Below are 72,089 nucleotides of genomic sequence, written 5' to 3' on the forward strand. Positions count from 1 at the left end.
AGCTGCGAAAATGTAGAGTCAGTATTGGTAAATGTACACAGGGATGTCAATAATGGAAAGCTGCTAATTGAAGTTTGCTACATTTAGAAGGGGAAATACAAAAACCTCGATATTTAGGAAAGCTGATTTTAACAAATTAAGGGAAGAGCTTAATTGTATAGGCTGGGACCATATCATGGTAACTGGGGATACCGAACATAAATGGGGCATGTTTAAGGAAACACTACTAGAATCCTGTAAAAAAAATTACACTCTCTGGTAATAAAATGTCCAGGAATAAAGAGAAACCAGCTTGATCTCTACACTAAATATGTTTTCGCCAATAGGCCTCAACAAAAAAATTTGTTTTGTTCCTTTCCGATAAAAGTTGTCTTGTGCAATGTCGTCCTCACAGGGGTTATTTGGCTAAGCAATCTCTTTACTTCTTTACATTTTTTGTCTTTATTTTAATTATTCATTTTGTGTGTCTTGTTTTTAATGTTACCATTGTGTCCTTTAATGGCCCATGTCTGCTATCCCATCATTAGTGGACAGTGATCTCTCCATTTTGAGTTTGGAATGTACTTAGTGTTTTAGAAAGGATTGAAGATATATTACCTATTTTGGAAGGCCAGAACAATGTATTAAAATGAATGATTTTTCCTTTTGTATTGTGTAGTTCAGGGGCTAAGCCGTGAGTAACAGTGGTCAGGGAGTCCAAGGTCAGAAGCCAGGAGGGTACATCATAAACAGAAGGAAGAGACAAAGCGTAGTCAGGGTAACGTTCCAAGGTCAAAGTACCAGTAGGATAACGGATCAGAGCTGAAGGGGTTAAACAGGCAGATGGTCAGAACGAAGTCCAAGGTCAGACCAACCATATAGAACTCAAGGCACAGGGAGCGCAAAGCACAAACCTCACAAGATGAATGTACGTCTGACAGTGGTCTGGGAGAAGCTGCTCAGTTAAGTAGGCATGGCCATTACCCGGGATAGTGAACTCCTGAGACAGCCAACGCCTCCCAGTCACAGATTGGCTAGTTGAGCTGTCAATCAATACACCAACAGCTCAGCACACCCCTGAACCAGACTGGATAGTCATACTGTCAATGAAAGTACTGACAGCTTCAGCACGCCCCTGTACTAGATTGGACGGCCGAGCTGTCAGTGACTGCATCCCAGACACCCTGAGGGGTGGAACCGTGACAGCATGTATCTTGTTCCCATTTAGAGAAACTAGTTTTTGAGGTCGACATTTAGTGCCTCCACAGTTAAATCTTTCTTTAACCCTGTTTGTTTTCAATTTTCATCTATAGTTTACCCAATATCGTTTCATCTAATTTAATTAACAGTTTCATGAAGCCACTAAAGCACTTAGTAGCCACCTACTCGTAACCTGCTTTAGAAACATTATGATCAATAACAAAAGAGGGGAAGGACTCAATGCACAACCCAAAGGGAATTAAACCTTTAAATACTTGTCTAGGAAACCCATGTTCCACCAGAGTCTAGTCCTTTTGTACAACAATTATTTAAGTTTCACAATTTGGTCTTTTGTATCCTTACAATTAGATTAAATTAAAAACAGAATCCTCCTTAAAAACGTAATTTATTTGCGAGAGCCAAGATTGGTTGCATACACAGAAGACCATGTGCTTAGAATTAAAGGCTGTGAAAAACACAGAAAACACTATCAATTTCAAAACATTCATAGAGCACAGACATAATCTATATCTGGGTCAGGGACAAGAGTACAACCTCCCCCTAAGTGAAGGAATCTCAAAGACTGAATAAATCAGGAGGTTGAGTACTCCAAATATAATCATACTCCAAACATAATCATAAAAAGTAAGCAACAGAATAGCCATAAACCACCAGTAAAATTAAAAGATAGTTTATTGAAAAAATTAATATTAAAAAGTTATTACCATTACATACATATAAGTCTAACATGGAGAAAAAGAGGTCGGAAGCATCAAATATCCAATGTACAATGCAAAGCTCAGCACAAGGTTTGAGCAGCAATCTGCCATCTTGAAAGACAGATTGAAATCTAGGGGCTACAGTGGGAGAAACATAAAAAATGGTCTTATGAGATCCAAAGCTTCACTACGAGATAATATCCTTTTACAATCGAGAAAAAGTGATAAGAAGAACTTTGATATTAATTTTATTATATCCACTTCTAATTGCCACTGGGACTCTATCCATAGAATTCTCACCAGACATTGGTCCGTTTTAAAAAGGAACAGTGTTTTGGCTACGAATCTACCATTGACATTGAAGATTACAGCCCGCAGAGGTAGAAATCTGAAGGACTTCTTGGTACAGAGCCACAATGTGGCCAAAATTAAAAATCCTTTTGGCACAAGGGGTCCGATTTTCTGTTTCTACCCCTTCGATAATTGTGTTAGCATGTACAAATATGGTGAGATCTGTGTCCTTTGTGTCCTCAGATGGAACACAAGAGTACCAAATTAAACATCACATATCATGCAACACAGTGCATGTGGTTGTAATAATTATAGGGGATAACTCAGGAGACTTTGCGTGGAACAAGACAACTACAGGACACAGTTTTATAAGTGGTAAAGTCTATATTATCACACGGTGATTCAAACAGGTGCAGAGAGAAACTCAAGTCCACAACACTTGGTGTAAATATTAAACACAGCTTAGCAGTCTATAGGGAACTTCAGAGGAAAATGCAATCACGCAGAAAGTCTATGAAGCACAGTTATTCTTGAGGATACTTGACACGAATAAATCCTTGTCTTAGTCCAAACACAGATAGATAAGCTTATAAGGCAGTTCAAATCATATCTTAGCTCAACCAGGGAGGCCTGGTTAATAGTCTCAGGTTTTGCAGAGCAGAAACAGCTTACATGTCCAGCAAATGCAGCTGGAAGTAAACACGAGCAGCAGATGAAGGAGGATTACTGGAAACTGGTGTATGCAGCAGGAACTCAGAGCAGAGTAGCAGGATCACCACACAGGTTCACAGGAGCAGGTATATAGCCAGGGAGTAATCAGAGGTCAGGAGCTGGATGCAAGGCAGAATACTCTAGCACAGACTGAAGGCTGGGGTGAAGTTTTATAGCAGGAAGACACAGTGCACATGAGACCAAAGACACCATCTTGGAAAAGGGCAGTAATGCACAAAAGGTAAAAAATGTTCAGACTCCTGACACAGTGACATCAGAGGGGTTTAATGCCCATGATCGGCGCTAGCACCGATCGTGGGCATTGCTGCTGGGTGTCATCTGTCACATACAGCTGACACCCACACGCGATCGCAGCGGCGCTCACCATGAGACCGTGCGATCGTACCACCGTACTAGTACTGCTGTTTGCATGTTGGGAAGGGGTTAAATTCTGTGGAAGCATGGTTGAAAAGCAATGTCTGACTTTCATTTGTTCATTTTCATAGATCTTTTATTTATTATTACTTTTGTCAGATTCAAGTTATTACTGTGACCATTGTGGGTTTTTCTGTCATTAAACGAGGGGTACCAACAATTTTGAACATGTGTATGTAAATTTATCAATGGCCGGACATGTAGACGATGGAGATAATTAGTTCAGTGCTCAGAAATCAGAAAAAAATGCAAGTTCAAACATTAATACAAAAAAAAGTTTTGTAAGTCTGTGGCCTCCAGCTCAAAAATATTTCCAGAATCCGTCCTTTCCTCAACCTTTACTCTGCTAAAATGCTTGTGCATGCCCTGTTCATCTCCTGCCTTGACTACTGCAACATCCTCCTCTGTGGCCTACCTGCTTACACTCTCGGACCTCTCCAGTCCTTCCTTAACTTCGCTGCCCAACTAGTTCATCTCTCTCCTCACTAATCCTCCACTTCCCACCTTTGAAACTCTTCATTGGCTACCAATTCCCCAGCAAATCCCTTTCAAACTACTAACACTGACCCACAAAACCATCCATATCCTTTCTCCTCCATTCATTTCCAACTAATCTTATGTTATCTTCCCTCATGTAATCTCCGGTCTTCCCAAGACCTGCTTCTCTCCTTCAATCTTATTAGTTCCTCACCCAAACGCCTCCAAGACTTCTCCTAAATATCCCCAATCCTCTGAAAATATGTGCCCCAACAAGTCCGACTAGCCACCACATTTAGATCCTTCAGGTGGAACATGAAAACCATGCCCCCTCAATACCACCAGAGCTACTGCAACCCCCAACCTACTGTCTCCATCCGCATAATCCTGTAGAAAGTAAGCCCGCAAGGACATGGTCCTCTTCCCTCTGTACCAGTCTATCATTGTTTGTTTGTTTACTGTAAGTGATATCTGTATTTTGTATGTAACCCCTTCTCATGTATGGCTCCATGGAATCAATGATGCTATATGAATAAACAACAATAATAATAATATAAAATATAATTAAAAATAAGCAAGAAATCGCTAAGCAGAGGCTCATGTGAGGCTATATACAGGTGCTTCTCACAAAAATTAGAATATTATCAAAAAGTTAATTTATTTCAATTCTTCAATGCAAAAAGTGAAACTCATATATTATAATTGTGCTCAAAAGTTTACATACCCTGGCAGAATTTTTCCTTTCTTGGCCTTTTTTTCAGAGAATATGAATGATAACACCAAAACTTATTCTACACTCATGGTTAGTGGTTGGGTGAAGCTATTTATTGTGAAACTACTGTGTTTTCTCTTCATAAATCAGAATGACAACCCAAAACATCCAAATGACCCTGACCAAAAGTTCACATTGTTAGGGCTAGCGGAACGCACCAAATGAATATGTAGATTTTATTATGAAAGATGCGTTCGCAGCCCGGGGTCCACCGTGCAGGAAAACCTGCTGCTAGCAAATAGCGGAACTAAAAGGCGGTGTTAGCTAACTCTGTTACTTCACAGAGCAGCCGTGAACTCAAAGCACTGCGCCCTGTTTGACTCCACAGAGGCACAGGCTAACTGCCTAAACAAGAGCAGTCAGTGGTCATGCATGCACATGATACTCCTCGCCGGAGGTGCCAGCATTCTAGGGGCTTATTTCAGCCGGGTCCCTGAAAACACTCATACAAGACCACACTGGCGCAAAGTACATGAATAAAGAGCAATACTAGCGCATGGCCGTGCTGCCATGCAAGCCTTAAATAGTTGCAGCACTTACAGGACCTTCCAGAAAGGACCAATGAGAGGCTGCCACAGAGCGTGAGCACCTACAGGACCTTAGCTGCAGTGTCTGATCATGTGACCCTCGATCTCCACTGAGAGATCTTACTCTGGGCATGCTCAGAACGAGAAAAGCAGGACTTAGTCCCAGAAGCGTCTGCTCACAGCTGCCCAGCACTAACTTCAATGGCAGAAGCAGGAAAAGCAGCAGTAACTCTCTGTACAGAGCCAGACTGAGCGAGACGCTGGGACCGACATCTCCGCTGAGCAGACTCCACTGCGGCAGGAGGAGAATGGGAGACCGCAGCAGAGATGGCCCGAGATTCCCCCTGTGCAGAGACGGGAACTCGAACGCTAACACACATACCCTTTTGATTTTGGCCTGATAACATGCACAGAAGTTGACACAAATGGGTTTGAATGGCTACTAAAGGTAACATGTGACCTGTTTGCTTGTAATCAGAGTGTGTGCATAAAAGCTGAGTGAATTTCTGGGATCAAGACAGACTCTTGCATCTTTCATCCAGCCACTGAAAAAAGGCCAAGAAAGCAAAAATTCTACCAGGGTATGCAAACTTTTGATCACAACTGTATATAGAGTTATTACAAACAGAGTGATCTATTTCAAATGTTTATTTCTGTTTATGTTGCTGATTATGGCTTACAGCTAATCAAAATCCAAAAGTCATTATTTCAGTAAATTATAATAATTAACAAGAAAACACCGGCAAAGGCTTCCTAACCATTTAAAAAGATCCCTGAATCTGTTTCAGTAGGCTCCACAATCATGGGGAAGACTGCTGACTTGACAGATGTTCAGAAGGCGGTCATTGACACACTCCGCAAGGAAGGTAAGCCACAAAAAGACATTGCTAACGAAGCTGGCTGTTCACAAAATGCTGTATCCAAGCATACTAATGTAAAGTTGAGTGTAAGGAAAAAGTGTGGTAGAAAAAAGGTGCACAAGCAACCGGGATAACCGCAGCCTTGAAAGGATTATTAAGAAAAGGCCATTCAAAAATTTGGGGGAGATTCACAAGGAGTGGACTGCTGCTGGTGTCATTGCTTCAAGAGCCACCACACACAGTATCCAGGACATGGGCTACAAGTGTTGCATTCCTTGTGTCAAGTCACGCATGACCAATAGACAACACCAGAAGCGTCTTACCTGGCAAAGGAGAAAAAGAACTGCACTGTTGCTCAGTGGTCCAAGGTGTTGTTTTCAGCTGAAAGTCAATTTTGCATTTCATTTGGAAATCAAGGTCCCAGATTCTGGAGGAAGAGTGGAGAGGCACACAATCCAAGTTGCATGAGAACCAGTGTGATGTTTCACATTCAATGATGGTTTGGGGAGCCATGTCATCTGCTGCTGTAGGTCTACTGTGTTTTATCAAAACCAAAGTCAGCGCAGCCGACTACCAGGAAATTTCAGAGCACTTCATGCTTCCCTCTGCCGACAAGCTTTTTAGAGATGGAAATTTCATTCTCCATCAGGAATTGTTACCTGTCCACACTGCCAAAAGTACCAATACCTGGTTTAAAAACGACAGTATCACTGTACTTGATTGGTTAGCAAATTTGCCTGACCTTCTGAGGTTCTCTATGGGGTATTGTCAGGAGAAAGATGAGACAACAGACCCAACAATGGAGACGAGCTGAAGGCTGCAACCAAAGCAACCTGGGCTTCTATAACACCTCAGCAGTGCCACAGGATGATAACCTCCATGCCACGCAGCATTGATGCAGTAATTGATGCAAAAGGAGCCCCGACCAAGTATTAAGTGCATTTACTGAACATACATTTCAGTAGGCCAACATTTTGGATTTTAAAATGATTTTTCAAGCTGGTGTTATAAAGCATTCTAATTTACTGACATAATGACTTTTGGGTTTTCATTGGCTGTAAGCCATAATCATCAACATTAACAGAAATAAACACTTGAAACAGATTACTCTGTAATGACTCTATATAACATCTGAGTTTCACTTTTTGCATTAAAAACCTGAAATAAATTAACTTTTTGATGATATTCTAATTTTGTGAGAAGCACCTTTATATGTGAACTAGATGGTGGCCCGATTCTAACGCATCGGGTATTCTAGAATATGTATAGTAGTATATAACACAGCCCATGCAGTATATAACACAACCCACGTAGTATATAACACAGCCACGTAGTATATAGCACAGCCACGTAGTATATTGCCCAGCCACGTATATTGCACAGCCATGTAGTATATACTGTAGCACAGCCCACATAGTATATAGCACAGAGACATAGTATATAACACAGGCCCCGCAGTATATAACACAGCCCATGCAGTATATAACACAGCCCACGTAGTATATAACACAGCCCACGTAGTATATAACAATGTGGGCACCATATCCCTGTTACAAAAATAATTAAAATAAAAAATAGTTATATACTCACCTTCCGGCGGCCCCCGGATCCAGCCCAGGCGTTTAGCAATGATCCTCGCGACGCTCCGGTCCCAAAAATGCATTGCGGCAATAACACGTGATGATGTAGCGGTCTCGAGAGACCGCTACGTCATCTCCGGTCATTGCCGCAATGCATTCTTGGGACCGGAGCGTCGCGGGGAGCGGGAAAGGCGGCGGAAGGTGAGAATATAATGATTTTTTTTTTATTATGCACAGGCAGCATCAATAGTAAAAAGTTGGTCACACAGGGTTAATAGCAGCATTAACGGACTGCTAAAACGCAATGGGGCACTGACTGGAGGGGAGTAGGGAGGGGGCACTGACTGGAACAGAGTAGGGAAGGGCGAATTCACGACCGGACTGTGCCCATTGCTGATTGGTCGCGGCCAGTCGGCCGCGACCAATCAGCGATGTGGGATTTCCGTGACAGACAAACAGACAGAAGTGACCCTTAGACGATTATATAGATAGATGTTTGTACTGGATGCATATGGTGTTAATTCTTTGGGTTCTCCTTATATGCTCAGGTTAAGGTTACGACGTATGACTTATTTGTATTAATGCACGTGCACCTTAGCTCTTCATATGCTTCGGTTAAGGCTACTACATAGTGTTAGGGCTAGCGGAACACACCGAGTAAATAGATGAAGTTATTGGTGCGTTCGCTGCCCGGGGTCCACCGTGCAGGAGGAACCTGGTGCTAGCAAATGTCACTATATGGTGGTAGAAGTGAACTCTGCTACCTCACAGAGTCGCTGATATAGACACTGTGTCCTGTTAAGCTCACAGGAGTACACAGGTAACTGCTGAGCAGATAGCAGTCTGTGATCATGCAGTCAGGAAAGCACACAACCAACTCCTCACCGGAAGTGCCGGTATTCTAAGGACTTATTTCAGCCGGGGCCCTGAACACATGCATACATGACCATATATATATAGCTGCAGCAACTTCAGGACCTTCCCAGAAAGACCAATGGGAGGCTGCCACAGAACTTGAGCAGGTTCAGGACCTTCCTAGAGGACCAATGGGAGTTGCTGCAGTAGCTGAGCATGTGACCCTTGATCTCCAATGAGAGATCTAAAGGTACCTTCACACGAAACGACATTATAACGATATCGCTAGCAATCCGTGACGTTGCAGCGTCCTCGCTAGCGATATCGTTTCGTTTGACACGCAGCAGCGATCAGGATCCTGCTGTGATGTCGCTGGTCGCTGAATAAAGTCCAGAACTTTATTTGGTCGTCCGATCGCTGTGTATCGTTGTGTTTGAAAGCAAAAGCAACGATACCAGCGATATTTTACACTGGTAACCAGGGTAAACATCGGGTTACTAAGCGCAGGGCCGCGCTTAGTTACCCGATGTTTACCCTGGTTACTAGCGTAAAATGTAAAAAAAACAAACAGCACATACTCACATTGCGTCCCCTGCAGTCTGCTTCCTCCTCTGACTCAGCGCCGCAAAGTGAAAGTGAAAGCAGCACAGCGGTGACGTCACCGCTCTGCTCTCACTGTACGGCGCTCAGTCAGTCAGGAAGTGGACGCAGGGGGACGTGAATGTAAGTATGTGCTGTTTGTTTTTTTTAGATTTTACGCTGGTAACCAGGGTAAACATCGGGTTACTAAGCGCGGCCCTGCGCTTAGTTACCCGATGTTTACCCTGGTTACCAGGGGACCTCGGCATAGTTGATCGCTGGAGAGCGGTCTGTGTGACAGCTCTCCAGCGACCAAACAGCGACGCTGCAGCGATCGACATCGTTGTCGCTATCGCTGCAGCGTCGCTTCGTGTGAAGGTACCTTTACCCAGGGCATGCTCAGAAGGGGAAAAGCAGCACTTAGTCCCATATAAAAAATAAAATGTTAAGTTAAAATTGTATATGCCTGAGCTATGTCCTCTATATAAATGTGTAGGCAGAATAACTGGCAGTTTGGGGGTGAAAGACCCCTTTTATATATCATCGTTCTCAGCATCACATTGTCCTGTGTACACATGTGATGCTGAGAACAATACTTTTCTATGTGCACAGGACAATCATGTTAACAATCATTCTGTGCACATGAAAGTGAGGACACATCCTGTAAACTGGTTATAAACTGCTCATCAGCCTCATATCGTTTAAGGGCTGCAACTGACCAGTGTAAATGCACCTTAGATCTAAGTATCTGACTCCATGGTGATTTCTAACATCCACAGCTTGTCTCTGCAGGCTTCCCTCTTCTCTGGTCTTCTGCAGCACATCCCAAAACTGTGCCCCTAATAACAGTGTCATTATAATGTTCCTGAATAAAAAAAACACCCACGCTGTGCCCCTAAATAAATACAGTGCCTTGCGAAAGTATTAGGCTCCCTGGAACTTTTCAACCTTTTCCCACATATCATGCTTCAAACATAAAGATACAAAATGTAAATTTTGGGGGAAGAATCAGCAACAAGTGGAACACAATTGTGAAATTGAATAAAATTTATTGCTTATTTAAAATTTTTGTGGAAATTCAAAAACTGAAAGTGGGGCGTGCAATATTATTCGGCCCCTTTAACTTAATACTTTGTTGCACCACCTTTTGCTGCAATTACAGCTGCAAGTCACTTGGAGTATGTGTCTCTCAGTTTTGTACATCGAGACACTGAAATTCTTGCCCATTCGTCCTTGGCAAACAGCTCGAGCTCAGTGAGGTTTGAGGGAGATCGTTTGTGAACAGCAGTTTTCAGATCTTTCCACATATTCTCGATTGGATTGAGGTCTGGACTTTGACTTGGCCATTCTAACACCTGGATACATTTCTCTATACTGCTCTATATGTTCTACATACTGCTCTTCACCCTCAATGTTCTCCATACTGTGCTTCCCCCATGTTCTCAATACTGTGCTTCACCCCCATGTTCTCCATACTGTGCTTCACCCCATGTTCTCCATGATGTGCTTCATCCCCAATGTTCTCCCTACTGTGATTCATCCCCCCATGCTCTCTATACTGTGCTTCACCCCCATGTTCTCCATACTGTTCTTCAACCCCCATTTTATCCATACTGTTCTTCACCCCCCCATGTTCTCCATACTGTTGTTCATCCCCATGTTACCATACTGTCTTCGTCCCCTATGTTCTCCATACTGATTCACCCATGTGCTCTACAATGTGCTTCACACCCCATGTTCTCCATACTGTTCTTCACCACCATGTTCTCCATACTGTGCTTCACCCCCATGTTCTCCATACTGTGCTTCACCCCCCCATGCTCTCCATAATATGCTTCACCCCCACCATGTTATCCATACTGTGCTCCTCCCCATGTTCTCCATAGTGTGCATCTCCCCCATGTTCTCCATACTGTGTTCCTCCCCCTCGTGTTCTCAATACTGTGGTTCCCACCTCATGTTCTCCATACTGTGCTTCACCCCCAATGTTCTCCATACTGTAATTCACCCCCCCCATGTTCTCCATACTGTGATTCACCCCATGTTCTCCATAATGTGCTGCACACCCCATGTTCTCCATACTATTGTTCACCCCCATGTTCTCCATACTGTTCTCTACCCGCACCATGTGCTCACCCCCATGTTCTCCATACTGTGCTTCACCCCATGTTCTCCATAATGTGCTTCACCCTCCATGTTCTCCATACCGTGCTTTGCCTCTCCATGTTCTCCAGAGTCCCCGCCCTCTCCCTGCCAGGCTGTATCTTCGGTTCTGTGAGTGCTTACCTGCTCCAGGCTCAGGCTTGTCCTTCGCGGCACTCTACACTAATGTCGGCAGCGTGCTGAGGTCTCAGGGTCAGGGAGTTGATTAGAGCACCACTGACCCCGGAAGTTCCTGTGCGCACAGAAGATTTTTTGTATTCACGTCTTACTGACGTGAATGCAAATGAATGCGACGTGCCCCCTACCTCTTCCAGTAAGACACCGGTTTTCTGAAAGAGATTGGAGGAGGGAGATTTAAAAAAAAAAAAAATGAATTAAAAAAAATGTAAATTTGGACCCAGGTGCCACCCCCTGCAAGCCTTCGCCTTAAGCACCGGCCCTCTGGTGCCTAGTGACATATACGGGCCTGGATGTTCAGTGTCAGTGTATTAATATACCCGTATACCGCTGCTTTCTCTGGGATCCAGCACCTTTCTGCTCTGTTTATCAGTGATGTCTTCACAACTCCGACTAGCCAGCTCACTCTAAGCTCTATGCATGAGCAGAAAGTCTCTTTTACAATGTAAACCTATGGAGCCTTGTAGTGACGGTCCATAGACTTACATTGTAAAAACTAATTCCAGGTCACAATAAGCGCAGTGTGAATCTGCAGAGGAGTGATGTCACTAAGGAGAAGAACAACGCTGGATTCCGGAGAGAGCAGAGGGATGTGAGTGTAATAACATACTCACACTACACACCATATGCATATACACACAATTAATGAAGAAAAATTATTCAAGGGAGTGCTCCTTTAATGGTGAAAAATTAAGGCGATTTACAAGGAACAACAAAACAAATTATGGCAAAAAACGGATCCTGCAAATGTGCCCGCAGGATGTGTTTTTTTCCCATAGACTTGTATTGCCGACGGATCGCAACGTATGGCCATACGTCGCGTCCGTCATGCACTGGATGCGTCGGGTTTTGGCGGACCGTCGGCACGAAAAAACATTCAAGGGAACGTTTTGTCATACGTCGCGTCCGCCATTTTTTACCGCGCATGCGCGACCGGAACTTCGCCCCCTCCTCCCTGGACTTCAGAATGGGCAACGGATGCGTTGAAAAACTGCATTCGCTGCCCACGTCGTGCATAATTTTCACAATGTGCGTTGGTACGTCGCGCCGACGCTTAGCGACGGACCCGCAAGTGTGAAAGAAGCCTAAGGTGGATGCCAAATCTTCCAGTCATCCCTTAGTCTAACTACCACCCCCCTAAGGGCTAGCCTAATCAGTTAACTATCTCCTGTACCAACAGGACAGCTAGCAAAGTGGTATTTCTTTTACATTGCTGCCATCTACTGGCCATACAATAAATAACATATTTTTATGACAAAGAATAAAATAGTAACAGAGGGGCGTGGGAATTCTCAACCACCCCCTCACACTTTCCTCAGCTGCTGCCCTCATTTTTCAGGTAGCAAATAAGAGAAAAGGTTCTGAGAGTTGTAGTCCAAGGCAATGCAGCAAAAAAAAGTATTAATGTCTGCTACTGTGAAACTTTGTTTGTCTCTAGTTGCATCAGTCTCTGTACATCATGCTCCCCCCACAGGGGTTACACACATTTCTTTTTCTCTTCAAGGCTTGACGAGATCTTTGGCTGGGACAATTGTCTTACAAGTGACCAACAGTCACAAAACATGTGGAATGGCATAAGACCCTTAGAAAGTGCAGACAAGAACAGGGCTTGAATTTGGTTACTTATATTCAGTTATCCAAATCTGGTTGCTACAATAAACAAAAAATATATATTTTCTGCAGTTACCAAAGTTGACTAGGCTAGGCTGCATGAATTGCTCCTATTTGTAGACCTTCCGAGCCAGAGGATGAAAGATAGCTAGGGATTTAACCACTGAACTCACAGGTGTTCGGCCCCTGAACCTCGAATGCATCAGGAATACATTTTTTTGGACTCAGCGAGCAATTTCATTGTGTTCTGCCGTAAATGCATGATTTTCAAGGGGAGAGTTTCCAGTGTTGCTGTTCATGTTTGAGATACCAAAAATCTCTCAAATTCTATTAAATTATTATTATTTTACAATAAAATCCAAAAATTGCACACAAGAGTATATATAAAATAATCAGATAACATATACTTACCTCTTGCTTTTGACAGTACCAGCGCTACGTTTCCTTTGCTCCATGCTTGTTCTCTGTTTTTATTGGCTACAGATATCACAGACAGTATACCCCATGTCATCTCTGCAAACAATTAATGGCCTCAGCGGAAAGTGGACCAAGATTGTCGAAGTCAATAATGGGCGGCAGGTGTCACATTGATATAAGGGCTGGGATGTCTGCAGCAAATATAAGACGAAGATGAGAGGAGAGCTTAAGGGATGCAAAGCTGGAATGAATGGGAGTAAAAGGTGAGTTAATATTAACCCCTTTACGCCCCAAGGTGGTTTGCACGTTAAAGTGACCAGTGTCACTTTATGGGCAGAGACACACTGCCATATTTCTCGTGCAAGAATCGCATTGTAAAACCCGTACTGGCTGTGGTCTCTCCTGTCCTGAGCTTGACAGCTGCATAGTAATCCATCATGCTGTCATGCTCAGGTCAGGAGAGGTGCCGGCCAATCCGTGTAGTGCCATGCGATTCTTGCAGGAGAAATACGGCAGTGAGTCTCTGCCCTATGAGGTAATAACTCTGAAACGCTTCAACGGATCCCACTGATTGTGAGATGTTTTTTTTGTGACATAATGTACTTTATGATAGTGGTAAAATTTGCATTTATTTGTGAAAAAAATGGAAATTTGACGAAAATGTGGAAAATGCAATTTTCAAATTGAATTTTTAGGTCAGTAGATCACACAAAAAAAGTTAATAAATAACATTTCCCATATGTCTACTTTACATCAGCACAATTTTTTAAACAACATTTTTTTGTTATGAAGTCATAAGGGTTAAAATTTGACCAGCGATTTTTCATACAAAATTTACAAAACCAATTTTTTAGGGACCACGTCACATTTGAAGTGACTTTAAGGGGTCTATATGATAAAACATACCCAAAAGTTACACCTTTCTAAAAACTGCACCTCTCAAGGTGCTCAAAACAACATAAAAGTTTATGAACCCTACAGGTGCTTCACAGAAATTTTTGTAATGTGGAAAAAACATGAACATTTAACTTTTTTTCACAAAAAATTTAATTTAGATCAAAAATTTTTTATTTTGGCAAGGGTAACACGAAAAAATGGAACACAAAATTTGTTATGCAATTTCTCCTGAGCATGCCGATACCCCATATGAGGGAGAAAACCATTCTTTGGATGCACGGCAGAGCGTGGAAGAAAAGGTGCGCCATTTGATTTTTTGAGCAATGGAACAATTGGCGGACAACATGTCGTGTTTGGAGAGCCCGCTGTGCCTAAACAGTGAAAATCCCCCACAAGTGACACCATTTTGGAAACTAGACTCCTCAGGGAACTAATGTAGATGTGTGGTGAGCACATTGAACCCTCAGGTGCTTCACAGAAGTTTATAACATTGAGCTGTGAAAATAAAAAAATCACATTTTCCCAACAAATATGTTTTTAGCCCCAAATCTTGCATTTTCATAAGGGTAACACAGGAGAAATTGCACCATACAATTTGTCGTACAATTTCTCCTGAGTATGCCGATACCCCATATGAGGGAGAAAACTACTGTTTGGGCACAAGGCAAGGCTCAGAAGGGAAGGAGCATCATTTGATTTTTTGAATGTGAAATTTCTTGGAATCATTAGCGGACGTCATGTCCCGTTTGGAGAGCCCCTGATGTGCTTAAATAGTGGAAACTCCCAACAAGTGATGCCATTTTGGAAACTAGACACCTCAAGGAATGTATTTAGATGTGTGGTGAGCACCTTGAACCCCCAGATGCTTTGCAGAAGTTTATAACGTTGAGCCGTGAAAATATAAAAATCACATTTTCCTCACAATAATGTTATTTTGGCCCCACATTGTGTTTTCATAAGGATAACAGGAAAAATTGCAAAATACAATTTGTTGTATGTAAAAAGAAAACTACAACTTGTTGTGCAATTTCTCCTGAGTATGCTGATACCATATACAGTACAGACCAAAAGTTTGGACACACCTTCTCATTTACAGATTTTTCTGTATTTTCAGGAGTATGAAAATTGTAAATTCACACTGAAGGCATCAAAACTATGAATTAACACATGTGGAATTATATACTTAACAAAAAAGTGTGAAACAACTGAAAATATGTCTTATATTCTAGGGTTTTCAAAGTAGTCACCTTTTCCTTTGATGACTGCTTTGCACACTCTTGGAGTTCTCTTGATGAGCTTCGAGAGGTAGTCACCGGGAATAGTTTTCACTTCACAGGTGTGCCCTGTCAGGTTTAATAAGTGGGATTTCTTGCCTTATAAATGGGGTTGGAGCCATCAGTTGTGTTGAGCAGAAGTCTGTTGGAAACACAGATGATAGTCCTACTGAATAGACTGTTAGAATTTGTATTATGGCAAGAAAAAAGCAGCTAAGTTAAGAAAAACGAGTGGCCATCATTACTTTAAGAAATGAAGGTCAGTCAGTCCAAAAAATTGGGAAAACTTTGAAAGTGTCCCTAAGTGCAGTTGCAAAAACCATCAAGCGCTACAAAGAAACTGGCTCACATGAGGACCGCCCCAGGAAAGGAAGATCAAGAGTCACCTCTGCTTCTGAGGATAAGTTTATCCGAGTCACCAGCCTCAGAAATCACAGGTTAACAGCAGCTCAGATTAGAGACCAGGTCAATGCCACACAGAGTTCTAGCAGCAGACACATCTCTACAACAACTGTTAAGAGGAGACTTTGTGCAGCAGGCCTTCATGGTAAAACAGCTGCTAGGAAACCACTGCTAAGGACAGGCAACAAGCAGAAGAGACTTGTTTGGGCTAAAGAACACAAGAAATGGACATTAGACCAGTGAAAATCTGTGCTTTGGTCTGATGAGTCCAAATTTGAGATCTTTGGTTCTAACCACAGTGTCTTTGTGTGACACAGAAAAGGTGAACGGATGGACTCTACATGCCTGGTTCCCACCGTGAAGCATGGAGGAGGAGGTGTGATAGTGTGCTTTGCTGGTGACACTGTTGGGGATTTATTCAAAACTGAAGGCATACTGAACCAGCATGGCTACCACAGCATCTTGCAGTGGCATGCTATTCCATCCCGTTTGCGTTTAGTTGGACCATCATTTATTTTTCAACAGGACAATCACCCTAAACACACCTCCAGGCTGTGTAAGGGCTATTTGACCAAGAAGGAGAGTGATGGAGTGCTATGCCAGATGACCTGGCCTCCACAGTCACCAGACCTGAACCCAATCGAGATGGTTTGGGGTGAGCTGGACTGCAGTGTGAAGGCAAAAGGGCCAACAAGTGCTAAGCATCTCTGGGAAAACCTTCAAGATTGTTGGAAGACCATTTCCAGTGACTACCTCTTGAAGCTCATGAAGAGAATGCCAAGAGTGTGCAAAGCAGTCATCAAATCAAAGGTGGCTACTTTGAAGAATATAGAATATAAGATATATTTTCAGTTGTTTCACACTTTTTTGTAACCCTGCTGTTCTGTTGGTCAAAAATGACCGTTTTTGAAATTCTATAATGTTATAAAAATTCAGCGTGTGATTCTGAGACTTGAGGGTCCCTGACTTTTCGTCATTAGGGGGGTACTCTCTGTGGGATTTTTTTTTTTTTTTAATTTTTGTTTACTTTATTTGGTACAATTTTTTTATGTGAAATCTAAACAGAACAGCAGTTATGTATATAATTCCACATGTGTTAATTCATAATAGTTTTGATGCTTTCAGTGTGAATTTACAATTTTCATAGTCATGAAAATAAAGAAAAATCTTTAAATGAGAAGGTGTGTCCAAACTTTTGGTCTGTACTGTATGTGACGGAATACTTCGTTTGAGGCATAGTGCAAAGCTCAGAAGGGAAGAAACGCCTTATTGGAGTTCAGATTTTGCAAGAATGGTTTGAGGGTGCCATGTCACATTGACAGAGCCTCAAAGGTTCCAGAACAACAGAAATCCCCATTTGTGAACTAATTTTACAAGCTACACTCTAAATGAATTCATCCAGGGGTGCAGTAATTATATTGACACCAAATGTGCCTCACAGCATTTTATACCATTAACCCCTTAACCCCCAAGGGTGGTTTGCACGTTAATGACCGGGCCAATTTTTACAATTCTGACCACTGTCCCTTTATGAGGTTATAACTTTGGAATGCTTCAACGGATCCTGATGATTCTGACAATGTTTTCTCGTGACATATTGTACTTCATGAGAGTGGTAAAATTTCTTTGATATTACCTGCATTTATTTGTGAAAAAAAACGCAAATTTGGTGAAAATTTAGAAAATTTTGCAATTTTCCAACTTTGAATTGCCACATGTCTACTTTACATCAGCACAATTTTGGAACTAAAATTTTTTTTTGTTAGGGAGTTATAAGGGTTAAAAGTTGAACAGCAATTTCTCATTTTTACAACACCATTTTTTTTAAGGACCAAATCACATTTGAAGTCACTTTCAGGGTCTATATGATAGAAAATAACCAAGTGTGACACCATTCTAAAAACTACACCCTTCAAGGTGCTCAAAACCACATTCAAGAAGTTTATTAACCCTTCAGGTGTTTCACAGGAATTTTTGGAATGTTTAAAAAAAATGAACATTTAACTTTTTTCACAAAAAATTTACTTCAGCTCCAATTTCTTTTATTTTACCAAGGGTAACAGGAGAAATTGGACCACAAAAGTTGTTGTACAATTTGTCCTGAGTACGCCGATACCCCATATGTGGGGTTAAACCACTATTTGGGCGCATGGCAGAGCTCGGAAGGGAAGAAGCGCCGTTTGATTTCTCAATGCAAAATTGACTGGAATGGAGATCGGATGCCATGTCACGTTTGGAGAGCCCCTGATGTGCCTAAACATTGAAACCCCCCACAAGTGACACCATTTTGGAAAGTAGACACCGAAGGAACTTATCTAGATGTGTGGTGAGCACTTTGACCCACCAAGTGCTTCACAGAAATTTATAATGTGGAGCAGTAAAAATAAAAAATCATATTTTATCACAAAAATGATATTTTCACCCCCAATTTTTTATTTTTCCAAGCGTAACAGAAGAAATTGGACCCCAAAAGTTGTTGTGCAATTTGTCCTGAGTATGCTAATACCCCATCTGTGGGGGTAAATCACTGTTTGGGCACATGGCAGAGCTCGGAAGGGAAAGAACGCCATTTGACTTTTCAATGCAAAATTGACTGGAATTGAGATGAGACGCCATGTTGCGTTTGGAGAGGCCCTGATGTGCCTAAACATTGAAACCCCCCACAAGTGACACCATTTTGGAAAGTAGACCCCCTAAGGAACTTATCTAGATGTGTGGTGAGCACTTTGACCCACCAAGTGCTTCACAGAAGTTTATAATGTAGAGCCGTAAAAATAAAAAATCATATTTTTTTCACAAAAATTAATTTTGGCCTCCAATTTTTTATTTTCCCAAGGGTAACAGAAAAAAATGGACAACAAAAGTTGTTGTCCCATTTGTCCTGAGTACGCTGATACCCAATTTGTGAGTGGGAACCACCATTTGGGCGCATGGCAGTGCTCGTAAGGGAAGGAGCGCCATTTGGAATGCAGACTTAGATGGATTGGTCTGCAGGCGTCACGTTGCATTTGCAGAGCCCCTGATGTACCCAAACAGTAGAAACCCCCAAAAGTGACCCCATATTGGAAACTAGACCTTCCAAGGAACTTATCTAGATGTGTTGTGAGAACTTTGAACCCCCAAGTGTTCCACTACAGTTTATAACGCAGAGCAGTGAAAATAAAAAAAAACATTTTTTCCCACAAAAATGGTTTTTTAGCCCCCCAAATTTTTATTTTCCCAAGGGTAACAAGAGAAATTGGACCCCAAAAGTTGTTGTCCAATGTGTCCAGAGTACGCTGATACCCCATATGTTGAGGTAAACCCCTGTTTGGGTGCACGGGAGAGCTCGGAAGGGAAGGAGCACTGTTTTACTTTTTCAACGCAGAATTGGCTGGAATTGAGATTGGACGCCATGTCGCGTTTGGAGAGCCCCTGATGTGCCTAAACAGTGGAAACCCCCAATTCTAACTGAAACCCTAACCCAAACACACCCCTAATCCTAATCCCAACCCTATCCATAACCCTAACCACACCCCTAACCTGAACATGCCCCTAACCCTAATCCCAACCACACCCCTAATCCCAACCACACCCCTAACCCCAACACACCCCTTACCCTAATCCCAACCCTAACCACACCCCTAACTCCAACACCCCCCCAACCTTAATCCCAACCATAACCCTAACCACACCCCTAACCCTGACACACCCCTAACCCTAATCCCAACCGTAAATGTAATCCAAACCCTAACTTTAGCCCCAACCCTAACCATAACTTTAGCCCCAACCCTAACTTTAGCCCCAACCCTAACCCTAACTTTAGCCCCAACCCTAACCCTAACTGTAGCCCCAACCCTAACTCTAACTTTAGCCCCAACCCTAACCCTAACTTTAGCCCCAGCCCTAACTTTAGCCCCAACCCTAACCCTAACTTTAGCCCTAACCCTAACCCTAATATGAAAATGGAAATAAATACATTTTTTATTTTATTATTTTTCCCTAACTAAGGGGTGATGAAGGGGGATTTTATTTACTATTTATAGCAGGTATTTTAGCGGATTTTTATGATTGGCAGCTGTCACACACTAAAAGACTCTTTTTATTGCAAGAAATAGGTTTTGCATCTCCACATTTTGAGAGCTATAATTTTTCCATATTTTGGTCCACAGAGTCATGTGAGGTCTTGTTTTTTGCGGGACGAGTTGACATTTTTATTGGTACCATTTTCAGGCACGTGACATTTTTTGATCGCTTTTTATTCCGATTTTTGTGAGGCAGAATGACCAAAAACCAGCTATTCATTAATTTCTTTTGGGGGGGGCGTTTATACCGTTCCACGTTTGGTAAAATTGATAAAGCAGTTTTATTCTTTGGGTTAGTACGATTACAGCGATATCTCATTTATATCATTTTTTTATGTTTTGGCGCTTTTATACGATAAAAACTGTTTTATATAAAAAATAATTATTTTTGTATCGCTTTATTCTGAGGACTATAACTTTTTTATTTTTTCCCTGATGCTGTCTGGTGGCCCGTTTTTTGCGGGACAAGATGACATTTTCAGCGGTATTATGATTATTTATATCTGTCTTTTTGATTGCGTGTTATTCCACTTTTTGTTCAGCGGTATGATAAAGCGTTGTTTTTTGCCTCTTTTTTTTTTTACGGTGTTCACTGAAGGGGTTAACTAGTGAGACAGTTTTATAGGTCGGGTCGTTATGGACGCGGCGATACTAAATATGCGTACTTTTTATTTAGATAAAGAAATGTATTTATTGGAACAATATTTTTTTTTTCTTTATTTAGGATTTTTTTTTTTTTTACATATGTAAATATACGGTATATTTTTTTAACATTATAACATTGCCCCAGGGGGGGTACATCATATTATATTAGCAGATCGCTGATCTAACACTTTGCACAGCACTGTGTCAGATCAGCGATCTGACAGGCAATGCTGCAGGCTTGCGAGCGCCTGCTCTGAGCAGGCGCTGGCAAACCACCTCCCTGCAGGACCTGGAAGGAGCCCCGTGCCCATTTTGGATCCGGGGCCTGCAGGGAGGAGGAGGTAGGAGACCCTCAGAGCAACGCGATCACATCGCGTTGCCCCGGGGGTCTCAGAGAAGCATGCAGGGAGCCCCTCCATGCACAATGCTTCCCTGTTTCATGTTTGATCGCAGTGTTCCGGGGGTTAATGTGCCAGGAGCTGTCCGTGACCGCTCCTGGCACATAGTGCCGGATGTCAGCTGTAATAATCAGCTGACACTCGGCGGCGATAGGCTGCGCACGCCCCGTGAACGCGGCTGATCGCCCATGACGTACTATCCCGTCACTGGGAATTAAGTCCCAGGTCACCTTGACTGGATAGTACGTCACATAGGATTAAGGGGTTAAGCGGTGAAGAAAGAATAAATTACATTTTTACCACTAAAATGTTGTTTTAGCCCCAAGTATTTAATTTTTCTAAGGGCTAATAGAATTTTTTTACAGCAAACTGAGGTCCATTTTTCCCTGAGCGCGCCAATACCCTACAAGTAATCGGGGAATATTATTCAGGCATAGTGCAAAGCTCAGAAGGCAAGGAGTGTCATACTATAGTGCAGATGTTACTGTTATGGTTTGCGGGTGCCATGACCCACTAGTAAAGACCATGAGGTGCCAGAACAGTAGAACTAAATTTTTACGCCATTGCTCGTGCGGTATAAGTGATTAGATGACTTTATTCTTTAGGTCGGTGCACTTACAGCGATATTAGATTTATATCGTGTTTTTATGTTTGGCTGCTGTCACATACTAAAAGATGCCTTTTATTGCAAAAGTCATGTGAGAGCTTGTTTTTTGCGTGACGAGTTGACGTTTTTATTGGTACCACTTTCAGACATATGACATCTTTTGATCGCTTTCTATTTCAATTTTTGGGAGGCAGAATGAACGAAAACCAGCAACTTAAAATGAAATAAAATAACTACGATGCATCGGAGGCAAGAAAATACACACAGCCAGTTTCTGTCAGTGCACTATCCTTGTCTGACTTCAGATCCCAAGCAACAAGTGTTTTATTACACCCCCAGAAGAAAGGGGAATGGCTATGTACATTACCTAGGAAATAAAGTATTTTAATTGGGAATAACAAGGTCATTTTGTTAATTTGTGACATGTAACAGACATGAAGTGGAAAGCGATCTTCTGCCCGTAACATCCTTCATCATGTCCGGTTTGGCAGTGGGTCAGTAATGGTGTGGGGTGGCATTTCTTTGGAGGGCCACCTAGCCCTCCATGTGCTCACCAGAGGTAGCCTGACTGCCATTAGGTACGGAGATGAGATCGTCAGACCCCTTGTGAGACCGTATGCTGGTGCGGTTGGCCCTGGGTTCCTCCTAATGCAGGACAATGCCATACCTCATGTGGCTGGAGTGTGTCAGCAATTCCTGCAAGATGAAGGCATTGAAGCTATGGACTGGCCTGCCTGTTCCCCAGACCTGAACCCGATTCAACACATCTGGGACATCATGTCTCGCACCATCCACCAAATTCATGTTGCACCACAAACTGTCCAGGAGTTGGCGGACATCAGGAGCATGCTCAGGCCACACGGAGGTCACACAGGCACGTGGAGGACACACACACTACTGAGCATCATTTCCTTGTCTTGAGGAAATTTCAGTCTCTCGATGTACAAAACTGATAGAGACATACCCCAAGCGACTCGCAGCTGTAATCGCAGCAAAAGGTGGTGCAACAAACTATTAAGTTAAAGGGGCCGAATAATATTGCACGCCCCACTTTTCAGTTTTTGAATTTCCACAAAAATTTAAAATAAGCAATAAATTTTGTTCAACTTCACAATTGTGTTCCACTTGTTGATTCTTCACCAAAAATTTACATTTGGTATCTTTATGTTTGAAGCATGGTATGTGGGAAAAGGTTGAAAAGTACCAGGGAGCCGAATACTTTCGCAAGGCACTGTAGCAGAACAGCCGATAATTCAATTGTTGAGTTCTGTAAAATCATTACCGAACCCGACAGGATATGAGAAACCATTGCATATCCGTTAGAATTATATATGTCCCTGACTAATAATGTTAGTAGTGTGTGTGTAAAATGTTGGAGCTGTAGGTGTTAAATTAAAGGATTAATTCACAGAAAAAATGGCATGGGCTCCTGTGCAATTATCTCCGCCAGAGAGGGAAAGCCAGTGACTGAGGGCAGATTTTAATAGACTAGAGAGGGACCATGGTTATTGGACCCCCCTGGCTAAAAAAATCTGCCCCAGCCACCCCAGAAAAGCCGCATCTGTAAGACGTGCCTATTCCAGCACATAGCCTCTCTCTTCCCATTGCCTTGTGGCAGTGGCATATGGGGTAATAAGGGGTTAATGTCACCTTACTATTGTAAGGTGACATTAAGCCTGGTTAATAACGGAGAGGTGTCAATATGACATCTATTAAGTAGAAAAACATATAATGTAACAACAGGGAAAAATAATCTAATGTGTAACATGTAATCCCTTAAAAGACAAAAACTTTAATTTTAGGTAATTTTTAAAAAGAACACCTTTCCCAGTGCAGACAAAAAATACAGTGAGATATATAACAATAGAAACAGTTTGTTGGCACCCCCACTCCGCGGCGGCTGTCCCCGACTAGCCCTAATTTAGTCCTACCATGCTATAGGTTGGAAAACAAAAAGCAGTATAAAGAGATGAAGGGAAAGTACTTATTGCTAAAAGGTCATTGTACAAAATTAGATACCCTAATCCAGCAGGGTGCTAGCCTCTCAAAAATATAGGCACACAAAAGAATCAAAATCAACAGCTTGGTTCAAATAATAATCAACTGTCCATCATAATTCGCATCAAGGCATAAGGATAAACAGATTTGATGGACTTTGAGGAGCAATTGAAAAAAAGCATATCTGGGTGTTATCCCAAAGAGAACTTAGCTTCCCGCCACAGCCTCAGCCTATTTGAACCAGGCTGTTGAACCAACTATCCATTGGTTATATGATTCCTCCCAGCGGGGTGTAGGTCCCACTTAAATTGTGTAGTGGCCATAAAAATTAATTGATGTATATTTATACTGTGGGATTTTGATCCTTTTGTGTGGCTATATTTTTGAGAGGCTAGCACTCTACTGGATTAGGGTATCTAATTTTGTACAATGACCTTTTAGCAATAAGTACTTTCCCTTCATCTCTTTATACTGCTTTTTGTTTTCCAACCTACTGTATAGCATGGTAGGACTAAATTAGGGCTAGTCGGGGACAGCCGCCGCGTAGTGGGGGCACCAAAAAATCATTTCTATCAGGGTGCCAACCTCCACTGCTAGGAAAGGACAGCAGTTAAGCACAGGGATATTGCTAGGTTATTCTTATAGATCTCACTGTATTTTTTGTCTGCACTGGGAAAGGTTTTCTTTTTAAAAATTACCTAAAATTAAAGTTTTTGTCTTTTAAGGGATTACATGTTACACAATATGACATCTATCCATTATTCCAATAGTATGAAAGGGTTAACACTTTACGAATAACGAATAAATTATTTTAATAAAATAATGAAACACACAGGTTTAACATGTTTATTACACTCTCAATCCAAGCAAAGCCCTCGTTCTTCTGTAAAAAAAAATCTAAATAAAAAAGCAACAATATCCCATACCTGTCCGCTGTACAGTCAAGTCCCAGGCTGCAATCCATCTCAAGGGGTTAAATAGTTTACAACCTGGAGTGGTGATAATCATACCGGCCGGGCCGTGAACAACAGATGAATGAATGAAAAGCTGCCTGCGCAGCCTCCTCGCCTGGCCGGACATGAATTGATTAGCGTGGGAAAGTTTCTGAACATTTTCCCATGCTGTCTACTTCACCGCATCAGGCGGAGAGTCTGCGCAGCCTCAGTGACTACCACTTACATCAGTTAATTGCATGCTGCGATTTCTCTCGCACATATAGTACGGCCGAGAAAACAACGGATGATAGGTGCTGCCCAAAAGATTAACATTGGTCCGAGTGCGATTTTTTTATCCACTTCCCACTTAATCGACAAGAACTCCTTCTCCACTATGCTATAATTTTTCTCTGCCGGGGTCAGTTTCCTGCTCAAGTAGGTGATTAGATGTTCATCCCTGTTCACCTCTTTCGACAGCACCGCTCCTAGGCCTACATCTGAGGCATCTGTTTGTATGATAAAGGTTTTCCTGAAGTTGGGGCTGATGAGGACCAGCTGTCCACACAACGTCAACTTTGGGGACTGGAACGCTTACTCCGCTTGAGGATTCCACCAAACAATAACCGACTTCTTACCCTTTAACAGATCGGTTAGGGGTGCCAATCTTCCAGCAAAATTGGTTATAAACTGGTGGTAGTACCCAATGATGCAGAAGAATGCTCTCATTTGTTTTGTACTTAGCGGCTTAGGCCAGTTTTGGATGGCCTCAATATTATTTATTTGGGGTTTGTTACCCAGTGGCTGATCACGTATCCTAAGTACCGGGCTTCTGTGAGTCCTATCGCACATTTTTTGGGGTTCGCTGTTAACCCCGCGATTCTAAGAGAATCCAGCACTGCTTGTACCTGGAACAGGTGGGTATTCCAGTCAGCACTAAAAATCACTATGTCGTCTGAATATGCTCACTCATATTTCTGATGAGGCTCTAACACTATGTCCATCAGCCTCTGGAATGTAGCCTGAGCCCCATGCAATCCAAAAGGCAAGATAACATCTGGCGTGATTTCTTTTGCTGATTTTGTCAATGGGACCTGCCAGTAACCTTTGGTGAGATCGAGCATGGTGAAGTACTGGACCTCTCCCAGTCTCTCAATTAGCTTGTCCACCTGGGGCATGGGATAGAGGTCAAATTTTGACACCTCATTTAATTTTTTTAAGTCATTATAAAAGCGGAATAACCCGACTGGCTTTGGAATTAGCACAATAGGGCTAGCCCACTCACTCCGCTACTCCTCAATGACTCCCAACTGAAGCATTTGCTTCACTTCGGCTGCGAAGGCTTGCCTCCAGGCTTCCGGCACTCGATATGGTTTCATCCGCACCCTTACCCTAGGCTCAGTGACAATTTAATGCTGGATCACCAAGGTCTGCCCCAGCAGCTCTGATAATACATCCGTATTCTGTTGCCCTATAACCCGAGCCTCCCATCGCTGCTGTTTGGTGAGAGTGTCATTTATTTTAACCTGGCCCCCGGCCATGTCCTTGGCCGGTGCCAGAGGGTTCCCCGTGGGTACAACCGGAGTCATCTCTGTGACCAAACATTCCGTGTCCTTCCAGGCTTTTAGCAGGTTTACATAGTACAGTTGTTCAGGTTTCCTCTTTCCGGGCTGGTACACACTATAATTTACTTCTCCCACCTTCCCCTGTATCTCATATGGCCCTTGCCACTTAGCCACTTAGCCATAGGTATACTCTCTGTGGTGGGCACTAGTACCAACACCCAGTCCCCTTACTTAAAGGACCTGACGGTGGCTCTTTTATTATACGAGCAACTCTATGCGGCCTGGGCATCCATCAGATGCTCCTTCACTATGGACCTGACTGCCGCAATCTGGTCCTACATACTTGCCACATGGTCGATCACACTCCGATGCAGAGTTGGCTACTGTTCCCACGTATCCTTAGCTACATTGAGCAAGCCCCTCGGATGCCTGCCATACAATAGTTCAAAAGGAGAGAAACCTGCGGAACCTCACGGATAGCGAACATTAGATATTATGTCCCAATTTCTCCCGTCCTTGGAGACTACCTTTTTTAGCATGAATTTAAGGGTCTTATTAAATCTCTCTACTAACCCATCGGTTTGTGGGTGGTATACCAACGTGAGTAGCTGTTGATCCAGAGCAGCTTACATAGCTCCTTGGTCACCTTGGACATAAAAGGATTCTCCTGATCTTTGAAGATCTCTTTTGGTAGCCCAAGGAGACAAAACATGGCAAATAGCTCATCGGCTCTTAGTTATGTTGAGGTGTGGTGGAGAGGTATCGCCTTTGGGTAGCGCGTGGCATAGTCCAAAAAATAGTAAAATATGTTCATGGCCACTGGCAGATTTCACTATAGGTCCCACCAGATCCATTGCTGTCGGCTCAAGTGGTACCTCTATAATGGGTAGAGGCACCAATGGACTCTAGAAATGCGCAGTGGGTGTGGTAAGTTGGCACTTGGGACAGGACTCACAATGCCTCTGGACCTCAGCATAAATCCCAGGCCAAAAGAACTGCTCCAGTATCCGCACCTGCGTAATTTTGGCCCATAAGTGCCCTCCCAGCATGTGGATGTGAGCCATTTTGAGCAACGCCAGATGGTAGAATTGCAAGCAGAAAAAAAGGGTTGTCTCCAGCGTAGAAATTCATATGAATAAAACTTCACTTTTATTTAGAACTTTCTTAAAAACATGGTCTCAGGCTTGTACAAGTTCTAGGGTCCCTGGTAAACTACCGACACGTTTTGTCAAGGTGAAAATATATTTTCTTATATACTTTTTGTACTTTTATATATCTTATACTGTGAAACAATAAGTTTTCCCCTGCTAATGCAAATGTAATTGTATTTAAAGATGGCCGCCAGTGTTCAGTTTCGTTTCAGTTTAGTGTCCGAAGGGTTAAGATTCATTTCTTCGAAATCGAAACTTAAGGAATGTGAAGAAAAGGAGGATCCACCAGAAGATGTCAGAACAAATCAGAAAGACTGAATGCTAGCTTAAACCCCGCCTAATGCACGCCTTCCCCTAACACTCAATATAGTATTGTGTATTTTAGAATAAAGCCAGTTGGTGTGACCGTTGCGGACATGTGTGGACGCACGGGGCATTAACTAAGTTTGAACCAGCTACCTGTCTGACTCATTCTTATCCGGTACCAGATGCCTTGCACACATATTAATTTGGAATGACTGGTGAATGAGGGTATATTGTAGTTTACGACCCCGACAATTTGGCGCCCAACGTGGGGCGTGGCCAGCGATCCGAGACCCCCTGGACCCATGCCTGGATGTCTGTGGATGATACCCATAGTGGCTGACCTCGAGGACTGATCACCCTCCGAACACGGTAAGTGGCGATCATATACACTGTATGTGTCACACTTGCTAGTGTCTCAGCCGTTATTGGTTTGTCTGTGGTCTCCTTGGGTCCGGGAGGTGACCGATCGAGTGGTGAGATCGAATGCGATCCTGTGCCCATTCTCTGAACCAGCAACAGAGAGACGTCGCATCCGGTGCGTCCTCTGTACACCACACCTCCTCCACCGGTCATTGTACTCCGTACAACCACCCTACCCGTGACTGTTATCTAGTAGTGAAGTGAAGTGAAAGATTGAGCGAGTTGTAGATTGTGGGGCAGCTTAGAGGAAGGGATAGGAGACGCAGCCTCTGTGATATTGTACCAGCTAGGTAATTAAGACGTCCCGAGCAGGGACCACCTGTATTTCTGTGGAGGGCTCTCACTAGGAGACCGCCTCCCGACTGTTTAGAATATCGTAGCAGGATAGTCTGTTAATTGCTGGTGTTCAGGTTAGGGACAGAAAATATTGAGCGCGAGGCTCTTTTTCTAATACGTTGAGCGAGATTCCGTATTGTAGAACACCAGCTGTCATGGTTCTCAATGGCAAGAGACCGTAGTAAAGCATACAAAAGGACTAGCTCTTGGAAGATGGGAACTCGAGCTGACTGTGAGCTAAACCTACCGCACAACTAACAGTGGCCGGGTAGCGTGCCTACGTTTTATCCCTAGACGCCCAGCGCCAGCCGGAGGACTGACTGACCCTAGCAGAGGAAAATACAGACCTGGCTTACCTCTAGAGAAATTTTCCCCAAAAGGCAGACAGTAGCCCCCACATATATTGTCGGTGATTTTAGAGGAAAATGACATACGAAGTATGAAGATAGGTTTAGCAAATTGAGGTCCGCTTACTAGATAGTAGGAAGACAGAAAAGGGAACTTCACAGTCAGCTGAAAACCCTTTCAAAACACCATCCTGAAATTACTTTAAGACTCTAATATCAACTCATGACACCAGAGTGGCAATTTCAGCTCACAAGAGCTTCCAGCCTCAGAAATATTCAAAAACAGAGAACTGGAACAAAAATGCAAAACAATCTTAGGACTACAAGTCCAACTTAGCTGATAGTAGTCTAGGAGCAGGAACATGCAACAGAAAGGCTTCTGGTAACATTGTTGGCCGGCATAGAAATGACTGAGGAGCAAGGCTAAATAGAAACTCCCACATCCTGATGGAAACAGGTGAACAGAGGAGATGAAGCACACAAGTTCAGTACCACCAGTAACCACCGGGGGAGCCCAGAAACCAAATTCACAACAACCAGCATTGATATCGCTGCTAGTGGTTCTACTGCAGAAAATCACAGTATTCTGTGAGTCATGTTGCGTCTCTTAAAGCAGAAGAAGTCTGTGCCCCACAAGTTAGATGAGGATGCCGTGGAAGTCAAGGCAATAGTTGAGTCACGGGAGGGCAAGAAGGCAGTCAAGAATGTTGAGAGATTGTATAAGCATGTAGGATTGCCCTCGTCAGGGAGACTACAGCCGGCTATGTGGAATAACCTCATAGAGAACAAACGAGGCATGTTGAAAGATAAAGGATTGTTAGAACAAGCGCAAGCTCATCTGCGAGTTGCGCGAAGCTTAAAGAACAAAGGATGAAAATAGGTTGATGGAGAGGAAGGATCAGACAATGTAGAGCCCGTGTTTGGTTATAAAATGCCTTTGAACTGTGATCTTACAGATTGAAAAATGGCCGCCGTGCCACTGATGATGAAAAAGCAGTCTCAGCCAGCGCCCTGTAATGGCGACGGGATGAGCTTTCCAGAAGCGTAGGTGTCTCCTGTTTGTGTTGTGCAGAATCCAACCTGGGTGGAGACCTGCTGCGTGTGTGTGTACGGGCCGTCCTTGGGGCTCCGCCCAGACCACGGAGGATCATAGGAAAGTTTTGTAGAAATTAAGTCTGAAAACTGCTGCAATTTGTGACTTTGTAGAAGATACGGAGCTTTGTATCAGTGCTGTGTAGTAGAGGGGAGGAGGGAGCGGACCGGTGTGGGATTTCTCCTCTTTCCTCATCTGTGCTACGAACTTAGAGAAAGGGGGGCAAAGATCTGGGCTTTTGTGTTCTCCCTTCTGTGCTGACTCGCTGAGGAATGCAGTGCTGGATGGGAGGGGGCATGTGAGCCCCTGCGCGATCTGCTTGAAATCTCTCCCCTCGGTTCTATGGGCTAGAGGGAAGGGGCCATGTATTGCATTCCAAAGTTTTCTCTGTCCTTGGTTTAGTACACGCTGAGAGATTTATGTTTAAAGCAATAAGTACTGTATGAAATTGGAAGTGAAATAGATCTGTGTCTAGTCTTAGAGGAAAACTTGTAAGTAATTGAAAGATTGGTAATTACCTGTATCAAGTTGAGTGGTTAATATATAGCAAATTGAAGATAAACAGGGGGGGCTCCCTGTTAGATAATATGGTCCCTCCCCAGGAAATTAAGCCTCTACTCCCGACTGTAAACCCTGTGCCTCTTACAGTCAAAGCAGCAATATATACTGGATTGCCGAGAAGTTCTATGGGCGTCTTATGGTAGTGTTTAAAGATCTGTGATTTTCACTGTAACAAAAAGCCCATTCATACCTTTTTGTAGTAGACCCGATATTGAGATTTCCACTCCGGATGATGCATTGAAAATAGTAAAGAGTTTTCAAAAGAATTTAGCCCAGCAAGAAAGGCAAGGGTTAAATCACTAGCCGTAGTAATTCTTGCTCGCTCACTGGCCCCCATCGCTGCAGCTGCGAGATCAGTGTTTCTTATCTCCATGTAACAGACTCCAGTTTCTGCCCCCTCCTATCGTACATGCAAGTCCAGCTTCACACTCCAATACGCCTTTAACCCTGTATAGGAATCTCACTCCCTCTCAGCTTCGTCATGTCAATTTTCAGACCAAGAGCTTGCTTTAATCGGTGTAAATGCCAGACCCCCCCAGCCCGGAAAGGCCTCTACATCTCCTCTTCCCGTGAAACCTTCACACCTACAAGGCCAGACTTTCTAGGAATCTGAAGTTTGGTTTCCCTGTCATTCACGTTACTACATCACACCTCAGGAATCCCAGGTTCTTTTCTCAGTGGGCTATGGGGACATAGTTACCCACCAGGTAGGAGCCATAGTGAACCCAGCTAATTCTACCCTGTCATATAGAGGTTGTTTGGCCCAACAGATAGCTAGAAAAGGGAAGCCCAGTCATAGCCCAAGAGTGTCAGGCCTACCTTGCCACTTATGGCCCCTTGCATCCAGGAGATGCTATGTCCACCCAAAGAGGGAATTTGCCCTGTGATATAGTGTTACACACTGCAGGCCCCGTATACGATTACAGGACACCCGAGCACTGCCGTACAGTATTGCAGACTGCCTTGCAGACAGAGCTCACCTATGCAGGGCATGCTACAGGTGTGCTGATTCAGCTTTATGGAGATAAACAGAGATCTGTTGCTTATTACAGCGGCCGCCTGGATACGGTGGCAAGAGGAAGTTCCTCCTGTGTTTGGACTGTGTTGTATTACCCACTGATGGTCCACACCCCACACGATGTACATAGTATCCTTAACCAGGTACAACCTAGCCACATGTCCATGGCTGGACAGCTGCGACTTTGGTGTGCTATTCTCATGCCTACTAATGTGACTTTGAAAAGGTGCACTGTCCTGAACCCCGCTACTTTTCTCCTAGTTCCCCTGGATCCAAAGGGGGGAGGAGTAGGTGACATGAGCAAGGACACTCTTTTTCTTTTTCTTTTAAGAATGGATCCAGAGGAACAAGATTAGGTTTCCAAACCACATGATTGTCTAGAATTGATGTCTCAGGAAACGGCTGGTCTCTAGTGTGCCTATTCTAATGCTGATTTTGAGCTTTTTGTAGATGGATCCCATCACCAAGATGACCAAGGACGCTTCTGTACCAGATATGCTGTGGTCTCAGAACATGAGGTAATCAAGGCAGAGTCAATGCCAGCTCATATGTCTGCACAAGAAGCAGAGCGTGCAAACTAGCAGAAGGTAAGACTGTAAATATCTACACTGATTCTAGGTATGCTTTTGGCATTGCACACGGTTATGGGCCTATCTGGAGAGCCAGGGCTTTCCTGACAGCAAATGGCCACCCCCTTTAAACATGCTGAGGCAGTCCAGCAACTTATGAATGCACTACAGCTTCCCACCCAAGCAGGCATCATAAAGGTAAAGGCACATACCAAAGGCACTGATGGACGGACAAAGGGTAACGCACTGGCAGACCAGGCTTCCAAGAAAGCAGCAAGCACTCCTGTAGCCTCTCAAGTACATCACCTTCACACCCCACCATCTCCACTTGTGTTGAAAGACATCTTAGCCCGGTTACAAGAACAGGCAAGTAAGGAGGAGAAAAATAGGTGGCAAAAGATAGGGGCTTGCTCTGATGCCGTCACTGGACTATGGGGGAGGGGTGAAAAGGTCTGCCTACCACAGGTACTGTACCCAATGATGGCACAGGTTCTGCACGAGAATGTGCACCACTCGAAGACGGCCATGTGTGACACCCTACAGAAACAATGGATTGCCCCCGGGGTTTTCCACCTGCGCAGAAAGGCAGGTACAGAGCTGCATGATATGTGCCACACATAATCAGAGTAGGACAGTGAAAACCCCATCCAAACACACTCCCCGGCCCTTTAACCAATTCCAGAGACTGCAGATTGATTATATTCAGTTACCCAGGGTAGGGACGTATGAGTATGTGTTGGTCTGCATTGATTTATTTTCAGGTTGTACACATTAAGTGTGATCTATAAGTAAATTGATCTCCACTCTGGTACTGATTAAAACCACCAATTTTATTAAAGCACAATTTTAAAAAAAAAGTAAAATAGAATTACTACATGTCAACAATGGTATAAATCCATAAGAGGGACCATAAGCCTGAGGATAATGCTTTCAGTAGATATAGGATATATATTAATCAATATATTCATAATGGTAACACATTATAGGAAGTACAGGTAAAGCTGACTCCCCTAATAGGGAAAACATGCGTACAAAATAATAGTCCTAAAACCAGACTTCCCAAATGGTATACAGCCAATGTAATGTCAAATATGAAGGGTATATTACCTTGCCTGATAAGCCTAGAGCAAGATCCTCGGCGTCCCTCTGCCCCGACGCGCGTTTCGCTTTCGCTTCTTCTGGAGGCGCCTCCAGAAGAAGCGAAAGCGAAACGCGCGTCGGGGCAGAGGGACGCCGAGGATCTTGCTCTAGGCTTATCAGGCAAGGTAATATACCCTTCATATTTGACATTACATTGGCTGTATACCATTTGGGAAGTCTGGTTTTAGGACTATTATTTTGTACGCATGTTTTCCCTATTAGGGGAGTCAGCTTTACCTGTACTTCCTATAATGTGTTACCATTATGAATATATTGATTAATATATAGCCTATATCTACTGAAAGCATTATCCTCAGGCTTATGGTCCCTCTTATGGATTTATACCATTGTTGACATGTAGTAATTCTATTTTACTTTTTTTTTAAAATTGTGCTTTAATAAAATTGGTGGTTTTAATCAGTACCAGAGTGGAGATCAATTTACTTATAGATCACACTTAATGTGTAGGTTCTAGTTTGGTGGTACGCACACCCCCCATGAGGAGGGAATTGTGATTAAATAATATTGAGCAATTTTGTGTGAATACAATTATTTTCAGGTTGGCCAGAAGCCTACCCAGTTGCCAAAGCTACGGCTAGGACAACGGCGAAGAAACTGATGGCTGAGATCATATGCAGGTATGGAGTTCCTGAAGTCATTGAAAGTGATCGGGGTTCCCATTTTACTGGAGAGATCATGTCAGAGGTAATGGCAGCACTGGGAGTAAGTCAAGCATTGCATACTCCATCCACAGAGTAGTGGAAGAGTGGAGGGACTAAATGGATTTTTTAAGCTTAAAATCCAGAAGGCAATGGCAGAGACTGGTAAACCATGGACAGAATGCCTTCCTCTAGCTTTGTTTTCAGTAAGATATACCCCAAACAGGAAGACAGGACTGTCACCGTATGAGATTCTGTTTGGCAGGAGCCCCAGTCTTGAATGTTTCTTTCCACAACAGTTGCAACCCAAGTACCAGGACTTGACTAGCTATGTGCAGGCCTTACATGGACACCTTGCCAAAGTGCATTTAACTGTCTTCAGTTCTCTTCCAGACTCAGACAAGGTTCCTGGACACCATCCCTTTGTGCCAGGAGACCTGGTGTATGTGAAAAAGTTTGTGTGCAGAGATTGTCTCCAGCCGAGATTTGAAGGACCCCACACGGTGATTCTTGTCACCCCCACTGCAGTAAAACTTGAAGGAAAGAGCACCTGGATCCATGCCTCACACTGTAAAAAAGACCGAACCAGTGTTTAGTCACAGTAGTGACTGAAGGGAAATGTTGCTGTTGTTTTTGATCCTGGAACTGAGGGCTATCCTTGCCCCTACCTCTTTGGTCCCTATTGTAAAAATAAGAATCCTGGTCCCACTATACTCTGGGTAAACCAAACAGCCCCGGTGAATATCTGGCGATTTGATTTCTGTGATGTAGTCAAATGCCCTGAGACTTAACGGGTGGTAGAGGGAATCATCCAGTTTTATATGTGTGTTACCAGACAATACAACAATAACTGTTATTATTAGACAGATGCTGCCTGGAGTACGGGGAATGATTGGGGATATAAACCTAGTGAAGCCACGTTCCCTAAGGATGGGACGGGTAGGAGTCTCCGTGGGAGAATGCATCTAACAGCCCTTCTGCAACCACTTAGAGGCTGTAAATGGGGTAAAAGTTGTCACCCCCTCCTCCTAAATCTTGAAAGCACCCAATCTGCTGATCTGCAGACGTATGTACTGGGAAGGCATTATAATTATGTATTTAGTAGTGGATACCATGGGAATTTAGGCCGTATACAGCTCCAGGATATTAGCTTCAGACCAACCAAGCCCCTGTTACCAGTACAGTTAAAGCAGGCCCAGGTGAGCGTTTGCAAAATGTAGTTAATGAAGTAATCCCCATTCCAGGTCTCAGTTGGCAACAGGTTTTCTCCATAGAAACACAAACAGCCCCAAGGAAAAAACCTATGGTTAGAATGGGTGAGATACAATGTAAGAGTCCAGAATATCTCTGTAGGATGTATTGCTTGTGCTGCTGCGAATACACATCTCTACACACATGCATTGCTTCTTCCTGATGACAACACCACTGCCTGTGTCATGAATCGGTTGAAAGGTTTGAAGCCCACTGATTGCCCAGATTACGTCCCACTAATTCGTGAGAAACCCAGACTAAAGGTTCCAGGAGAAGTAACCGTATTAGCTGACAATTACACCTGCTATAATTCCCACGACACCACAGGTACACCAGTAGGGATCTTCGAGACAGGTTTCTGCAAGGAGAACAGTTCCTTAGATACTGATTTGTTAATCAAACATACACAATATATGTATGACGTTTATTGGTTATGTGGAGATGGTAAGCTCCGTCCTAGGTTGCCTAATGCCTGGATAGGCCAATGCACCCCTGTTAAACTAGCTATGCAGTTCAAGATTTTACCTTGAGATCCAAAGACACCTGATGAACCTACCAGAAAGAGGAGAAGTTTTGATCAGCTCCACATGAGTTATGAAGAAGATCCACTAGTATATATTGATGCCATTGGAGTGCCAAGGGGGGTGCCTGACCAGTTTAAAGCCCAGAACCAGATTTATGCCGGCTTTGCTTCTATAGTACCACAGATGCAGATTAATAAAAATGTTGAATGGATCAATAATATATATTACAGAGAACAAAGATTTGTTAATTATAGCTGTGATGCCTTTCAGGATATAGTTGAGGGTTTGGGCCCTAACACTTGTATGACCCGCGCTGCAACCCGACCTAAGAGAATTACACTGAATCCTGTCCAGACAAGATCACATGTAGTGATATAAGAAGCTGACACAGGATTGTGGTTGGCGGATAGTGGGGACATTAACTTTTGGAAGTAGGCTGACAGTAATCCTTTTGGGAAGGAGCTGTAGACCAGCATGTCATGTCACGCCCCCATCACCAGAGAACCAACCACATCAGGTAGGGTAAGGCAGATACAGGAGTATTATCCCTGGAGGCCCTCTGACTAGCTAGCTACGCAAAAACAATTGGCAGACCCTGAGAACCAACCTTTCTCATTTTACAGACAAATAATGATCATATGATGGACGTATTAAGTGCACCTAGGCAGGCCTAGGTAGTTAGTGAGCACAAAAACAGGTGACGTGCTAGGACGCAAATTAAGATTTTCTACAGATGTGACAAAGGAGAGAGTGTAGAGCTATACTTTGGACGGTTACAGCTGAAATGGGAAGACATGGAGTACAGTCCCATAAACCCACTTGATGTTAGAGTATTGGTAAATACATTCATTGACGGTATGGCTAAAGACTTACGAGATGAAATATAGACAGCTAGACCTGAATGGCGAAATGTAGATCCGAAAGACCTGAAGGTTTCTAAAGAAGTTGAACAAATTAGGACAATAAGACGACGTATCATGTATGCTGGAGCAGACACATCTTTCTTCTCCAATTGGTTAGGTGGGATCAAGGGATTCCTTCAATAAGTTTGTTTGGTACTAATTGCCCTCCTTATAATTGGATCGATAATTCTCTGTTGTGTTATTCCCTTGTACAAAAAAGGTTATTGCCAAAGCAACTCCGACTGGCACCTTCCTCAATCAAGAAGTAGACCCACCAGAGTACGATGGTACTGATCCAGGGGAGATCCCTAAGTATATTCCTCTCAAGAGAGTAAATAAAACCCCCCATTCTCAGATGATGCTAAGAGATTTAGTTTAGGGACAGTGGGAGAACTCCATGTGAGGTTAGTGAAGGGTTCAGCTGCCTGGAGGCCTCTCGCTAGGGGAGAGTTTCAGAGGTGTCTGGATGAAGAAATCCACCTCCCCTTTTCCCATCACATGGACAGTCTCGAAGGATCCTTCTTTAAGGGAAAAACTTAGTGTTTAGGGGGGATTGTCAAGGTGAAAATATATTTTCTTATATACTTTTTGTACTTTTATATATCTTATACTGTGAAACAATAAGTTTTCCCCTGCTAATGCAAATGTAATTGTATTTAAAGATGGCCGCCAGTGTTCAGTTTCGTTTCAGTTTAGTGTCCGAAGGGTTAAGATTCATTTCTTCGAAATCGAAACTTAAGGAATGTGAAGAAAAGGAGGATCCACCAGAAGATGTCAGAACAAATCAGAAAGACTGAATGCTAGCTTAAACCCCGCCTAATGCACGCCTTCCCCTAACACTCAATATAGTATTGTGTATTTTAGAATAAAGCCAGTTGGTGTGACCGTTGCGGACATGTGTGGACGCACGGGGCATTAACTAAGTTTGAACCAGCTACCTGTCTGACTCATTCTTATCCGGTACCAGATGCCTTGCACACATATTAATTTGGAATGACTGGTGAATGAGGGTATATTGTCGTTTACGACCCCGACAGTTTTATGAGTAAGACCTCATAGGTTGAAACGTGTCGGTAGTTTACCATGGACCCTACAACTTGTACAAGCCTGAGACCATGTTTATAAGAAAGTTCTAAATAAAAGTGAAGTTTTATTCATAAGAATTTCTACGCTGGAGACAACCCTTTTTTCTGCTTGCAATTTGACTATGCCCTTGATTAAGGTGGCTCAGTGCGTGGATTGACCTTGGAATCTAAGGAAGACTGGTGAGCTGACTTTATCCATCTCCCCCTTACCTTACTAATTGACACAATATTTCGGGCATATTTTAATTGACAGTAGGATTGGGGCACTACCAGTTGTCCCACCACTTCATCCCAGATTTTATCTGCCCTGTATGGCAAATCCTGGTGGATAGCCATGTGGGGAAAAACTGCCTCAGAAACTGGTTGCTGAGCAACTCCATTTATTTCCATCACCCTTTCTCGTGCCCGGGTCAGAGTGCGATCCTGGAGCTGAGCTGTCCAGAACTTACCAGGGGACACTTCCAGCTTGCGGATCGGTGGGGTCTCCTCGACCTCTCCTGCCAATACCTCTAGGGGAAACCTATCGGGGTTACACTCTGTCTCTAGGTTGGCGACCCCTATGGCAGGTATCCACAACCCGTGATCTTCGGGTTCGGGAATAACATTTACATTGTGAAGGTTAACCCTGGTCTCTCACAGGGACCAGAATAGGAGCAAGTCTCTTCCCAACACAGTCCCATATGGAAGGGTCTTCACCACTCCCACCACGTTTGATTTCTCCACACAGTGTGGATATAGTAACCTCCGCAGTCGGGTACTCTTAGAGTTCCCCATGTAGTCACACCACCACCACTTTCCATCCATTGTGGTTGTCCGCAGCAACAAGGGACCCATGGACCAGAGTCACTAAGCTCCCCAAGTCCAAGAGAGCCTCCATTTGGTACCCATTGACAAGTACTTGGCACAGTTGGGGTTTGCAGCCGGCAGTGCCTGTAGTTGCGGTGTAGACTGGCTGGGCGTACATAGACACATGGCGAGTTTACCAGCAGTCCATGGGTTCAGCTGTTGGGGCAGTTGGCAGCCATATGTCTGGGCCCTTTGTGCCGCCAACACTTGATAGCTGTGGCACAACTGGACCTTGGGGACGATTTAGGGTAAACGAGTCTGTTGTAACTAATCCCTTCAGGATACCTTAACACTGCAGACTTGCAGTGCTGGGTTCCTGGGTTCAAATCACACCAAGGACAACATATGCAAGGAGTTTGTATGTTCTCCCTGTGTTTCTGTGGGTTTCCTCTGAGTACTCCGGTTTCCTCCCACATTCCAAAGACATACTGATAGGGATTCTAGATTGTGAGCCCATATGGGGACAGTGCCAATAATGTTTGTAAAGCGCTGTGGAATTAATGGCGCTATATAAATGAGTCGTGAAATTTTCGCAGGCTCCTGGGCTGGTGGGGCCCGATGTGACATCTGAAGTGGAGCAGTGTGCCATATAAAGTCCTGAGTGGCAGTATACCACTCAATCAGTCCCACCACCTGGTCCAAAGTGATCAGGTCCCCTTGCTCCACCCAAGGCTGTATGGCCGCTGACAGCGCCCTCACTAGCGGGTCGACCACCACCCTCTCTACCATCTTGAACGGATCTCAGGCTGAAGACATTTTTTTACCAGCTGCAACAAGTTATATGCTTGAGACCTGGCAGCCTGAGTCTCCACAAAGGACCATTGGAATACCGTTGTGCACATACATAGATGTTAACCCCCTGTCGGGCAAGGATCTCCCCTTTCAGCTTCCCATAGTCAAGGGCATTGTCCCAACTGAGTTCCAAGTAGGCTTTCTGGGAATCACTGGTTTGGAAGGGAGCCACCACCTCAGCCCACTGGGATAGCGGTAAGCTCTCCCTCTCTGCTGTGTGCTCAAACACTGTAAGGAACGCCTCTATATTCTCATCAGGACTCATCTTCCTCAGTGCTGACTGGACCTTGTACCGGGTCTCAGAATGGATCAGGGTCATGGTGAGGGTGCCTCTCGTAGGGCTGCAATCTGTTGCAGGATCAAACAGTTGGTCTTCTGCTGCTGCTGGTACATCTCCTGCTGCTGTCGCTAAGGACCAATTGCTTCAGTAGCTCCTCCATTTTGTTGGCAGGCTTGAGATGCAGCATTGCAGGCCTAATAACTGACATGCAGCCGGCTTTGGGTATGTGTTGTGAATTAGACTTTTTTGGCTCCCTCTTGTGGTCACTAGTGATATGACTCTGGGATTTTCTTTCCTCAGTTGGCACCCACCTGGGTCGTTAGTCCAGGGGTGTTGCTATATAAACTTCCTGGTTTCTCATTCCAGTGCCTGGCATCGTTGTAATCAGTTCCTTTCTGTTTGCTCCTGTCTGCTGGTCTTGGATCTTGCAAAATTAAGCTAAGTCCTGTTTCCTTGTTTTTTGGTTATTTGCTTTGCTCTTATTTTTTGTCCAGCTTGTACTAAATGTGATTCCTGATTTTGCTGGAAGCTCTAGGGGGCTGGTGTTCTCCCCCCGGGCCGTTAGATGGTTCGGGGGTTCTTGAATATCCAGCGTGGAAATTTTGATAGGGTTTTTGCTGACCATATAAGTCATCTTACTATATTCTGCTATTAGTCAGTGGGCCTCTCTTTGCTAAATATCTAGTTCATTCTTACGTTTGTCTTTTCTCCTTACCTCACCGTTATTATTTGTTGGGGGCTTGTATCCAACTTTTGGGGTCTTTTCTCTGGAGGCAAGAAAGGTCTATCTTTTCCCTTCTAGGGTTAGTTAGTTCTCCGGCTGGCGCGAGACGTCTAGAACCAACGTAGGCACGTTCCCCGGCTGCTGCTATTTGTGGTGCTAGGATTAGATATATGGTCAGCCCAGTTACCACTGCCCTATGAGCTGGTTTTTTGTGTTTGCAGACTTGGTATGTACTCTTGAGACCCTCTGCCATTGGGGTCATAACAGTATGCCAGGCCTAGGTTGAATGTTTAATGCATTGCAGAAGTGGGATTACAAGAAAGGAAAGTCTGAGTTTTTTTTTTTTTTTTCTTTCCTCTCTTTTTTTTTCCTCCCCTTTACCTCTGAGTGGCTTGTGCTTGCTGCAGACATGAATGTCCAGACTTTGATTACAAGTGTGGATCAGCTTGCTGCTCGTGTGCAGGGCATACAAGATTTTGTTACCAGTAGTCCAATGTCTGAACCTAAAATACCTATTCCTGAACTGTTCTCTGGAGACCGATTTAAGTTTAGGAATTTCAGGAATAATTGTAAATTGTTTCTATCTCTGAGACCCCGTTCATCTGGAGACTCAGCTCAGCAAGTAAAAATTGTTATCTCTTTCTTACGGGGCGACCCTCAGGATTGGGCCTTCTCGCTAGCGCCAGGAGATCCGGCATTGGCAAATATTGATGCGTTTTTTCTGGCGCTCGGATTGCTTTACGAGGAACCCAATCTTGAAATTCAGGCAGAAAAAGCCTTGCTGGCTATTTCTCAGGGTCAGGATGAAGCTGAAGTGTATTGCCAAAAATTTCGGAAATGGTCCGTGCTTACTCAGTGGAATGAGTGTGCTCTGGCCGCAAATTTCAGAAATGGCCTTTCTGAAGCCATTAAGAATGTGATGGTGGGTTTCTCCATTCCTACAGGTCTGAATGATTCCATGGCACTGGCTATTCAAATTGACCGGCGTTTGCGGGAGCGCAAAGCCGCGAATCCTCTGGTGGTGTTGTCTGAACAAACACCTGATTTAATGCAATGTGGTAGAATTCAGACTAGAAATGAACGGAAAAATCATAGACGTCAGAATGGGTTGTGTTTTTACTGTGGTGATTCTACACGTTATATCAGCATGCTCTAAACGCCTAACTAGGGTTGTTAGTCCTGTCGCCATTGGTAATTTGCAACCTAAATTTATTTTGTCTGTGACTTTAATTTGCTCATTGTCCTCCTACCCTGTTATGGCGTTTGTGGATTCAGGTGCTGCCCTGAGTCTTATGGATCTGTCGTTTGCCAAGCGCTGTGGTTTTGTTCTTGAGCCGTTGGTAAATCCTATCCCTCTTAGAGGTATTGATGCTACGCCATTGGCGGAAAATAAACCGCAGTTTTGCACACAGGTAACCATGTGCATGACTCCTGAACATCGGGAGGTGATTCGTTTTCTTGTTCTGCATAAAATGCATGATTTGGTCGTTTTGGGTCTGCCATGGTTACAGACCCATAATCCAGTCTTGGATTGGAAGGCAATGTCTGTGTCAAGTTGGGGCTGTCAGGGAATTCATGGTGATTCCCCGCCGGTGTCTATTGCTTCCTCTACTCCTTCGGAAGTTCCTGAGTATTTGTCTGATTACCAGGATGTATTTAGCGAGTCCAGGTCCAGTGCTCTTCCTCCTCATAGGGACTGTGACTGCGCTATAGATTTGATTCCAGGTAGTAAATTTCCTAAGGGAAGATTATTTAATCTATCTGTACCTGAGCATACCGCAATGCGTTCGTATATCAAGGAATCTCTGGAGAAGGGGCATATCCGTCCATCCTCTTCCCCTCTTGGTGCGGGATTCTTTTTTGTGGCCAAGAAGGACGGATCTTTGAGACCTTGTATTGACTATCGGCTTCTGAATAAAATCACTGTTAAATTTCAGTATCCTGTGCCTCTGCTGTGGGACTTGTTTGCCTGGATTAAAGGTGCCAAGTGGTTCACCAAGATAGATCTTCGTGGTGCGTACAACCTTGTGCGCATTAAGCAAGGAGATGAATGGAAAACTGCATTTAATACGCCCGAAGGTCATTTTGAGTACTTGGTGATGCCTTTCGGGCTCTCTAATGCTCCTTCAGTGTTTCAGTCCTTTATGCATGATATTTTCCGGAAGTATCTGGATAAATTTATGATTGTTTATCTGGATGATATTCTGTTTTTTTCTGATGATTGGGACTCGCATGTAGAGCAGGTCAGGATGGTGTTTCAGGTTTTGCGTGAGAATGCTTTGTTTGTTAAGGGCTCAAAGTGTCTCTTTGGAGTACAGAAGGTTCCCTTTTTGGGTTTTATTTTTTCCCCTTCTGCGGTGGAGATGGACCCAGTCAAGGTCCGAGCTATTCATGATTGGACTCAACCCACGTCAGTTAAGAGTCTTCAGAAGTTCTTGGGTTTTGCTAACTTCTACCGTCATTTTATCGCTAATTTTTCTAGCGTTGTTAAACCTTTGACGGATATGACCAAGAAAGGTTCTGATGTTGCTAACTGGGCTTCTGCAGCCGTGGAAGCCTTTCAAGAGTTGAAGCGCCGGTTTACTTCGGCGCCTGTTTTGTGCCAGCCTGATGTCTCACTTCCCTTTCAGGTTGAAGTGGATGCTTCTGAGATTGGGGCAGGGGCCGTTTTGTCGCAGAGAGGCCCTGGTTGCTCTGTAATGAGACCATGTGCTTTTTTCTCTAGGAAGTTTTCGCCTGCTGAGCGGAATTATGATGTTGGCAATCGGGAGTTGTTAGCCATGAAGTGGGCATTTGAGGAGTGGCGTCATTGGCTCGAGGGTGCTAAGCATCGTGTGGTGGTCTTGACTGATCACAAAAATCTGATGTATCTCGAGTCTGCTAAACGCCTGAATCCTAGACAGGCCCGCTGGTCATTGTTTTTCTCCCGTTTTGACTTTGTGGTCTCGTATTTACCAGGTTCAAAGAATGTTAAGGCTGATACTCTTTCAAGGAGCTTTGTGCCTGACTCTCCTGGAGTCGCAGAACCAGTTGGTATTCTCAAAGAGGGAGTTATCCTGTCAGCCATTTCTCTGGATTTGCGACGTGTGTTGCAGAGATTTCAGGCTGGTAGACCTGACTCTTGTCCACCTGACAGACTGTTTGTTCCTGATAAGTGGACCAGCAGAGTCATTTCCGAGGTTCATTCCTCGGTGTTGGCAGGGCATCCGGGAATTTTTGGCACCAGAGATCTGGTGGCTAGGTCCTTTTGGTGGCCTTCCTTGTCACGGGATGTGCGGTCATTTGTGCAGTCCTGTTGGACTTGTGCTCGAGCTAAGCCTTGCTGTTCTCGTGCCAGCGGGTTGCTCTTGCCCTTGCCTGTCCCGAAGAGGCCTTGGACACACATTTCCATGGATTTCATTTCAGATCTTCCGGTGTCTCAGGGCATGTCTGTCATCTGGGTGGTATGTGATCGCTTTTCCAAGATGGTCCATTTGGTATCTTTGCCTAAGCTGCCTTCCTCTTCCGATCTGGTTCCTTTGTTCTTTCAGAATGTGGTTCGTTTACACGGCATTCCTGAGAATATTGTGTCTGACAGAGGATCCCAGTTTGTTTCCAGGTTCTGGCGATCCTTTTGTGCTAAGATGGGCATTGATTTGTCGTTTTCGTCTGCCTTTCATCCTCAGACTAATGGTCAAACGGAGCGAACTAATCAGACTCTGGAGGCTTATTTGAGGTGTTTTGTTTCTGCAGATCAGGATGATTGGGTGACCTTCTTGCCGTTGGCTGAGTTTGCCCTTAATAATCGGGCTAGTTCCGCTACTTTGGTTTCGCCATTTTTTTGCAACTCTGGTTTCCATCCTCGTTTTTCCTCAGGACATGTGGAGCCTTCTGACTGTCCTGGGGTAGATTCCGTGGTGGATAGGTTGCAGCGGATCTGGAATCATGTGGTGGACAACTTGAAGTTGTCACAGGAGAAGGCTCAGCATTTTGCCAACCGCCGCCGCGGTGTGGGTCCCCGACTTCGTGTTGGGGATTTGGTATGGCTGTCTTCTCGATTTGTTCCTATGAAGGTCTCCTCTCCTAAATTTAAGCCTCGCTTCATCGGTCCTTACAAGATATTGGAAATCCTTAATCCTGTGTCCTTTCGCTTGGATCTTCCGGTGTCGTTTGCCATTCACAATGTGTTCCATAGGTCTTTGTTGCGGCGATACGTTGTACCTGTGGTTCCTTCTGTTGAGCCTCCTGCTCCGGTGTTGGTTGAGGGCGAGTTGGAGTACGTGGTGGAGAAGATCTTGGATTCTCATCTCTCCAGGCGGAGGCTTCAGTATCTGGTCAAGTGGAAGGGCTATGGTCAGGAGGATAATTCCTGGGTGGTTGCCTCTGATGTGCATGCGGCCGATTTAGTTCGTGCCTTTCACGCTGCTCATCCTGATCGCCCTGGTGGTCTTGGTGAGGGTTCGGTGACCCCTCCTTAAAGGGGGGGTACTGTTGTGAATTAGACTTTTTTGGCTCCCTCTTGTGGTCACTAGTGATATGACTCTGGGATTTTCTTTCCTCAGTTGGCACCCACCTGGGTCGTTAGTCCAGGGGTGTTGCTATATAAACTTCCTGGTTTCTCAGTCCAGTGCCTGGCATCGTTGTAATCAGTTCCTTTCTGTTTGCTCCTGTCTGCTGGTCTTGGATCTTGCAAAATTAAGCTAAGTCCTGTTTCCTTGTTTTTTGGTTATTTGCTTTGCTCTTATTTTTTGTCCAGCTTGTACTAAATGTGATTCCTGATTTTGCTGGAAGCTCTAGGGGGCTGGTGTTCTCCCCCCGGGCCGTTAGACGGTTCGGGGGTTCTTGAATATCCAGCCTGGAAATTTTGATAGGGTTTTTGCTGACCATATAAGTCATCTTACTATATTCTGCTATTAGTCAGTGGGCCTCTCTTTGCTAAATATCTAGTTCATTCTTACGTTTGTCTTTTCTCCTTACCTCACCGTTATTATTTGTTGGGGGCTTGTATCCAACTTTTGGGGTCTTTTCTCTGGAGGCAAGAAAGGTCTATCTTTTCCCTTCTAGGGTTAGTTAGTTCTCCGGCTGGCGCGAGACGTCTAGAACCAACGTAGGCACGTTCCCCGGCTGCTGCTATTTGTGGTGCTAGGATTAGATATATGGTCAGCCCAGTTACCACTGCCCTATGAGCTGTTTTTTTGTGTTTGCAGACTTGGTATGTACTCTTGAGACCCTCTGCCATTGGGGTCATAACAGGTATGCCTCAGTTCACAGTGGCCGCATTCTCCACCATATGTAGTGCAGCGGGGTTGGTGCAGCGTGACAGACTATGTTGAGGGGTGCTAGGCCTTTTGGATACACTTGGCTCCGTGTTACTCCACACAGGCTGAGCTTTGCAGAGCCACCTGCTCTGCAAGTTTGCAAACCAAGACTGACACACCCAACCCTTTGCTGCAGGGTTTTTAATGAAACCTGTGGCCATGGGCCACTTGTAAGATCTGGCCGGGAGGGAGCGGACCGCCCCACTACCATCCTGTAGTCCGCTCCAAAAATAAAACCCATGGCGGATTTTCTTAAATCTGCCTTAGGCAAATAGCTTGCACAAGACCAAAACGTACTTTATTTTGCACTGCAATCACAGCTATGCCTGTGACTGCAAAGCACTCCAGCGGCCTCAATATGCTTCTGTGCGCATCCTGGGGGCACATAGCGACCCTCGCATATAACACCTGTCGCTGCTTCACACAGTGTGTTTGTGCGGCTTATACAGCTGGGGTCTGCCATGGAGGAAAGAGCACGGTTATGAGTAACAGTCAGATGTTTGTGCAACTCCAAGACATATTTAGCAAGTGAAATGCAAGAGGCCTGCAGCTGCTGCAGGAAATACAACCCTGTTTAAGGGACATTACTAAACAGTATTTCATATGTATAATTAATCAGTTCTCAAAAGACAGCATTACACATTGGTGTACACCACCGGTAAGTTGTGGATAAAGTACAGAAAAAAAAAAAAAAGATAATGTGTAATTAAAATTTAACTTTTATTCCATATATGTTAAAATTAATTGTATATTAAATTAGCGTACATACTGTACATCTAATGAAGATGTATATTGGGTCACAAAAGATTTAAATGTGACCCACTGATTCCTGATAGTGAATAAATGTGGGACACTAAATATCAATTCAAAGGATTTTTGACTATTGTCCCCATAAATTATTAGTCAAATTGCTCCAATGACAATTGTGCCAGGATCCTTGATGAATGGGTGGAGGTTTTAGATGATATGCTATTATTTATTGCAGTGTCTTCTTTTAGAAGCATAATTTAATGCATACTTAAAAATTGCAGTTATAATTTTGTCCGCAATTTTGACAGTACAGCACTCATCTAATTAAACCTGCAACTGAGCAACTAGCAGTTGAATAACGCACTACAACATACATTGTTGACAGGCAAGATCACGCCAGTGCTATTGCGTAATTGTAACCAGTAATTGTGAGTAAGGAACAGCGCACACTTAATAGAGCCTTGATATTGATTAATATAAAACTCAACTGAAGGCAAATATTTCACAAAGTCAGACTGAGAGAGCATTAACAACGGAGATTTTGTTATGGTGTCTGGTTGACGCCTTCAGTCTGGCCATTGGTTTTTGGGTTGTAAGCAGATGAAAAGGATAGTTCAACACTAATCTTCTTACAAAAGACCTCCAGAATCTGGACAGAAACTGAGTTTCTTGGTTGGAAACAGTATTTTTCAGAATTCCATGTAGATGCACAGTGTGTTTTATGAATGTCAGAAGAACAAAATGACATCTACCAAAACCCAAATGACAGTCTTTGCCTTAAAGGATAGTATGTCCATAATGAAATCCTTGGAGACATGGTCCAAGTTTTTTTGGAGGTGGACAGGGACATTCGAAGTCCAGCTGGATGGGTACATGGCATTTTGGCTCGGGCGCAGATTTCACATGCAGCAACAATTTCCTTGCTATCCTGATTAATGGTCAGCCACTAAAGATTCCTTTCTACCAGTTACCGTAAAGGTTATTATTAACCACAGAGTGATCTGTGAGCACAGAGTCAAGAGATTCTTGGAGGACTTGCAGATGAAATTCTGGTGAGACAACTTTTAAGCGCAAGTATGGAGATGATGGTTGAAATCTATGGAATTTTTTTCACAAGGTCTAAGGATAGAGAAGACCCAATATAATGAGAAAACAAAAAATGCATTCAATGGAATAGGAGGTTTTCCATAAAGGGTGCGGTGCATGGACACTTCAGTCTGGTTACTGGGCAAAAAGAATCATCATATCATGTCTCATTACCATTTACGGTTAATTGTTTCAACGGTAATAGGGCATTTTTTTCTCCATGCCATTTGACTTTCTTCCTGAGTGTTGTTTTCTCTATAAATTATATGTTATTCAGGATACAGTTTGTCAAGACTAAGAGCTTATGGCTCGAAACATGTACTGTAGGCCCTGTGTCTCTCTCTTTTCTCATTCATCATGATTTTATTTTTCCCCTTTCTGACATTAGACGTAATGATCCATCCATTTGCCCTGGGCCTATTTGACCAAGGAAGGATCATTACGTCATCACGATCACACGTGCGCATGGGGGGGTGGGCGATCGCCGCAGGGAGTCAGCTGATTCTGACAGCTGACACCTAGCACTAAGCGCCAAGAACGGTCACAGACAAGTCTCTGTCTGTGCAGAGCTGACAGTTCCTGCCTCATGGAGATGCAGCTTCATCTCCATTCTGCAGAAGCGACGAGCCTGCAAACAATGATAGTCCCATGGTGGGACAAAGTAAAAAAGTTAAATAAAAAAAAAAAATTGTTTAAATAATTGTAAAAATATTTTTTTTTAAAATCAAAAATAATAATAAAAAATCAAAAGATACTGTATCTCAAAATAAATATTTGAATGAAAAAACAAACAAACAAACAAACAATAAAAGTACACATATTTGGTATCACCGCATCCGCAACGACCTGACCTATAAAACTGTACCACTAGTTAACCCCTATAAGGAACACCATAAAAAAAATACAAGGTAAAAATAATGCTTTATCTTCATACCGCTGAACAAAGAGTGGAATAAAACACAATAAAAAAGACGGATATAAATAAACATGGTATCGCTGAAGACGTCATTTTGTCCTGCAAAAAACAAGTTGCCATACAGCTCCATCAGTGGAAAAATATAAAAGTTATAGCTCTGAGAATAAAGCGATGCAAAAATAATTATTTTTTCTATAAAATAGTTTTTATTGTATAAAATTGCCAAAACATAAAAAAATATATAAATGAGGTATCGCTATAATCGTAATGACCCGAAAAATAAAACTGCCTTATCAATTTTACCACACATGGAATGACATAACCCTCCCCCACCAAAGTAATTCTTGAATTGCTGGTTTTTGCTCGTTCTGCCTCACAAAAATCAGAATAAAAAGCGATCAAAAAATGTCCTGTGCCCGAAAATGGTATCAATAAAAACGTCACTTGTCCCGCAAAAAACAAGACCTCACATGACTCTGTGGGCCAAAATCTGGAAAAATTATAGCTCTCAAAATGCGGTGATGCAAAAACTGTTTTTTGCAATAAAAAGTGTCTTTCAGTGTGTGACAGCAGCCAAACATAAAAACTCTATATAAATCTGGTATCGCTGTAATCGCGTCGACCTGAAGAATAAAGTCGCATAATCACTTATACCGCACGAGGAACGGCGTAAAAAATAAATAAAACCAATTCTTCACATGTTGTTGATTTTTTTCATTGTTCCTCTCAAAGATCGCAGTAAGGCTCGGCACACATTTATCCTGTGCTCTGCATTGAGCTCTTGCACCGGAGTTTCTGTGTAAATCTCTGAAATACGTGATTCAGATGGAACCTCTGGCAGAAAATTCCCTATAATGAGGCAACTTGAGGCATTGCGGGCGCCGTGTGACCTGTGATCCATTGGTGTCTGTCTTTTTAGGATTGCATAAAAGTGCCGTCGGCCACAGTTTTGTGCACTTCTGAAAAGAAGGACACCACTGAACAGAGGCCAGACGGAGTCCAGAGTAACTCTGCTGCCTCATTATAGTGAATGAATCCTTTCGGGGGTTTCATCTGAATCACGTCAATCAGAGATTTAGATGGAAACCTCAAAGTAAGTGGTCAGCGTAGTGAGCCTTATAAATGTGATCCCAACGTTTTGTAAAATGTTCACAATAAAATCATCTGTTAATGGAAATATGGGGGGCTCCCACGTTACTGTTAACACGTAGGCTCTGGAAAAGCAAAATGGCTCCTCACCCACCAAAAGAAATACAGCAAATTCCCAAATCCAAATGTCCCCCTCCCTTCTGAGCCCCACAGTGTATCTAAACCACATATATCATCCACGTTTGGCTGAAGCGATGAGAATCCGCCTAACTTACAGGTGCATGCCTCCGGAAGCATGGGCTGGGCATAACGTACTGTTGACTGCAACGTACTGGTCACTACAGCATACTGGTCACTACAACGGCAGTTTGCAATTTTCACTCGCCAACATTCATTGCTGCTCGTTTCTGGAAAATATCCATGAATTCAAAATCGTCACTACACCTGTTGATAAATTCCCCAAGGGGTATAGTTTTCTAAATGGGGTCACTTGAGGGGGGATTCTGCTCTTCTAGCAATTAGTGGCTCTGTGTATGGAGTCCGCAAAGCTGTTCTAGGAAAATCTGCGTTCCAGGAGGCAAATAGCGCTCCATCCCTACCAAGACTCTCCGTATGGCTAAGTAGTACTGTACAGCCACATGTAAGGTATTGCCACGTTCAGTAGAAATTGTGGGACAAATTGATGGTGCCATTTTTACCCACATCTTGTGTGAAAATGTAAAATCTGGGGCTAAAACTAAAATTTGGTGGTAAAAATGTAGTTATTTTTTCTTCACTGTCCAATGGTATAAAATTCTGTGACACACCCATGATCACTGCACCCCTAAATGCATTGATTGAGAGGTGTAGTTTGTAAAATGGTTTTACTTATGGGGAGCTCTGCTGTTTTGGCACCTCATGGGCGCTCGCAGTGGGTGATGGCACCTGCAAACCATAACAGTAAAATCTGGGGCTCCTTGCCTTCTGAGCTTTGCACTGTGCCTGAAAAATATTTCCCGATCACATATAGGGTATTGGCACACTCAGGAAAAGGGGAGCTCAGTTTGTTGTAAAAAAAAATCCTATTAGCCCTTAGAAAAATTAAAAAATTGGGACTAAAACAACATTTTAGTGGTAGAAATGTAATTTATATTTTCTTCACCTCTCAGTGGTATAAAATTCTGTGAGGCACATGTGGTGTCATTACAATCACTGCACCTCTAGATTAATTCATTGGGGAGTGTAGTTTGTAAAATGAGTTCACATATAGGGGGTTTCTGTTGTTCTGCCACCTCTAGGGCTCTGCCAATGTGACATGGTACCCTAAAACAATTCCAGCAAAATCTGAACTCCAATATGGCATCTCTTGCCTTCTGAGCTTTGCACTTTGCCTTAAAAATACTATTCCCCCACATATGGGATATCGGCGTATTGCACAACAAATTGTATGGTGCAATTTTTATTATTATGAAAATTAAATATTTTGTGCTGAAAATTTGATTTTTTTTATTTTTTACAGCTCAACATTAGAAACATCTGTGAAGCACCTGGGGGTTCAATGTGCTCACCACACATCTAGGTCAATTCCCTGAGGGGTCTAGTTTCCAAAATGGTGTCACTTGTTTGGGATTTTCACTGTTTAGCCACATTAGGGGCTCTCAAAACATGACATGGCATCCGCCAATTGTTCCAGCAAATTTTACAGTCAAAAAGTCAAATGGCACTCCTTTCCTTTCTCCCATCGGCATGTTCAGGAGAAATTACGCAACAAATTTTGGGGTCCATTTTTTCCTGTTACCCTAAAAAAAAATTGGATCTGAAGTCAATTTTGTGAAAAAAGTTAAATGTTTTTTTTTTTTTTTAAATTCCTGTGAAGCACATGAAGGGTTATTAAACTTCTTGAATGTGGTTTTGAGCACCTTTAGGGGTGCAGTTTTTAGAATGGTGTCACTTTTGGGTATCTTCTTTCATATAGACCCCTTAAAGTGACTTCAAATGTGAGGTGGTCCCTAAAAAAAATGGTTTTGTAAATTTTGTTGGAAAAATCGCTGGACAACTTTTAACCCTCATAATAACAAAAAAAAAATTGGTTCCAAAATGCTATTTATTAACTATTTTGTATGACATATCTCTGTGATTTAAGGGCATGAAAATTCAAAGTTTGAAAATTGCGAAATTTTTCAAATTTTTGCCAAATTTCCATTTTTTTCCCCAAATTTACGCAAGTCATACCGAAGAAATTTTACTACCATCATGAAGTACAGTATGTCACGAAAAAACATTCTCCGAATCACCGGGATCCGTTGAAGTATTCCAGATTTATAACCTCATTAATTGACAGTGGTCAGAATTTCAAAAATTGGCCTGGTCATTAACGTGCAAACCACCCTCAGGGGTAAAGGGGTTAAATGTGAACACTTCTGGTTGGGTGTCCATCTGCTGGATTGGGTGTAGTGGAAGACCTGTCTGTCCCTATTATACTTTTTCTACTGCGTTGAAATTGATTTCACTTTGGTGGTGTCTGTCAATAATTTTTGGAAATGTGAACACTTCATGCCTGTAGCAGTAGACCTCCGAGACCAGCAGGCATCCACTTTCTTGGACTCAACTACCCATGTTACTATCCTTAAATTTTTCTGACAATGATAGTGTGCAAAACTGATATTTGTGCCCCCTGAGTGGGGCTCAGCATGAAAGTGAGTCGCCCGCCAGGGCCTGGGGTACTTGGCATCGGGTCTGGTCACTCTTAACCCCTTTCTACCATTGGAAGTACTATTCTGTCCATGTGGGGTGGGCCCTACTTTGGTTCCAGTGGCACAGGGAAGCATTGCGCAGGGAGCAGGATCGCTGCGTGCTTTCCTGAGATCCTCGGAGCAACGCGATGTGATCGCGTTGCTCCGAGGGTCTCCTACCTCCTTCTCCCTGCAGGCCCTGGATCCAAAATGGCCGTGGGGCTGCTTCGGGGTCCTGCAGGGAGGTGGCTTAGAGCAGGCGCACTGTGTTAGGGGTCGAGTTCCCTCCTCTGCACAGGGGGAATCTCGGTCCATCTCTGCTGTGGTCTCCCATTCTTCTCCTGCCGCAGTGGAGCCTGCTCAGCGGAGACGTCAGTCCCAGCGTCTCGCTCAGTCTGACTCTGTGCTAAGAGTTACTGCTGCCTTTCCTGCTTCTGCCATTGAAGTCGGTGCTGGGCAGCGGCGAGCAGACGCTTCTGGGTCTAAGTCCTGCTTTGCTTGTTCTGAGCATGCCCAGAGTAGGATCTCTCAGTGGAGATCGAGGGTCACATGATCTGATACTGCAGCTAAGGTCATTGGCTCCTTCAGGAAGGTCCTGTAGGTGCTCACGCTCTGGTGTAGCTTCTCATTGGTCCTTCTAGGAAGGTCCTGTACGTGCTGCAGCTATTTAACCCTCCGTCAGGGGCAATATGTTTCATAACGAGTTTAGGGGCATTGCGCCTATCCGGCACAGGCTAGAAAATTGGCTATATTTTCCTTTTTTAAAAATTTCAATGCTCTAAAAGTGATCAGTTACCTTAATATGTAATAAATGAGAATACATATAATCAGGTGTAAAAAAAAATGTTTAATAACCAGAAAAGTAATATGTTTCTATGTCTTGAGCATCCTCCTCACTCTCTCCATCTTGACCTGTATCAGACACATCTGGACATTCTTCCACATCATCTTCTGAAGCAATGTCACTTTCTTCCCCTAAATCGTCTAGCTGTAAGGGGTCTGTCTCATCATCAATCAGTATATTTTGCACTTGCTCAACATGAAGGGCATTGGACAAGTCAAATATTCTCCTCGCCATTTCAGAAGAAAAGCTGAAGCAAGAGAGAGAATATGTGTTAGGGCGCAATGTGCCTGAGAAGCACAATCTTATTTCTAACAAAACCTTTTATGACAAATCCACAAATTTAGCACTAGCTATTCATAAAACAAGCTAAAAAAACAATTGGGATGAATAAAAACAGCAAATTCTAATCGTCAAATGTGTGATGCGTTCAGGGGCAATGAGCCTGAGAAGCCACAACACTGATATCTGCTCTCCTGCAGCTCTGCAGCACAAGAGGCTTCTCAGGTTTCACACAGCCTTTAAAGTTAGGAAGGTACTGGGAGGATGGTGTTTCCCAGACAAACCACTGAAAATAGAGAAATGAAACTAAGTGAGCTGCGCCTGTCAGATCAGTTGCCCCTGACGGAGGGTTAAGGTTCGCATGACCGCACGGCCATGCGTTAGTATTGTTCTTTGTTAAGTGCTTTGCGCCAGTGTGGTCACGAGAGTATGTGTTCAGGGACCCGGCTGAAATAAGCCCCTAGAATGCTGGCACCTCCGGCGAGGAGTTTATGTTTGAATGTGTTCAGGGACCCGGCTGAAATAAGCCCCTAGAATGCTGGCACCTCCGGCGAGGAGTTTTGTGTGCATGTGTGACCACTGACTGGTCTCTGTGTGGGCAGTTAGCCTGTGCCTTTGTGAAGCCTAACAGGGCACAGTGCTTTTCTTTCACGACTACTCGGTGAAGAAACTGAGTTAGTCCATATCGTGCCGCCCTTGCTAGCAGCAGGTACTCCTGTGTAGGGGACGGGGACCTGGTGAGCCGGGCAGACGGGTGGAACCATTGTTGCCGGGAGTCGTGGTTCCGAGAGACGGATTTGAGGGGCGGAGGGGAAGCCAGGCTCATGTGACAGGAGGCAGGGTGACGCAGGGAGAAGGGAGGATAAAAGGCTTTACGCGCGAGAGCAAGGAGAGAGAAGCGCGGGAAAACTCTGAGGAGAGGAAACTGCAGCGCAGTTGTCGTGTGTGTGCAGGCCGCAGTGAGACTTGCTGGAAGCAGGGGGAAAACGTGCAACAGACACTGCGGGCAATTACCAGAGCCCCCAAAAAGAGGCGCATTCGTCGTCAGCGACCCCCCAGGCAGAGGGGTAGTGCTGATCAGCTCAGGGACAGTATTACCGCGCTCCCCGGGAGCATCTTGCCACAGAGTGCTCCGGATCCTCCTGGGTTTTTCTTAGCTGTGACTGATACTGATAATTCTGCTAATTCTCCTCAAAAAGACTCCTCTCTGGACGTGGAAACGGTTACCCCGGATCAACGTCCGCCTTCGGGAGGTAACGCAGCACCGCAAAAGACATTCTGGACTCGAATCTACACCTGGGTTCGACGTCGGAGGACACCGCCTTCCCTCACCACTAGGACTACGTCGCTGACGGAGCCTCACCACCGGGACTACATCGCTGAGACAGCACTGATAAGTGAACGTTGTTGACTTTACCTTAGTAGGAGAGGTACTAGTGAGGCGCGGCCGCGTTCTTCGGGTATAGTTCAGGCCTCCTATATAGTAGTTAGGATTTACTGTGATATTGTATACTTGTACTCAAGTTCCCTGCGTGGAAAACTGTTGTTATATTTTTGGGTTGGAAGTTAAAAGAAAAGTTAAAAACGCTGTTTGCTTTCTGGCTCCCATTTGTCCCTGCATCCTTCTTTACCTGCGGTCTCTACACCTGCACGGTGGACCCTGGGCTGCGATTGCACCAATATCAATAAAAACATCTCTATTTATTCGGTGCGTTCCGCTAGCCGTAACTTAATACTAGCGCCAGGGTCTGGCTAGTAAATGGCGGACATTCAGCAAACTTTGCGGTATATCCAGCAGCTGGAGGGTAGGTTGGCGGCTCTCGAGAGCTCAACCCCAGCTGTGGATTTTACCGCAGTTGCTGTACAGGCTGCTAGCGTGGCTGCAGCTACCTTGTCCACTGCCACCCCTGTTCCGACATTATCTCGCCTCCCGCTGCCAGAAAAATTTTCTCAAGACAGCAAATCTTGTAGGGGTTTCGTGAGTCAGTGCTCTATTCATCTCAAGCTCCTGGCTGCACGTTTCCCTACTGAGCGGGCTAAGGTGGGATTTATTCTGTCTCTCTTGTCGGACAGGGCGTAGGAGTGGCCTACGCCGCTGTGGGAGCGTGGCGATCATGTGGTGCAGAGTGCTCCGCGGTTCCTGAGCACTCTGAAACAGGTCTTTTTAGGACCTCAAGTCACTCATGACACGGTGCTCCAACTGCTGGCATTAACTCAGGGTGAGTCCATGGTCAGCCATTTTGCCATCCGATTTCAGACTCTGGCTTCTGCGCTGGAGTGGTCGGATAAAGCCCTTATCCCCATATTTTGGAGGGGCCTGGCTGATCACGTTAAGGACGCTCTGGCCACTAGGGAGATTCCTGCCACACTGGAGGAGTTAATATCGGTCTCAACTCGAATTGACCTCCGTTTTAACGAGCGGAGGTTAGAGCGAGCCCAGTGTAGGCAGAGGTTTCGGCTGGCTCCCACCTTCGCCAAACCTCTCGAATCTCCGGTCATGGTACCTGAGTCACATGAGGCCATGGAAGTGTCACGAGCGGGATCTAAGTCCCGGACTGCTCGTGCACTCCAGGTTTGTCATGTTTGCCAGTAGACAGGACATCTTGCCACCAGATGTTCTCAGCGGTCGAGGAAACGTCAGCGTCTAGTGGCAGTAGGTGGAGGTACACTAGACATGGCAACGTTTGCCTCCAAATTGTCCTTTAAGGGGACAATTATTATTGGCTCATCCTCCCACTCGGTAGAGCTCTGCGTGGATTCTGGGGCGGAGGGCAATTTTATGTCTTCTGCCTTCGCCCAACGTCACGCAATACCCCTGGTTATGCTTGCTCAACCAGTGACGGTACGAGTGGTGAATGGGTCGACACTGCCCTCACAGATAACACACCAGACCATCCCTTTTACTCTGTCCATGTCGCCATCCCATCAGGAGATTATATCTCTGCTCATCATTCCTGAGGGAATTGATGAGGTCCTGTTGGGGATACCTTGGTTACAGCACCACTCTCCTCATATCGAGTGGTCCTCAGGCAGAATTTTGGGATGGGGTGAATCTTGTGGGGGTAGGTGTCAGAGGGAGTGCGTTCAGGTTGCTATTACAGAGGTACCCACAGATCTATCCTCTCTCCCCAAGCAGTATTGGTCTTATGCGGACGTGTTCTCCAAAAAGGCGGCAGAGACCCTTCCGCCCCATCACCCCTATGACTCCTATTGATCTCTTGCCTGGTGCTGAGCCTCCTCGGGGTCGAGTTTATCGATTATATCTCCCGGAGACGGAGGCAATGTCTCAGTACATTCAAGAGAATCTGGCAAGAGGGTTCATCAGGAAGTCAGTGTCACCTGCTGGGGCTGGGTTCTTCTTCGTGCAGAAGAAGAATGGGGAACTGCATCCATGCATAGACTACAGGGATCTTAACGCCATCACCGTTAAGAATAAGTACCCTTTGCCCTTGATATCTGAGCTCTTCGATAGGCTTTGGGGAGCAAGGGTGTTTACTAAACTAGATCTGCGGGGTGCTTACAACCTGATTCGCATCCGTGAGGGGGACGAATGTAAGACGGCTTTTAACACCAGGGATGGGCACTATGAATATCTGGTGATGCCCTTCGGGCTCTGTAATGCCCCAGCCGTTTTCCAAGACTTTGTGAATGACATCTTCCGGGATATGCTCACCACCTCGGTCGTAGTCTATCTGGATGATATTCTCATCTACTCTCCAGATATTGACTCCCACCGGAGAGATGTTTGCAAAGTCTTCGACCTCCTACGGGCAAACTTCCTCTATGCCAAGTTGGAGAAGTGTGTGTTTGAGCAGGAGTCCTTACCTTTCCTGGACTATATCATCTCCGCCCAGGGATTGGCCATGGATCCTGCCAAACTACAGGCTGTGATGGACTGGCAGGAACCCCATTCTCTTAAAGCAGTGCAGCGCTTTATGGGGTTCATAAATTATTATCGTCAGTTTATTCCGCACTTCTCGACTTTGGTAGCTCCCTTGGTTGCCCTCACCAAGAAGGGAGCAAATCCCAAATTGTGGACTGTGGAGGTCTCCAAGGCCTTTAACTCCATAAAGTCTCACTTCACTAGCGCTCCCATCCTACATCGCCCCGATGTAGATAGGCCATTTATCATGGAGGTGGATGCCTCATCTGTTGGTGCTGGAGCAGTCCTCTTCCAAAAGGATGCTCAAGGTCGGAAGCATCCTTGCTTCTTTTTTTCTAAGACCTTCTCACCAGCAGAGAGGAATTATTCCATCGGGGACAGGGAGATGCTAGCCATGAAGTTGGCGTTCTCGGAGTGGAGACATCTCTTGGAGGGAGCTCGTTTTCCCTTCCAAGTCTACACAGATCACAAACATTTGGTGTACCTGCAGACAGCCCAGCGGTTAAATTCTCGCCAGGCCAGATGGTCCTTGTTCTTCTCCCGGTTTCATTTCACCCTCCATTTCCTTTCTGGGGAGAAGAACATTCGTGCCGACGCTCTCTCTCGCTCCGTTGTATCATCTGTGGAGGAGGAAGAGGAGCCTCGGCTCGGCTTGTCCCCACCGAGAGCCTGAGAACTGTTGCCCCGGTTTCGCTAGAGTTTGTGCCTCCGGGCAAGACTTTTGTACCATCCGGTTTGTGACCGGATGTTCTCTCTTGGGCACACTCGTCCAGGGTGGGTGGACATTTTGGTTCCAAAAGGACATCTGAGTTACTGGCGAGGACATACTGGTGGCCGCATATGGCTCGTGATGTTGCAGACTATGTTCGGGCGTGTGTCTCCTGCGCCAAAAATAAGTCTCCTCGACAACGGCCAGCTGGGTTATTATATCCTCTGCCGGTGGCAGATAGGCCCTGGGAGATGGTCGGGATGGACTTTGTGGTGGGTTTGCCTAAGTCTCGTGGCTGTACCGTCATTTGGGTTATCACCGATCATTTTTCTAAAATGGTGCACCTGGTGCTGCTTCCACGGCTACCTTCTGCACGGGCCTTGGCAGCGTTGTTTATTAAACACATCTTCCGCCTACACGGTATGCCAGACAAAATTGTCAGTGACCGGGGTCCCCAGTTTGCGTCTCGGATCTGGAGAGAGCTTTGTCATCTTCTCAGTATTGAGTTAAATCTCTCTTCTGCTTATCATCCCGAGACGAATGGGTTGGTAGAGAGGGCCAACCAGACCTTGGTCACATATCTGCGACATTTTGTCTCACCCAGGCAGGATGACTGGGTAATGGGCATCCTTGCTATCGTGGGCAGAGTTTGCACTGAACAACGCTGTAGCCGACTCCACTGGACAGATGCCATTCTTCCTTAATTATGGTCAGCATCCGCGGGTACCTGTGCCCATGCCCGTGTCTTCCGCCGACTCCAGGGTGGCAGACTGGGCTGTGGAGGCCCGGGACATTTCGGACCGCACTCAGGATGCCATTCGGGCCTCCAAGGAGAGAATGAGGTCTTCCGCCGATGCACATCGGCGCCCCGCTCCGACCTTTGCTCCCGGCGATTTAGTGTGGCTCTCCGCCCATAACATCAGGCTGCGTGTTGAGTCCACTAAGTTTGCTCCTCGCTACTTGGGTCCCTTCAAGGTCCTTGAACAGGTTAATCCTGTGGTCTACCGTCTAGCTCTTCCTCCACGCCTAGGTATCACTGACACCTTTCATGTGTCCCTCCTTAAGCCCGTATACATGTCCCGGTTTTCTGAGTCATCTGCCGGGACATCGGGTTCGTCTACGGACGATTAAGAGGTGAACGCTATTTTGGGGTACAAGGTGGTTCGTGGCAAAACATTTTATTTGGTGGACTGGAAGGGTTATGGTCGTGAGAGCCTGCTGAGTGCATTCGGGCTCCGCAGCTCATTGCTGCCTTCGAACGTAGCGAAGCCCAAGGAGGGGGGGCCCTAGGAGGGGGGGTAATGTTAGGGGTCGAGTTCCCTCCTCTGCACAGGAGGAATCTCGGTCCATCTCCGCTGCGGTCTCCCATTCTTCTCCTGCGCAGTGGAGCCTGCTCAGCGGAGACGTCGGTCCCAGCGTCTCGCTCAGTCTGACTCTGTGCTAAGAGTTACTGCTGCCTTTCCTGCTTCTGCCATTGAAGTCAGTGCTGGGCAGCGGCAAGCAGACGCTTCTGGGTCTAAGTCCTGCTTTGCTTGTTCTGAGCATGCCCAGAGTAAGATCTCTCAGTGGAGATCGAAGGTCACATGATCTGATACTGCAGCTAAGGTCATTGGCTCCTTCAGGAAGGTCCTGTAGGTGCTCACGCTCTGGTGTAGCTTCTCATTGGTCCTTCTAGGAAGGTCCTGTACGTGCTGCAGCTATATAAGGTTTGCATGACCGCACGGCCATGCACTAGTATTGTTCTTTGTTAAGTGCTTTGCGCCAGTGTGGTCACGAGAGTATGTGTTCAGGGACCCGGCTGAAATAAGCCCCTAGAATGCTGGCACCTCCGGCGAGGAGTTTGTGTTTGAATGTGTTCAGGGACCCGGCTGAAATAAGCCCCTAGAATGCTGGCACCTCCGGCGAGGAGTTTTGTGTGCATGCGTGACCACTGACTGCTCTCTGTGTGGGCAGTTAGCCTGTGCCTCTGTGAAGCCTAACAGGGCACAGTGCTTTTCTTTCACGACTACTCGGTGAAGTAACTGAGTTAGTCCATACCGCCATATCGTGCCGCCGTTGCTAGCAGCAGGTACTCCTGCACGGTGGACCCCGGGCTGCGAACGCACCAATATCAATAAAAACATCTCTATTTATTCGGTGCGTTCCGCTAGCCGTAACACACTGCCTATCAGATCGCTGATCTGACACAGTGCTGTGCAAAGTGTCAGATCAGTGATCTGACACTATAGTGTGATGTCCCCCCCGGGGCAATGTAAAAAAAAAAAATATTTACATGTGTTAAAAAAAAAATAAGAAAAAAAATCCAAAATAAAGAAAAAAATAAATAAATATTGTTCCAATAAATACATTTCTTTATCTAAATAAAAAAAAAACAATAAAAGTACACATATTTAGTATTGCCTCGTCCATAACGACCCAACCTATAAAACTGTCCCACTAGTTAACCCCTTCAGTGAACACTGTAAAAAAAAACCAAAAAAAAAACCAACGCTTTATTATCATACCGCCAAACAAAAAGTGGAATAACGACGGATATAAATAACCATGGTACCACTGAAAACGGCATCTTGTCCCGCAAAATATAAGCTGCAATACAGCATCATCAGCGAAAAAATTAAAAAGTTATAGTCCCCAGAATAAAGCGATGCAAAAATAATTATTTTTTATATAAAATAGTTTTTATCGTATAAAAGCGGCAAAACATACAAAAATGATATAAATGAGGTATCGCTGTAATCGTACAGACCTGAATGATAAAACTGCTTAATCAATTTTACCAAACGCGGAACGGTATAAACGCCCCCCCCAAAAAAAGAAATTAAAAATAGCTGGTTTTTGGTCATTGTGCCTCACAAAAATCGGAATAAAAAGCGATCAAAGAATGGTTCCAATAAAAACGTCAACTCGTCCCGCAAAAAACAAGACCTCACATGACTCTGTGGACCAAAATATGGAAAAATTATAGCTCTCAAAATGTGGAGACGCAAAAACTATTTTTTGCAATACAAAGCGTCTTTTAGTGTGTGACAGCTGCCAATCATAAAAATCCGCTAAAAAAAGCTGCTATAAAAGTAAACCAAACCCCCTTCATCACTCCCTTAGTTAGGGAAAAATAATAAAATTTAAAAAATGTATTTATTTCCATTTTCCCATTAGGGCTAGGGTGGGGCTAAAGTTATTGCTGGGGCTAGGATTACGGTTGGGGCTAGGGTTAGGGTTAGGGTTGGGGCTATGGCTAGGGTTGGGGCTAGGGCTAGGGTTGGGGCTTGGTTTAGGGCTAGGGTTGGGGCTAAAGTTATGGTTAGGGTTGGGGCTAAAGTTAGGGTTAGGGTTGGGGCTAAATTTAGGGTTAGGGTTGGGGCTAAATTTAGGGTTAGGGTTTGGATTACATTTACGGTTGGAATTAGGGTTGGGATTGGGGTTAGGGGTGTGTCAGGGTTAGGGGTGTGGTTAGGGTTACCATTGGGATTAGGGTTAGGGGTGTGTTTGGATTAGGGTTTCAGTTAGAATTGGGGGGTTTCCACTGTTTAGGCACATCAGGGGCTGTCTAAACGCGACATGGCATCCGATCTCAATTCCAGCCAATTCTGCGTTGAAAAAGTAAAACAGTGCTCTATCCCTTCCGAGCTCTCCCGTGCGCCCAAACAGGGGTTTACCCCAACATATGGGGTATCAGCATACTGAGGACACATTGGACAACAACGTTTGGGGTCCAATTTCTCCTGTTACCCTTGGCAAAATACAAAACTGAGGGCTAAAAAAACAATTTTTGTGAAAAAAAAGGATTTTTTATTTTCATGGCTCTGCATTATTAACTGTAATGAAAGACTACTTGGGAGTTCAAAGTTCTCACAACACATCTAGATAAGTTCCTTGGGGGGTCTAGTTTCCATTATGGGGTCACTTGGGGGGTTTCTACTGTTTAGGTACATTAGGGGCTCTGCAAATGCAACGTGACGCCTGCAGACCAATTCATCTAAGTCTGCATTCCAAACGGCGCTCCTTCCCTTCCGAGCTCTGCCATGCATCCAAACGGTGGTTCCCCCCCCACATATGGGGTATCAGCGTACTCAGGACGAATTGGACAACAACTTTTGGGGTCCAATTTCTCCTGTTACCCTTGGGAAAATACAAAACTAAGGGCTAAAAAATAATTTTTGAGGAAATTTTTTATTTTTATTTTCACCGCTCTGCGTTATAAACTTCTGTGAATCACTTGGTGGGTCAAAGTGCTTACCACACATCTAGATAAGTTCCTTAGGGGGTCTACTTTCCAAAATGGGGTCACTTGTGGGGTTTTCAATGTTTAGGCACATCAGGGGCTCTCCAAACGCGACATGGCGTCCCATCTCAATTCCAGTCAATTTTGCATTGAAAAGTCAAATGGCGCTCCTTCCCTTCCGAGCTCTAATGTTCGCCCAAACAGTGGTTTACCCCCACATATGGGGTATCAGCATACTCAGGACAAATTGAACAACAACTTTTGGGGTCCAATTTCTTCTCTTACTCTTGGGAAAATAAAAATTTGGGGGCGAAAATATCATTTTTGTGAAAAAATATGATTTTTATTTTTATGGCTCTGCATTCTAAACTTCTGTGAAGCACTTGGTGGGTCAAAGTGCTCACCACACATCTAGATAAGTTCCTTAGGGGGTCTACTTTCCAAAATGGTGTCACTTGTGGGGGGTTTCAATGTTTAGGCACATCAGGGGCTCTCCAAACGCGACATGGCGTCCTATCTCAATTCCAGTCAATTTTGCATTGAAAAGTCAAATGGCGCTCCTTCCCTTCCGCGCTCTGCTGTGCTCCCAAACAGTGGTTTACCCCCACATATGGGGTATCAGCATACTCAGGACAAATTGCACAACAACTTTTGGGTCAAATTTCATTTGTTACCCTTGGTAAAATAAAACAAATTGGAGCTGAATTAAATTTTTTTGAAAAAAATTAAATGTTCATTTTTTTTAAACATTCCAAAAATTCCTGTGAAACACCTGAAGGGTTAATAATCTTCTTGAATGTGGTTTTGAGCACCTTCACGGGTGCAGTTTTTAGAATGGTGTCACACTTGGGTATTTTCTATCATATAGACCCCTCAAAGTGACTTTAAATGTGATGTAGTCCCTAAAAAAAATTATGGTGTTGTAAAAATGAGAAATTGCTGGTCAACTTTTAACCCTTATAACTTCCTAACCAAAAAATTTTTAGTTACAAAATTGTTCTGATGTAAAGTAGACATGTGGGAAATGTTACTTATTAAGTATTTTTGTGATATATCTCTGTGATTTAAGGACATAAAAATTAAAATTTGGAAAATTGCAAAATTTTCAAAATTTTCGCCAGATTTCCATTTTTTTCACAAATAAACGCAGGTAATATCAAAGAAATGTTACCACTATCATGAAGTACAATATGCCACGAGAAAACAGTGTCAGAATCATCAGGATCCATTGAAGCTTTCCAGAGTTATAACCTCATAAAGGGACAGTGGTCAGAATTGTAAAAATTGCCCCGGTCATTAACGTGCAAACTACCCTTGGGGGTAAAGGGGTTAAAGGGGATGTCATGGTGGCTGTGACCCGGTCCATTCCCTGGGCACTCAATTAAAGGGAAACGTGTTATGATCTGGTGACCTTGGAGCCGCATGAAAACTTTCTCTGGAGTCAGTGGAACCTGTACTGACCGCAAATCCTGAACTAACACCGCAACTAGAAGTAGCCGTGGGGTGTGCCTAACAAACCCTAGACACCTCGACACAGCCGGAGGACTAAATACCCCTATAGATGGAAATAGGAATGCTATTTTGCCTCAGAGCAGACCCCCAAAGGATAGGCAGCTGTTATGATCTGGTAACCTTGGAGCCGCATGAAAGACTTTCTCAGGAGTAGGTGGTACCTGTACTGACCGCAAATCCTGAACTAACACCGCAACTAGAAGTAGCCGTGGGATGTACCTAACACGTCCTAGACACCTCGACACAGCCGGAGAACTAAATACCCCTATAGATAGAAATGGGAATTCTATCTTGCCTCAGAACAGAACCCCAAAGGATAGGCAGCCCCCCACAAATATTGACTGTGAGTATAAGAGGAAAGACACACGCAGGCAGAAAAACAGGATTTAGCAAAAGAGGCACTTCTAGCTACATACAGTAGAAAAGGATAGGACAGAATTCTAAGCGGTCAGTATTAAAATCCTAAAAATATCCACAGCAGATAATACAAATATTCCACATCTAACTAAAGACAAAGAAAGTATATCTGCATCTCCTGAGAATCCAGCATGACTGAAAAATCCAAACAAAGTCTAAGCTGGACAAAAAACACAATAAATTGCACTGAATTGCAAAGCACACTGCATGTGTGCACAGAGACAAAAAACAGACACTTATCTTATCTGAATTGGCAGCCATCCTTCTTAGCAACAAAAAAAAATCCCGCTCCCAACGGTGAAGAAGATGGCCGAATATGCCCTTTCTCCAAAGACTCCTTAACATAACTCCGCATGGCGGTATGTTCCGGCACAGACAGGTTGAAAAGTCGGCCCTTAGGAAACTTACAGCCTGGAATCAAGTCAATAGCACAATCACAGTCCCTATGCGGTGGTAGGGAACTGGACTTGGGCTCATCGAATACATCCTGAAAATCAGACAAAAACTCTGGAACTTCAGAAGAGGAGGAAGAGGAGATTGACATCACAGGAACGTCATTATGAACCCCCTGACAACCCCAACTAGTCACAGACATAGACTTCCAATCCAACACAGGATTATGTATCTGCAACCATGGAAAACCCAGCACAATAGCATCATGCAAATTATGCAACACCAGAAAACAACAATCTTCCTGATGGGCTGGCGCCATGCACATGGTCACCTGTGTCCAAAACTGGGGTTTATTTTTAGCCAGAGGTGTAGCATCAATGCCCCTTAAAGGAATAGGGTTCTGCAAACTCTGCAAGGGGAAACTGTTATGACCTGGTGGTTACGGAGTGGTACTGAGATGACCTGGTGGGTAAAACCAATCATGGACAAGCTCAGAGGAGGTGGCAGCTCTACAGACAGTAATCACCTGTATGACCTAGTGATTATGGAGCAGCACTGATATGACCTTGTGGGTAAAACAAATAATGTACTAGCTCTGAGGAGGTGGTAACTTTACTGACCGCAATCCCTACTCCTAACACCAACACTAGAAATAGCCGTGGAGCGTTCCTATCTCTGCCTAGACGCCTCTTCACAGCCTAAGAACTAGCTACCCCTGAAGATGGAAACGGAAAACTATCTCGCCTCAGAGAAACCCCAAAGGAAAGATAGCCCCCCACAAATATTGACTGTGAATGAAGAGGGAAATGACAAACTCAGAAATGAAACTAGATTTTAGCAAAGGAGGCCACTACTATCTAAATAGACAGAGAAAGAAAAGGCTACTGTGCGGTCAGTATAAAAACTAAATGTCCACGCAGAGTTTACAAAAATGACCTCCACACCGACTCACGGTGTGGAGGGGCAAATCTGCAACCCCAGAGCTTCCAACTAGCCGGAATATTTCATGATGACAAGCTGGACAAAAGAGACATAACTTAAACTGAACAAAAGGTCATAGGCAGGGAAACACCCAAAAACTAGCAGAACTTATCTTAAGCTGAAATGGACTGGCCAACAGAGAACTTCCAGGAAAGGACTGAATCCACAGAAAGGAACATTGACAGCTGGCATCCACTACAGCCCAAAGCCCAGTTAAATAAAAAGGCCAGGGAACCGATTAGTGAAAGCAGCTGCTAAGTACCACTTGAAACCACCAGAGGGAGCCCAAGAGCAGAACTCCCAAAAATACCATTTGCAACCACAGGATGGAGCCCAAGAACGGAACTCACAACAGTACCCCCCCTTGAGGAGGGGTCACCGAACCCTCACCAGAGCCCCCAGGCCGATCGGGACGAGCCAAATGAAAAGAACGTACCAAATCGGCAGCATGAACATCGGAGGCAAAAACCAAAGAGTTATCCTCCTGGCCATAACCCTTCCCCTTGACCAGATACTGAAGTTTCCGCCTTGAAAGACGAGAATCCAAAATCTTCTCCACCACATACTCCAGCTCCCCCCCAACCAACACCGGAGCAGGAGGGTCAACGGAGGGAACCACGGGCACCACATATCTCCGCAACAAAGATCTATGGAACACATTATGAATGGAAAACTAAGCTGGAAGGGCCAAACGAAAAGACACCGGATTGATAATTTCCGAAATCCTATAAGGACCAATAAAACGAGGTTTGAACTTAGGGGAAGAGACCTTCATAGGAACATGACGAGAAGACAACCAGACCAAATCCCCAACCCGAAGCCGGGGACCAACGCACCGACGGCAGTTAGCAAAACGTTGAGCCTTTTCCTGAGACAATATCAAATTGTCCACCACCTGAGTCCAAATCCGCTGCAACCTTTCCACCACAGAATCTACCCCAGGACAGTCCGAAGGCTCAACCTGCCCTGAAGAAAAGCGAGGATGAAAACCAAAATTACAAAAAAAAGGCGAAACCAAGGTAGCAGAACTAGCCCGATTATTAATATTGTGTTTTGACCTTGAAATGTATTACTGTTCGCCAATTTGGAAGTGATAGCTACATGTTCACATTTCAAGGCTCTGATAACTACCAGTCATAGTATCCAAATCGAAATATAGTGAGTGGGCCATAGACCATATCAATGTGAGCTTGTAGTTCTAAACAGCAAAGCATGAAATGAGCATAGTGTAATGTAAATTGAGCCACAAGTTTACTCGTAAAGATATACACTTGACAGATCTCTGAAACAGACAATGAAGTGCTTCGCACAACATTCTCCTCGCGCTTTTCCTAAATTATTAGCATATAGATGATTTTTTTCTTCTATAAAATTGGTAGAAAGAACACTTATGTTAGAGATGGAAAGGAGACTTTGAGGGGATATGGAGGAGGCCTGTGTTTTTTAATTTTATTTTTAGGTGTGAATTTATCTGTTTGCTGATAATTTGGGAAAAGTAGCTAAAGTGAATGAAACTATCAAAGTTGTTAATTTTTAAGTTATGGAATGTGTGAAAATATGTGTTAGGCATCGGGATTCTCCTGCTGCGCAGGATAGATCCCAGGCATCATCTGGTGCTGTAGTCTCCCATTCTGCTCCGGCTGCTGGGATTGCTGCTCAGCACAGATGTCGGTCCCAGCATCTTGCTAAGGCTCACGGTATACGTTTGGTTACTGTTGGCACTAGGGTTGAGCGAAACGGGTCGGCCATTTTCAGAAGTCGCCGACTTTTTGCAAAGTCGGGTTTCATGAAACCCGACCCGACCCCTGTGTGGGGTCGGCCACGAGGTCGGCGATCTTCTGAATCTGGGATCGGAATTCCGATACCGAGTTCCGATATGTTTGCGATATCGGGAATCGGTATCGGAATCCATATTTAAGTGTAAAATAAAGAATCAAAATAAAAAATATTGATATACTCACCCTCTGACGCACCCTGGTACTAACCGGCAGCCTTCCTTCCTAAGAATCAGCGCGTGAATGGCCTGCAGTGACGTCACGGCTTGTGATTGGTCGCGTGGCGGTCACATGGGCCGTCGCGACCAATCACAAAGCCATGACGTCATCTTAAGGTCCTTTACGCGCTGATTCTTAGGAAGGAAGACTGCCGGAAAGAAGCCGAGGTTGAGTATATACCTAATAGGAATATACTCACCCTCGGACGCGCCCTGCTTCTTTCCGGCAGCCTTCCTTCCTAAGAATCAGCGCGTGAAGGACCTTAAGATGACGTCATGTGACCGCCACGCGACCAATCACAAGCCGCGGACGTCATTCTCAGGTCCTAAATTCCTAGAATTTAGAATTTTAGGAATTTAGGACCTGAGAATGATGTCCGCGGCTTGTGATTGGTCGCGTGGCGGTCAAATGGGCCGTCGCGACCAATCACAAAGCCGTGACGTCACGGAAGGCCCTGGACGCGCTCATTTTAACCAAAGCAGGCCGCCGGTTCCCTCGGTAAGTTGCAGGGGCCGCCGGACAGGTGAGTATATCAATATTTTTTATTTTAATTTTTTATTTTACATTTAAATATGGATCCCAGGGCCTGAAGGAGAGTTTCCTCTCCTTCAGACCCTGGGAACCATAGTATCCCATTGCAGTGCATTGGGTTTCGGGTTTCGGCCGACCCCGACTTTTTTATAGGATCGGCCGATTTCACTCGACCCGACTTTTGAGAAAGTCGGGTTTCGTGAAACCCGACCCGATCCTATAAAAGTTAAGGTCGCTCAACCCTAGTTGGCACTCCAGTCAAGTCTATGCTAACCGGTGATATGCAGGTGCAGCCTTGCTCTCTGGAGTCTAAGTCCAGATATCACCAAACTGAGCATGTCCATGATGTGGCGTCTTCCCATTGGTGGTCAGACATTAACTGCCCTGGTGAATTGACGGCTCCGGATTGAACCGTGGGTGATGTCATGGTCGGCTGGGTGTGAGTATTTGGAGCCTAGGGTTTAAAAGGCTCTCAGTGGCGCACTCGGGCACGCTAGTATCATTTATGTTTGGTGTGTGTGGGAGGCTACTCTACCACTCTGTCTGCACATGTGTGTATGTGTTTGCTCAGAGACTGTACACGTTGGCAGGCAGGTTGCACACTTATGTGGTTTCATACTGACGGCTGAGCGCCTGAGTATCTAGTCTGCTACATGCTTAGGGTGTCGGTCAGGTACAGGTTCACTAGTGTCAGTACTGGAGTAACTAGCCACTTGGCTTAGCATCTGTTTCGTACATGTGCGCGACTAGCACAGTTCAGTTACAGAGCAAGCATAACCCTTATGCTATACTTCTCTGTTAAGGCAACAGGGTATTGTACATAGCGTCATATGAGTTCTTTCTCTTGGGACAGTATCTGCTTTATTTGTATGTGCGGATAGCAGTTTAGTTGCAGAGCAAGCTTTCTCTATGCGCTATCTTCCCTGTGACGTTTAACAGGGTACAATACTTAGCAAACGCTGAGCTCTACCTCTCTGTGAAGTTAACAGAGCTAGGTATTCTGTGTCCTGTTCATACTGTGTGGAATTAAAACAGTGTGTTTAAGGTAACGCCCGCTGTTTTGTTCCGTCATTGTTCACTAGCAGCAGTTATACATCTCTGCACGGTGGACCCCGGGTTGCGATTGCACTTTTATTTATATTTTATTTAGTGCCATCTGTCAACCCTAACACTATGTTTTTGTGTTCTATCATATGCTTTTTTAAAAAAGGTCCCCTTACACAAAAGACTAAAATCTGCCAATTCTGTAAATGTGTATAAGTGTCATGATCCGTTCCGGAGTTTAGTCCTGTCTGCTCTTTCTCTGGGTAGATCATGTCAAGGGTTAACTTTGCTCTGCTTCATTCTGGGCTCAGGTTTGCTATTTAGCTCCCAGGTATCCTGAGGGTGGTGTCAGCTATAGCTCTGTATTCGGCATGTGAACCTGACTCTGGAAGCCCTTGATTTGTCCTACTGTGAACCCTGACTTGTCCTGTGTCTGTTATCTCCCCCTGACTGCCCTTTCACAGCGTCTTTGTTTGTCTGTAGATCTGCTTGACTCTCTGGTTCTGACCTCCTGGCTTGGCTTTTGACTCCGTTTCAGTTTGCCCCTATTGTACCGTATTTTGCCCATCCTAGTTTACTGATCCCTTGCTATGTCCTGACTATCCATTCTGCCTAAATCCTTTTCTACTGTTGTGCTGTCTTGTGCTCTGACTTGGCTTTCCTGACCTCGCTCTCGCCACTAGGTGGCATCTGTTCAGCTGCTCTGTGTGTGCAGTCTCGTTTCCCTATCAAGCTCCCCCTGGTGGAGGTTGCGTTGTACTGCACCACAGCTGCATGACAATAAGATCCACTTACTCTCTAATTTGCATTATGCATTTTTCCAATTATAATTCTAAGTGAGCTAAAAAGTTACTTTTGAAGATATGTATGCTAGACAGATGTCTGAAGTATTCATTGACGAGCCGTGTACATTCTTCTTCTACTTTTCCTAGATCATGAGCAAATCGCTGAGCTTTTTTTCCTTCTAAATTGGTAGAAAGCTCACCTTTATTGGTGATGGAAAGGAGGCTTTGAGGGGATATGGAGGAGGCCTATGTTTTTTAATTTTATTTTTAGGTGTGCAATTACCTGTTTGCTGATAATTTTGGAAAAGTAGCTAAAATGAATGAAACTATCAAGGTTGTTAATTTTTAAGTTGTGGAATGTGTGAAAATATGTTTTTGTGTTCTATCATATGCTTTCTAAATAAGTTTCCCAAACACAATAGACTAAAATCAGCCAATTCTGTAAATGTGAATAAAATCCACTTACCGTATAATTTGCATTATGCATTTCTCCGACTGTTTAATTCTAAGTGAGCTAAAAAGTTACTTTTGAAGAAATATATGCTAGACAGATCTCTGAAGTGTACATTGCAGAGCTGTGTACATTCTTCTTCTACTTTTCCTAGATTATGAGCAAATCCCTGAGCTTTTGTTTTCTACTAAAATGATAGAAAACACACCTGTCTTGGCAATGGAAAGGAGGCTTTGAGGGGATATGGAGGAGGCCTATGTTTTAAATTTTATTTTTAATGTGTGCAATTACCTGTTTGCTCTAATTTTGGAAAAGTAGTAGTGATGAGCGAGTATACTCGGTACTTGAGATTTCCCGAGCACGCTCGGGAGTCCTCCGAGTATTTGTAACTACTTGGAGATTTAGTTTTCTGCGCCGCAGCTGAATGATTTACATATGTTAGCTAGACAGACACACGGTTAGCACAGCAGAGTTCCAGAGCAAGCACAGCCCTATTCAGGGTATTAAGCTCAGAGCATCTGTTCTGGTTCTGTGTGCGAGTTACACAGCTCAGTAACAGAGCTTCTCTTTCCTTTCTGTACTGTTCCTCTCGAACTCAGCGTCCTGTTCACACTAAGTGACGTTTACCTAGTGTGTACAGGCAATCGCTCACCGTGTGTTCCATCATTGGTTACTATCAGCAGTTTTCCATCTCTGCACGGTGGACCCCGGGTTGCGATTGCGCTTTATTATTTACTAGCTGTACTACCCGGCTTCGCCCGGGTTAATGACTGCTGTTAGCAAAATAGAATGTGTTAACAAAAATTTATTCTGCACACAAAAACCACAAAACAAATAGATAGAAATGTAATTATTAAAAGGCAAAAACTAAGCTAATAGAAGAATTTCACAACATATATTAGCTTTGTTATACTGAGAATGTCTTTGTTGCCTATATTAACCAATCAGAGCTCAGGTTAATTAACTGTAGCAAAATAGAAGCTGAGCTGTGATTGGTTGCTATTGGCAGCCTGATAAATCCCCAGCCAACAGGAAGCCCTCCCCCCTGGCAGTATATATTAGCTCACACATACACATAATAGACAGGCCATGTGACTGACAGCTGCCGTATTTCCTATATGGTACATTTGTTGCTCTTGTAGTTTGTCTGCTTATTAATCAGATTTTTATTTTTGAAGGACAATACCAGACTTGTGTGTGTTTTAGGGTGAGTTTCATGTGTCAAGTTGTGTGTGTTGAGTTGCGTGTGGCGACATGCATGTAGCGACTTTTGTGAGATGAGTTTTGTGTGGTGACATGCGTGTAGCAACATTTTGTGTGTCGAGTTGCATGTGACAGGTTAGTGTAGCAAGTTGTGTGCAGCAAGATTTGTGCATGGCGAGTTTTGCGCGTGGCGAGTTTTATGTGTGGTGCGTTTTGAGTATGTGCAAGTTTTATGTGAGGCAACTTTTGCATGTGGTGCAACTTTTGTACATGTGGCAATTTTTCTGTGTGTGCAAGTTTTGCATGAGGTGAGTTTTCCATGAGGTGAGTTTTGCACGTGTGGCGAGTTTTGCGTGAGCCTAGTTTTGCATATGGCGAGTTTTGCATGTAGCGAGTTTTGCGCGTTGCGAGTTTTGAGTGGTGACTTTTGTGTTTCGACTTTTATGTGGCGAGGTTGGTGTGTGTGTGGTGAAATGTGTGCTGAGGGTGGTATATGTGTTCAAGCACGTGGTAGTGTGTGGCGCATTTTGTGTTTGTGTTCACATCCCAGTGTGTGGTGAGTATCCCATGTCGGGGCCCCACCTTAGCAACTGTACGGTATATACTCTTTGGCACCATCGCTCTCATTCTTTAAGTCCTCATTGTTCACATCTGGCAGCTGTCAATTTTCCTCCAACACTTTTCCCTTCACTTTTTCCCCATTATGTAGATAGGGGCAAAATTGTTTGGTGAATTGGAATGCGCGGGGTTAAAATTTCACCTCACAACATAGCCTATGACGCTCTCGGGGTCCAGACGTGTGACTGTGCAAAATTTTGTGGCTGTAGCTGCGACGGTGCAGATGCCAATCCCG

Source organism: Ranitomeya variabilis, chromosome 1, assembly GCF_051348905.1.
Source record: "Ranitomeya variabilis isolate aRanVar5 chromosome 1, aRanVar5.hap1, whole genome shotgun sequence".
Classification (NCBI taxonomy): domain Eukaryota; kingdom Metazoa; phylum Chordata; class Amphibia; order Anura; family Dendrobatidae; genus Ranitomeya; species Ranitomeya variabilis.